Here is a 72,089-nt window from a genome sequence, read left to right on the forward strand (position 1 = left end):
ACAATTTTTTTTTCAAATCCAAAATATTTTACCCAGAATACATACTAATAATTCAGCTAAGCCTAAATGTCTTACTTCTAAAATGATCAAACAAGATCACACTTGAAGGACCATCTGCCCTAGACCAAGCTAATATTTAAATGTGGTTTATTTGCTAGAGAAATGGATTCTTGATCTTACCAATGATGAAGAGTAAGGAATTAGACATTGTCAAGGGGCCCAAACAGCATCTTAGGCTTGGCTGAATTTCCTTGTGGGTTAAGGGCCCAAACAGCATCTTAGGCTTGGCTGAATTTCCTTTTGGGTTAATTGTTATGACTTCCATTCTTTTGAGGGAAGGAATTGACATTACTAGGAACTTGAAGCTCTTTACCTATCCACTTAGGACTCAACACCTCTCAGCATTGAAATGATCTTCCATCACACTGTATAGGCCAAATGGCTGAGTCCTTACAGGAGAATGGGTATCATTTTGACTGCCCATGTTTCCATTAGCTTCTGGCTGGCTTTCCCATTTCCTTACCTCCTCTGGAAAACTAAAGTGGGTTCTGGCTCCAGTTCACCTACTCAAGCCATTACATGATTTTTCCTATGATGAAAAAAAATTACTCTAAGTGCTAAGGGCTTCGCTAGGAAATTGTGTATAACCTAACTATTTGAGGAATATCATGGCCTAGTTAAATATATATTCTGTTAACTTACAAGTTAACAAAACAGGGATCCCTGGGTGGCGCAGCGGTTTGGCGCCTGCCTTTGGCCCAGGGTGCGATCCTGGAGACCCGGGATCGAATCCCACATCGGGTTCCCGGTGCATGGAGCCTGCTTCTCCCTCTGCCTGTGTCTCTGCCTCTCTCTCTCTGTGACTATCATAAATAAATAAATAAAAATAAATAAAAAAATAAATAAAAACAAGTTAACAAAACATCTTGTCACTGCCTCTCCTTACCAACATGGCATCTGAAAATTTTAGTAAGGAATTATAGTTCAATTTCCTGTGTGAAAATAGTATCTTAAGTATGAGTGCATGCAGTTGTTTATATCCTAGTTTTCCCCCAAACTTATGTTGCCTTTTAAAGTTTATTCCATTTTACTTTTAAATAAACTTCTTACAGTCTGCTATTGCAGAAGTTGAAAAACTATAGCCTGTAGGCCAAATATACTTGTTTTTATAAGTAAAGTTTTATTAGAACTCAAGTACAACCATTTGCTTACTTATTATCTACACTGTTTTTGCACTACAACATGAGTAGTTTCTATAGAGCCTGAATGGCTTATAAAGCCAAAAAATTTTGCTAACGTGCCCTTTACAGAAAGTAATTGCCAATACTTTGTCTAGAGTAATCATTCTAAACATCGACAGTCACTGCACAAATTTATAAAGAGTAAAGTGTGGTATATTCTGTTGAATATATTATAAATGTAGGGCACATCTTAGAGATAGTTAGGTTTAAGAAAATTTTTTCCTGACATCAGCTTTTATTTTTCTTTGCTTGCTGAGTTCCTATTAAGCCAGATTTCTGATGTAAAATACAATAAATTTCCAGTAAAACATACTTTGTGTTTATATAGATTCAAATGTTCCTATTCCTCATGTAAAACCAGGTCTTTGAGTTGCATAAAAACTTGAAGCTATTCAGTAAAATTTACAAATACTAAATATGTATTCTTTGTTTGTTAATAAGTTATGTATTTGGATGGGAAGTGGAGGGGAAAGCATTAAATGTGTCCTTGCATTCAAGAAGATTGTAGTCTCAGTGAGAAGACATAATCATATAAATGCCTTCAAAAATTAATATGTACCTCCCAAAAGTAAGTAGCACAGAGAAGCCAGAATTTGAGCTTTCATTTATTATTAATTTATAAACAGTTGAGCACCTAACCTGGCCCAAGCCCTGTGGTTGGCTCAAAGTCTAAAGTAAGACAAAATAAGTTATGGTACCTGGTCTCAGGAAGCATATAGCTAGTCAGATAATTAATTACCAGGACAAAATAAAACTAGTCTTTAATAGGGTTGTAAAACAGGTCTCCCAAGAGCAGTCTTTTTTTTTTAATTTATTTATTTATGATAGTCACAGAGAGAGAGAGAGAGGCAGAGACATAGGCAGAGGGAGAAGCAGGCTCCATGCACCGGGAGCCCGATGTGGGATTCGATCCCGGGTCTCCAGGATCGTGCCCTGGACCAAAGGCAGGCGCTAAACCGCTGTGCCACCCAGGGTTCCCCTCAAGAGCAGTCTTGAAGTGTTTCTCGTATGCATCAATTATTCTGTTTTTAAACTGGTCAAAGGGCTCAATTTGAGGGGAAAAGGGAGGGTATATTTTTATTTAAGATCAGGGGTTCTCAAAATTGGCTGCACATTGAAATACCTGAGTGATTCCAGGTATGCAGCCAAGGTTGCGAGTCATTGGTTTAGAACAATTCTTCTCAAATATTAATATGCATATAGATCACTTGGAGTATTTGTTGAAAATGTAGATTTTTAAAGTTTTTATTTAAATTCCAGTTAGTTAACATACAGAATTATATTAGTTTCAAGTGTATGATTAAGTGATTCAACACTCATTTCCAACTCCCGGTGCTCATCATAAGTGGACTCCTTAATCCCCATCACCTATTTTACCCATCCTCCCCACATCCCCTCTGGTAAAGATCAGTTTGTTCTCTATAGTTAAGAGTCTGTTTCTTGGTTTGCCTCTCCTCTCTTTTTTTTCCCCTGTGATCATGTGTTTTGTTTCTTATATTCCACAGTTCAGTGAAATCATATGGTAGTTGTCTTTCTCTGATTGACTTGTTTCACTTAGCATGATATCCTCTAGCTCCATCCACATTGTGGCAAATGGCAAGATTTCGTTCTTTTTTTTTTTTATGGCGGAGTAATAGTCCATTGTGTGTGTGTATGTGTGTGTACACGTATATACATATCTTCTTTATCCATTCATCAGTTGATGGACATTTGGGTGGTTTCCATAATCTGGCTATTGCAGATAATGCTGCTATAAACATTGGAGTGCATGTATCCTTTTGAATTAGTATTTTGTATTCTAGGTAAATACCTGGTAGTGCAATTGCTGGATCATGAGGTAGTTCTGCCATTCTGGAAAACAGTATGGAGGTTTCTCAAAAATTAAAAAGAGAGAAAGAAAAAGAAAGAAAGAAAGAAAGAAAGAAAGAAAGAAAGAAAGAAAGAAAGAAAGAAAGAAAGAAAAAAGATGTAGATTCTTAATAGTAGTTTTGGGGGCAGATGCTGCTGCTGCTGATCCATGGAAAACATTTTGGGTAACAAAAGTTGTGATTTGGAATGTGTGCATGTGTACGTGAGTGTATATGTACACGCACATATTTCTAATATGGTCATTATTGTTCTTTCTAAAAATCAAACTTGTCTTCTCTTTGGGTACGCCGGGCACACTCAACTGGAGGAGATTTTCCTTCTTGTTTGTGAAGGATTTCTAATGAACTGCGTGCACAAGAACCCTTCCCTGCTGACTCATGCACACTGAACCCTACTTAAGCTGTCAAGACAACCTATGCTGTTAGCTCAGGTTTCTGCTCAGATGTGCTTATGCTGCTAGCTCCGGAGGGGCTTCACTGATAATGGCATCTGAGGGCATTCAATTAGCACATTTCAGGTTTCTCTGGTCATGGACACCTCATAATTTCTTTACTTAGGGAACTTTTCCTTTTTTCCAAATCATTAGGCATCTCTTCCATGTTACTTTTCACTTTCCAGCCTGTAGTGGATAAGGATTCTATTTTAATGCCATCTCTACACATCTGTGTGTTAGGGTAATTTAGGGAGAAACCAGGTGCTAACTTATATTTTAAAGAAAAGTTTTATGTTTCTGAATCCCACTAAGACATTGATCCTCCCTCTTGTCTACTCGGATCCAGTGAAACCTTAGCATTAATAAATAGGTGTGATGAAGGCTGTGTCTGGAGATAAAAACTGAGTCTAGGAAGAGAGGAAGGAAAAAATGATGAGGACAAAGACAGAAGGCTCCTCAGGTACACACCTGCAAAGTAGAAGGCAAAAACCACTCACTTTGGGGCAAGGGCAGAGATAGTGAGTTCTTCCTTTTGTCCTAAATCCCAGTATCTCAGGAAGGAAAAGCTCAAGTAGAGCAAAGGTGAGATACGGTGATGCTTTCTCTGATGTAAATTGGGATGGAGGATTCCCTGTTTCAGGGCTTTTCAAACTTTAACATGCATGGAAATTCTTTGGGGATCTTACTAAAATTGCAGATTTTCATCAGTTAAGTCAGGGTGGGGTCTGAATTTATGCATCTCTAACAAACTCCCTATGATCAGCTTATGTTGTTGATCTTGAGACCACACTTTGAGATGCAAAGCTCTACTGGCATGCATGTAGAGCCCTGGTTCTCAACCTTGGCTTATCATGAAAAGCTCCTGGAAAATTTAAAAAAATCCCAATGCTCAGGCCTCACCAAAGACCTATCATTAAATCAGAAACCATGGTATAGGATCCAGACATCAATAATTTTGAAAGCTTTTTGAGTGATTCCAGTGTGCAGTTGCTTGGGATGAAGAGGAATGGGAGAAAACAGAATCATTTCTCAAAATGTGGTCCCAGGACCAGCGGCATCAGCATCACCCAGGAAATTGTTAGAAATGCAAATTCTTAGAACCTCCTCTAGGCCTACTTAATCAGAAAGTAGAGCTGGGACATAGCAATCTGTTCTGTTAAGTTTTTCAGATGATTCTAGTGCACACTAAGATTTGAGAACCACTGCTTTATATATTTAGCCTCTCAGAGTAGTGCGATGGTGGGAACAAATACATTATAAATGTTAACATGGCTTCAAGCAGTGTCTGTTGAGAACTCACTTACCAGTTACTGAGTGCTTACTATTTGGTAGGTAAAATGCAAAGCAATTGACTTACAATATTCCACTTATTGACTTAACATCCTGGACAGGTGAATATTAACATTCCCATAACACAAACGAGGAAACAGAAGATTACAGAGGTTAGGCAATTTTTCAAAAGTCACAGAGTAGGTAAATTAGTATTTCATATTAGTTCTTTCTGATTCCATGTATCTCCTCACCCAGACGAGGCTTCAGTCAGAATGAACAGAAATGTAATTCATCCATTTTGTAACTACTGTGAGCATGTAAGACATGCTAGGTATCAAGCTGCAACTGTCTAGAAGTTGTCCTTGTCTTCACGAGCTCAAGAGCTATTGGGTTTCAGAGAAGAAATTGGCCTTTATTGCATACACAGATGTATTCTATAATTAAGTAACTTGTGTGCTGGGTAAAATACCTTCTTGGGAGTTGGAAAGTGGGATGGCAGGATGTTTCAGGAAGAAGCCCCGAGGAAAAAGGAGAGTGTGGCACCCCAGCATGTTGGGATAGTATTTTGATTTCTAACAAATCAAATTGTTTTTAAATTCCTTTTGTGAGCCTCAGTCTGATTAAAAGTATCCACTGGATTTTTATTTAAAAGCCATTCACTTTCTACCAAATAATGAATTTCTGGTGATATCGATACCCAAGGAAGTTATTTTCCATTTTCACACATGAGTTTCACTGAACTAGAATGAACAATATAATAGTTTTTGTTTGTGTATTTGTTTTTCAGATTAAGCGATGGAAGAAGAAAGTTCACCAAGTCAATGAAATAATTTTTAGGAAAATTATAGTTCTGCAAAATCCCAGGACTTAACTGTTAATGTCATTTGGAATTAGATAATCCATTGCTAAGATCCCCGTGGCCTGGTTGGAGCAACAGCAAATCAGTGATGCTCCATTACTGGAACTGGTTGGGTAAAGGAAAACTTTTTTTTGGAATAAATGCAGAGCAAATGTCTGAATTATTTAACATCATGGCAGGACCAGCTGAAGTAGAAATATATAACTATATTTTCATTAGTGTTTAGATTTAAGTTAACCACTCCCCTAGATTAAGAAAAAAAAATAACAACAACAAAAAAATTCTTAGAAAAAACAAAAAAGCACTATCTTTTCCCACTCTGGTTCATTCTCATGGAAGTGTGGTACATTCATAAAACTGGGGCTTTGACTGCTATCCTTGGCTTCCACCTCTTTCTCCTTTTCTCCTCCTTTTCCCCTCCTACCTTTTCTACTTTAGAGAATTCTAAAGTATCTTTAGATACTTTCCAGATACAATATTACCCAATTGTCTGAGTTATCCATAACATGCCTTGAATATTTATATTAGTGTTTTGTGAATAGAACCTTAACTTTGGGATCACAAAGACCTGGATTCAATTCACAGATTTCCACACCTACCAGCAGAAGTTAGTCACTTAACCTCTCTATGCTATGGGTTCCTTGTCTATAAAATGAGGGCAATAATGTCTACCTGGCAGGATTCGAAAAGGTACCAGAGGTAATAATTTGAAAGCATTTAATCAATGAATGATTATCACCTCTTTAAGTCATGCTCTTTTGTAATCTTTGTTTTTCAAGGCTGTATTGGAAGGCATATCACCTCAGAAGAGAAAATAAGGAACACCTATAAAATAAGTTAGTATGTAAAACATAATTTATCTTCTAATCTCAGAGCTAACTTCCTTTTTAATTTCTTTTTCTTCATCCCTCCCTCTCTTCTTTCTTGTTTGTTTTTTAAATTTACATATAATAAATTTGACTTTCTTTTTTTGTACAGTTCTATGAATTTTTTTCACAGATTTTATTTTTTGAACAGCTTTAGATTCACAGCAAAATTAAAGGGAAACTTTAGAGATTTCCATATGCTTCTTGTCCCCACACAACATAGCCTCCTGACTATCACCATCAGTGATGTTTGTTATAATTAACAAAGCAATGCGGCCAGCATCACCTTAATTCCAAAACCAGACAAAGATCCCACCAAAAAGGAGAATTACAGACCAATAACCCTGATGAACATGGATGCAAAAATTCTCAACAAGATACTAGCCAATAGGATCCAACAACACATTAAGAAAATTATTCACCATAACCAAGTAGGATTTATCCCCGGGACACAAGGCTGGTTCAACACTCGTAAAACAATCAATGTGATTCATCATATCAGCAAGAGAAAAACCAAGAACCATATGATCCTCTCATTAGATGCAGAGAAAGCATTTGACAAAATACAGCATCCATTCCTGATCAAAACTCTTCAGAGTGTAGGGATAGAGGGAACTTTCCTCGACATCTTAAAAGCCATCTACGAAAAGCCCACAGCAAATATCATTCTCAATGGGGAAGCACTGGGAGCCTTTCCCCTAAGATCAGGAACAAGACAGGGATGTCCACTCCCACCACTGCTATTCAACATAGTACTGGAAGTCCTAGCCTCAGCAATCAGACAACAAAAAGACATTAAAGGCATTCAGATTGGCAAAGAAGAAGTCAAACTCTCCCTCTTCGCCAATGACATGATACTCTACATAGAAAACCCAAAAGCCTCCACCCCAAGATTGCTAGAACTCATACAGCAATTTGGTAGCGTGGCAGAATACAAAATCAATGCCCAGAAATCAATGGCATTCCTATACACTAACAATGAGACTGAAGAAAGAGAAATTAAGGAGTCAATCCCATTTACAATTGCACCAAAAAGCATAAGATACCTAGGAATAAACCTAACCAAAGAGGTAAAGGATCTATACCCTAAAAACTATAGAACACTTCTGAAAGAAATTGAGGAAGACACAAAGAGATGGAAAAATATTCCATGCTCATGGATTGGAAGAATTAATATTGTGAAAATGTCAATGTTACCCAGGGCAATTTACACGTTTAATGCAATCCCTATCAAAATACCATGGACTTTCTTCAGAGAGTTAGAACAAATTATTTTAAGATTTGTGTGGAATCAGAAAAGACCCCGAATAGCCAGGGGAATTTTAAAAAAGAAAACCATATCTGGGGGCATCACAATGCCAGATTTCAGGTTGTACTACAAAGCTGTGGTCATCAAGACAGTGTGGTACTGGCACAAAAACAGACACATAGATCAATGGAACAGAATAGAGAACCCAGAAGTGGACCCTGAACTTTATGGTCAACTAATATTCGATAAAGGAGGAAGGACTATCCACTGGAAGAAAGACAGTCTCTTCAATAAATGGTGCTGGGAAAATTGGACATCCACATGCAGAAGAATGAAACTAGACCTCTCTCTTGCACCATACACAAAGATAAACTCAAAATGGATGAAAGATCTAAATGTGAGACAATATTCCATCAAAATCCTAGAGGAGAACACAGGCGACACCCTTTTTGAACTCGGCCACAGTAACTTCTTGCAAGATACATCCATGAAGGCAAAAGAAACAAAAGCAAAAATGAACTATTGGGACTTCATCAAGATAAGAAGCTTTTGCACAGCAAAGGATACAGTCAACAAAACTAAAAGACAACCTACAGAATGGGAGAAGATATTTGCAAATGACATATCAGATAAAGGGCTAGTTTCCAAAATCTATAAAGAACTTATTAAACTCAACAGCAAAGAAGCAAACAATCCAATCATGAAATGGGCAAAAGACATGAACAGAAATCTCACAGAGGAAGACATGGACATGGCCAACATGCACATGAGAAAATGCTCTGCATCACTTGCCATCAGGGAAATACAAATCAAAACCACAGTGAGATATCACCTCACACCAGTGAGAATGGGGAAAATTAACAAGGCAGGAAACCACAAATGTTGGAGAGGATGCGGAGAAAAGGGAACCCTCTTACATTGTTGGTGGGAATGTGAACTGGTGCAGCCACTCTGGAAAACTGTGTGGAGGTTCCTCAAAGAGTTAAAAATAGACCTGCCCTACGACCCAGCAATTGCACTGTTAGGGATTTACCCCAAAGATTCAGATGCAATGAAACGCTGGGACACCTGCACCCCGATGTTTCTAGCAGCAATGTCCACAATAGCCAAACTGTGGAAGGAGCCTCGGTGCCCATCGAAAGATGAATGGATAAAGAAGATGTGGTTTATGTATACAATGGAATATTACTCAGCCATTAGAAACGACAAACACCCACCATTTGCTTCAACGTGGATGGAACTGGAGGGTATTATGCTGAGTGAAGTAAGTCAATCGGAGAAGGACAAACAGTGTATGTTCTCATTCATTTGGGGAATATAAATAATAGTGAAAGGGAATAGGAGGGAAGGGAGAAGAAATGTGTGGGAAATATTAGAAAGGGACACAGAACATAAAGACTCCTAACTCTGGGAAATGAACTAGGGGTGGTGGAAGGGGAGGAGGATGGGGTGTGGGGGTGAATGGGTGACGGGCACTGAGGGGGACACTTGACGGGATGAGCACTGGGTGTTATTCTGTATGTTGGTAAATTGAACACCAATAAAAAATTAATTTATTAAAAAAATTAATAAAGCAGTATAAATATCATTATCATCCAAAGTCCATAGTTTATTTGAGGGCTCATTCTTGGCATTGTACATTCTATGGGATTCAATTAATATATAAAGGCATGTATACACATTATAATGATAGTATAGTATTATACAAAATATTTTCTCTAGCCTAAAAATCTTTCTGTTCTGCATTTTTATCCCTCTCTTCCCTCAACTCCTAACCCCTGGCACACACTGATCTTTGTACCATCTTGGTAGTCGTCTTTTTGCAAAGTATCATATAGGTGGGATAATTCTCCTTGCAACTTTTTCTGATTGGCTTCTTTCAAATCTGCATTTAAGTTTCCTCCATCTCTTTTCATGACTTGACAGCTTATTTCTTTTTTATTGCTGAATAATATTCCATTGTTTGTACTACAGTTTATTTATCCATTCATCTACTGAAGGATATTGTGATTGCTTTCAAGTTTTGGCAATTATAAATAAAACTGCTATAAACATCTATATGCAGATTTTTATAGACCTATGGACATAAGTTTTCATATAATTTAGGTAAATACCAAGGAGGGATTGCTGGATGGTAAGTGTGTGCTTGGTGTAGTCAGAAACTGTCAAACTGTTTTCCAAAGTAGCTATATCATTTTGTATTCCCACCAGCAGAGGGAATAGATTGCTCCCTGTCTTTGTCAGCATTTGGTGGTGTCGGTGTTTTGGATTTTTGCCATTCTAATAAGTGTGTAGGGGTATCTCATTGTTTGAATTTGCATATCCCTGATAGCCTATGATAATGAGCATCTTTTCCTATGCCTATTCCCCATCTGCAAATTTTTATTCTATGAGTTTTAACACACATCATCCCAAATTAAATAGTTCTCAATCAGTGAGTGATAGGAATTGGTGTATAAATGCTGCAGCCTCCTTTTTTTTTTAAGATTGTATTTATTTATTCATGAGAGACACACAGAGAGAAGCAGAGGCATAGGCAGAGGGAGAAGCAAGATCCTTGTAGAGAGCCCAGTGTGGGGCTCCATCTCCAGACCCGGGATCATGCCCTGAGCCGAAGGCAGATGCTCAACTGCTGAGCCACCCAAGTGTCCATGCTGTAGCCTTCTTAATCCTTGGTTGGGTAAGTCTAAACATCTTCTCTGTACTGCCCAGAGTTTTCCCATGGGATTAAGGTCCAGTTGCCCACAGTGGTGACTGGTCTATAATGCATTTTCTTACTATCTTCCTTCCCTCTCTCATTTCCCCAGTACTCTTTTGGTGTTCTCTGCCTCTCCCAAATGAATTAGATCCGTTTGAATCCTTGCCTGCTTTTGAGGAACCTAAATGAGGACAGTCATAGTGCAACCAGTACTCAGCATAGGAAGTAAGGGAGTCTGGCTAGGCAGGAAGAGGAAGCGGCAAGCCCTGTTTCTAGGCCCAGGGCAGAGTTGAGCAGAAGAAAGATGAGAAAGATAAGGAGAGGCAGTCAGTGTCAGGATTCCCATTTCCCTCACTCTTGGTACTGCACATAAAATAAGAGACAATAGAAATGGTCAAATAGGTCCAGGAGACATCATGACACCAATTTCGTGGTCTACTTCCCTAGACATAACTAAGATCCAGGAAGATCCCCATATCCATGTCTGCACTACATCTTCATAGAGTGGGAATGCAAATACACCATTGGCTGATGGAGAAAAAGGAGAGATGAGCCTGAGGAAGTGGGCTTTCTCTGCCTGGCCTGTACCTGATCTTCCTACCAGTCCTGATATGCAGATACAAAGGTTCAGAGACAGACAGTGGACTGGAATACACATCGAGATGCATGTGTGAGCATCTCATGAACAGAATCAATAGACCAGGACTTGTTTCTAGAAGTAAGCCAACAGGAAGTACCAAATGGGTGGTGAGGACATGGTTGTACTTCAGTCCATACAGCTGACCAACCAGCCATCCCAAGGCAGAAGCTTGCAAGAATCTGAGAGTTACCACATGAGTCTGGCATCCCCATTCTCTGTTGGCACCATTCTTTATATGAACTCCAGACACCACGCTCAAAAGAAGTAAGGGGACAGAGAGATCTAAAAGGCAACATATATCGGACAGACACATGCATCCACAGAGGCTGTTGAAACTGAAAAAGAATAAAAAATATAATCAGCCTGGTCCGATATTTAATGTTGTTTCTCTGCCAGAGGACTATGAAGAAGATTCAATTGGTCATAAATAAAGAAGCTGAAATTTCTTTGTGTAGAAACGCCATTGAGCACTATGAGAAAATTTACAACCTACTCCATAAAGATTAGAGATAAAAGATTGAGTTAAAAGCATGTGGCCCATGGTTAAGAGCTCAGTCCCTGGTGGCTCTGTCATTGACACCATACCTGGCGATCTGAATGAGTTCGTGTAATAGGAACCTGTAGTAGGCATGACAGGTCTTAGTTCCATTGTTGTTTTGTCAAAAGACCCCAGTCCTAGAGCAACTTAATGTTCAGGATTCAACCTAATGGTCTTTTAGTCAGATGGAGCACTGGATTGGTTCTGGGGCACCAGTTGACTGAAAGTGGGAGGTGAGTCTGTTCCAAGTCTGAGAGTTTGATTTGATTAACTAGTATTGATTAGTTTGTGTTTGAACTCCTTTATTTGAAGAGTTGGTGTTCGAATTAACTAAGCCAGCCCAAGCCTCAACTAGGACTAATCTCAGAGACCATTTGCTTGCTCTTCCTCCCATTAGTTTTAAATCGAACACCACAAGAGGCGTAAAGCAACAACAGAGGCTGTAATGTGCAGCTGAAAGGTTTTGGTCCATTTCTTGCCTTCTTCTGGCCACTAAAGGCAGATTAAAAAGGCATCATTTTCTTTGACATCTGTAGTATGCAGTCACCTTGCCCATTAGATTCAAACAGGGCAAAAGAATAGTGAGGGAGGGATGGGCTTCAGGGGAAATTTGCATATACATTTCCATTAGGGTTAAAGACATTTAAATCCACATTACCCTGGACCACAGAATAGTGAAAGCACCATTATGGACAAGGCTTAGCGTGTGTTGCTGCTGCATTTGGCAGGTTCAAGTCTTGCTCTGGGTGTAATATTTTGTGACTCATTTTTCCTCAAGCATAGAGTAATAGGCTTTAACTTTGCTAAGCTTTTCTGCCAGCCCTTCGCCCCCTGCTGTTCCATTATATTGAACTTGTAAGCAGGACGCTCTGTCCGGCTCACCCAGATTACCGCGGCAATACGGCCCCGCTGAGGGGCTGGTGTCAGGATAAGTGTTAGGGAGGGAGCTCCCCATCTTGGCATGCTGTTCTCATCTTATTAAATTCAGCTTTGTGGAAGCAGGGAGCCTGCCTCTCAGTCACACTGGCTCAAGCCTGATCCAACTGCTACTGTCAGACAATATGAAAATAGGAACCACCACAGCTAATGGCAGGTGCTGCTTCACAGCTGAAAAAAAAAAAAAAAGAGAGAGAGAGAGAGAGAGAGAGAGAAAGAAGAAGTCTGAGGGTTTATATTATGATGATGATTTCATGAGCCTGTGTGAGTGTGTGTTATTTTACTCTTTTAGACACTTCACTGGATCGAAGGCTGGATTCAGAAAGCCTCGTGCTTTTGCGAAATGAAACAAGTCTCCATGCTTTCAGCGGTGGGTGCATACGGGTTAGGGAGTTGAAGATGGACAGCTGCTTTTATCAGCATTCTTTGCACTAGGTTCCAAGGCAGCTCATATTTAAACCAAGAACAAAAAAAAAAAAAAAAGAAGCAGCACTTTTAAGTACCTCAGAGTCAGGAGTGTCTGTGTAATAATTTAAGATTTGTATTTTTGTGTAACAAGGCAGCAGAGGATCTGGTAAGAGATATAAAAACTAATGAACAAAACAGAAAATTGAGCCCTAGAAATAATTCATCTTGTGGGTTTGGTAGTCCCATCTTTGCTCCAAAATTCTATCTTAACAGGTGTTTGGGTTGCATATCGCAGCAAAACATACCACTCCAACATTTAGCGGCTTACAATGACAGCCGTTGTATTATTGTTCTTTACTTTCTGTGCGTTGACATTCTGAAGAGTGGATATTTGAATGAATGAAGCCGGCTTAAGCCTCAGCAAGGACTGACCTCTGAGAGACCACTTGCATGTTATTTTCCCCACTCTTCACATAGGCTCTGTTAGATGGTTCTTCTGCTGGTCTCACTAGAGTCTCCCTGGAGCTGCAATCGAACACTGGTTAGGGCTTGAGCATTCAGATTTGTCACTCGCGGGTCTGACTGGCATCTTGCCAAGGACACCTAAGCTGGGGCCTCGTCTGGTGGGGGCAGAGGGGGGCATTTTGGCTCTCTTTCTCTCCTTTATGCCTGATGTCTCCACATGGTCTCTCCAACAAAGTATCTGGACATCTTACTCCGCAGCTCAAGGCTTTGAGGCCTTCTTACAGGCTTGGAACTGTCCTGGTCACTTGCCCTATGTACTATCAGTTGAAGAGAATCACAGGCTTAGTCCACATTCAGTCTCTGAGTGGATTACACAAGGGCAGGGAAACTGGGAGTTGTGGCTCATTTGGGGCCATCTTTGGACACCAGCTAACATATGTTACATACTTTGCTCTTCAGCCTCCAGCAATAATGCATGATATACCTTCTTGCATGGATAATTTAATCAATTATTCTATAACTCTTTGAACTAAATGCAAGTTTTAACCCTTTGGCTTAGATATCCATGAAATGGAATTCCCATTGCAGTATAAAGCTCATATTGAGATAATTGAGACTCCGTTTAACAAAAGTGTATATGTGGTTGGATAGAGAATGAGAGTAGGGGAATGTGGAAGGAAAGTCACTAGGTGCTTGAACCAGGATGAAGCCATTGATATATCTTTCAACAGCATTCTTTAAAAAAAATATTACATTTATTAGGCCTTATAATCTAGGGATCTGAAAGAGAGGGATTCTAGGGGCATGTGACCAAATACAACCCTTCAACATTACCACCAATTCCAATCTGTTTGCCCCTGCTTGATCCAGACAGCTGGGTGGGTGGTGAGACCCTGTAGGGAAAAGTGATGTGGGACTCTCTTCCTTGTTGTCTGGGAGAGCTCCTTTGTGGAACCCCAGGCAAGAATTTACCTTGTGGAGTTTGACAAACTCCATGGAGAAGGTCATCACCGGCCTTCATGAGTGTGCTAGATATCCCTATTCCCCAAGAGGCCAAGAAGTAACTCAACAGGAGCACTGAGTTTTGAAAAGGAAATAAGGAGAGTGGAAAGCTGGAATGTTCCTCTGTCTAGGTGTCACAGGAGGGCTTAGCTGTTAAATTGGAGGCCATGAGGCAGGACCACTTCACTCCCCCTTGGTCAAACACAATTGAGCCCCAAGAAACCTACAGAGAAAAGTAGCAAACCTCTATTTAAAAAAAATTTTTAAATTAGTAAGATTTGGCAAGGTTGCTATAAACATGAAAAATATTTTCAGTAAGTTACACCTTTCATAGATTCTAGCTCTGTTCAAGAGAAGAGACAAGTCCAAGGTCCTCCTACTCTGCTGCCATCTTAGCTCCCTCCCTCATGCTCATAGATTCTAGGCTTGAGTACCTAAAATTGGGAATGGAAAACATTTCACTCATAATAACTACAAAGTTGAAAAAAAAACTTAATATAGTTTTTCACAAACTTATTATTTACATTTAAGGCAGTTCTTTTTTTTTTTTTTTTTTTTTTTTTAATTTTTATTTATTTATGATAGTCACAGAGAGGGAGAGAGAGAGAGAGGCAGAGACACAGGCAGAGGGAGAAGCAGGCTCCATGCACCGGGAGCCCGACGTGGGGCTCGATCCCGGGTCTCCAGGATCGCGCCCCGGGCCAAAGGCAGGCGCCAAACCACTGTGCCACCCAGGGATCCCCATTTAAGGCAGTTCTAATTAAAAATCAAATTTCTTCCTTGAATTTAGATAAAATTATGTTAAAATTTTTGAAAAAGAATAAATCCTCAAGAATAACCAATATAATTATGCAAAGAGAAGGTGTTGCCTTCTCAATACCTGCTGTAAACTACGGCTGGGCAATATGCCACTATGGACTAACCATAATTCATTTGACGATTCCCCTACTAATGGGAAGACTAATGATGGCTAAAATCAGTAAACATCCTTGTACATGTGTCCCATGTATTGGTGTATATATTCCTATGAGACAGACACCCAGGATCAGTATTCACTAATTGCCATTCATCTGTGAACTTAGCTAGGATAAGGAAAGTCTTTCTTGTTGCGCTGTTGGCTGATGCGGAATGTGCACCATTGTATCTCTGTAGTTTCATATATATATATATGTATATATATATATATATGAATATATTTAAGAATATTCAAGGAATTTTCATTAGATGAAGGTAAATAGGTGTCCCCTTTTTAAAAGGATTATTCTTTTAAAATTTAGAAAGATTCCAAATTCAGGGGAGTTTTAAGAACAAAAATATGTGCAAGAATTGAGTCTGAACTTTTTGTTGTGTTTGGGGATTTTTAAAAAAGGCTTCAAAACAGGAAAATTGTGAATAGCCTTTAAAACATAGACTATCATCACATTTGTTTAGCTTGCTCCCAAAAGCTCTTATACTGTTGTACATACTCTTTTAAAAATATTATTCTGAAATATTGCAATCTCACGTAAAAGAATAACAAATAAAATAGCTATTACTCATGTACTGATTACCCAGCTTTGACCAACTTCAGCATTTTGCCACATTTGCTTTAGAATTGTAAAGTCAAATATTTCAAATACAATTTAAGTACCTCTTAGTACTGCTCTCTACTCTCATTTCTCTGTCTCCTTTCCTCTCTTATCCAGAGACAATCATTACTCAGAAATCAGAGTTTATAATTTCCATGCAACTTATGTGTATTTTTCCTACATTTGTATGTGGTAAATAACATTTAGAACACTCCTTCATGTTTTCTTACTTTATAAAAATAGTCTCATACTATGTGTTATTCTTCTATCGGCCTCTTTAGACAATATTGTTTCTGAAATTTATCAGGTTGATACCTGTAACTTTATCTCGTTGAACAGCTATTTAGTATTGCGCATATCAGGGCAGCCCCGGTGGCTCAGCGGTTTAGCGCCACCTTTGGTCTGGGGCCTGATTCTGGAGACCTGGGATCGGGTCCCACGTCAGGCTCCCTGCATGGAGCCTGCTTCTCCCTCTGCCTGTATATCTGCCTCTCTCTCCCTATATCTCTCATGAATAAATAAATAAAATCTTTTAAAAAAAACCTTAGTATTGTGCATATCAGATATAGCCATCCTCTTATTAAATGCACATTTCTATTGTTTCCAACTTTTTCCTATTATAAGCAATAATGCAATTAATATCCCTAAACCTGTGGGTAGGTGGGAAAGTTTTCTAGGGTAGTAGTTTTCAAAGAGTTTCCAAGGAGCCTAGAGATTTCTGAGACCTGAACAGAAGATCTGCTGGACTGGAATTATTTTCATAACAACACTAAGACATTATTTGACTTTTGTATTCTCATTCTCTCATAAACGTATAGCAGAATTTTTCAGAGACTACATGGTATGTAATATCACAACAGATTGAATGTGAGAGCAGATATGAGAATCCAGCTGTCTTCTATTAAGCCAGATATTAGAGCAATTTGAAAAAATATAAAATGGTTCCACTTTCACACTGATTTTTTTTTAATTTTGGAAAAGAGAGTCATTCTTCATAAAAATGTGTTATTTAGGGTAAGTAATGAGTTTATTGCTATTATTTTTAAGTGAATGAATGAATAATTTTTTAACTCCTTGTTTTAAATTCTAATTTAATAATTATTAATAAACAAAAATGAAAGGATTTGGGTTCTCAGTGATTATAAAGAATTTCAAGGAGTAGTTCCAAGAGCAAACTGGAAATGTTTGCAAATTTTGTATTGTTTTTTTTTTGTGTGTGTATGTGAACATATATTTTCTTTTCTCTTGGGTGAATACCTCAAGTGGAATTTCTGGGTCATGGATAGATGTTATGTTAACCTTTTAAAAAAAACTGCCCCACTGTTTTTCAAAGTGGTTTTATGATTTTACATTCCCCCCAGCTATTTATGAAAGTTCCAGTTGTTTCACATATCAAATTTGCTTTTTAAATTTGTCTTCTTAATTTTAGTCGTCCCAGTGGCTCTGAAATGAGGGATATCATTTTCGAGAACCTTCCTCTGAGTTAAACCTGACATAGCTTTTTAAAAATGCAAAGATCCCAGGAAAAGTGTTATAGAATGATCAGTTCTGGTCTTTTCTCCTTGATGAGAATTATTTATCAGGTTATTATCCTAAATGACAAATAATGAGTCTATGGCCATACCTCTCTGAATGTACCCAATGTCATCTAAATGACAAATAATGAGAATAAAGGCAATAAGGTGATTGCCAAGATGGGGGCTCTTGAACATTGAGAAATATGCACCAGAAAATATAGTACCCTCATATCATATCAACAGGGAGCATTGCTTTGGCTAAGGCTAAATTTTCATGAATGGATCTTTTAAATAGGAATGTTAATCAGGTTGTATGGTAAATAGCATGCCAGTGGGGCACAAAAGAATGAAGACTGGAAACTAGCTGTGTAGTGGAAGTATACTAGACAAAGAATCCAGGGGACTTGAGATCGAATCCCAGTCACTCTGGAAGGATTTTAACCTCTCTGAATCTGTTCATCACAGGAAATACATTGACAAAAACAACCCCACATTTCAGGGTGGTTGAAAGGATTGAATAAGATTTAGGTAATTACTTACTTATTTTAATAAAATTAAAATAATGGCATAGAGTGCCATTAATCTCCTATGCCAATCAAGTTAACATTTCCTATCCCTACCTGTGATGGTACCAGGAGGATAGAAGTTTGCAGACCCTTAGGCAGTATGAAGTGTGAAAGAAGTATTAATCTCTGCAAGTATGATGGTATTGAGTGCTTCAGGACTAGAATGTGGGAAACAGTAAGTTTTCTGAAGGCAGGTGTGGCCAAGACTGGCTAACTCCTTCCCAAAATCATTTCCTTCTCCTCCTGGCCAGAATGAGAGTACATTTCTCATATTTCTCATTACAATTTCCTGTGGCCAAATGACTAAGCTCTGACCAGTGGAATGAGAACACACATGATATATGGCACTTCCATGCTTAGTTCATGAACTATGCTTAGTTCATGGAGAACTTCTCATATAATCCTTGACTTTTTTCCCCCTTATTGACTGGTCTGATGAAGAGAACACAGCGGAGGCTGGTGAAACCCCTCAATATGACAGAGGGAAGAGGGAAAGATCCTGGGACCCAATTTCCACTCCCAAAAGTTACATGAGCAAGAAATACACTTTTTTATGCTAATTCAATGAGACATTGTCATTGTTCATTACAGCATCTCTTCTACCCTCACAAGTACAGCAGGCACTACTTACACCTTTCTGTAGAACTGCTGGAGATTTAAACTGGTGTCTCTTGGGTGCTTAGTAAACACTTGCTGAATTGGTCATCAAGGAATAAACAAATAATTGATTAGAAAAAACAGTATGGGTTGAAGAGTGGACATATGAAGGAAATGTGTTGCCTTCTTTATTAGATTGGTCAGGCCTGCCCCATGGTAGAAGTAATTTTAATTTCCTTTCCCACTGGGTTCTAAAATTTTCTGCTCTCTCATGGGCCTATTAAGACCTGGGAAAGCTGGAGAAGGTGACATCCAAAGGTTATTTATTAGCAGTCTGTTATTTCTCTCTTCAAGACCAATTCCTCTCCTCTCCTCTAGAAGATTTTATTGCTATAAGGAGTGGCATCTGGTACAAAAAAAAAAAAAGGAAAAGAGAAAGAAAAGAAATCAAAACCAAAACCAAAACCAAGCAAAATAATAATTAGATTAGAAAAGATATTTCCTGAGTTTTAGCTGAATCTGGGAAGGAATATCCTTAGCAGTCTAAATATCAAAGACAGAATGAATATTGTAAAGTGCTGTACAGACTAACCCTACTTATTTACTGGTTCTCACCTCCTTAATAATCCACAAACTGAATACTTCTCACAGAAAACCCAGCAGTGTCACCTTGCTTCTCCACCAAGATTTCATAGCCAAGAGCTGTAATGAGGTCTCCTGCAAGGGCAACCCTCATTATGTTTACCAAATATGTTATGGTATCTTTACTGAAAGATTCTTATCAACAATGTGTGTCTCTCTGGGCACAGTTTGCAGGGTGAGTCAGTAAACTTACATCATTTTTTTTTTTCAATTAATCCTTCCTCCCAAGAAATGTGCTAATCTGTACTGGGCCTCCTTATTGTTGGTGTGAATTATCTGATTTTTACTGTTTCCAAAAGCATTTTGCATATTCATAAAATGTTATCATTCAAATGTACAATATTAATCCAGAGTGAGTTTCAAGCCAAAAGTAATTAATTCTGTTTCAGATAAATCAATTAGAATTGGAGTGGAGACTATATGCTGGTTTTGTATTATTACTTCTAGAGAAACATTGGCAATATGCATAATTATGGACTGATAATTATGAACTGATCTAATACATTTTCTGATCCAACTGAATAGCAGTTAGTACTAGTACGCAGAAATAAAGGCATGTTTAGCATTGAGAAAATTCAGTCTGAAAAGTCAAGCTTATGAAGGATTTCAATTATGAGGCAATTGTTTACATTACAAACTACTTATTTGCCTCATAAAAGCTCAGCAATTTGTTGGTAATTTGACCAAAGAGATTAAAAAGCTAATTTAAAGCATGGGTCACAGACTTTCTATTAAAAAAAAAGGATACAGTAAATATTTTAGGCTCTGTGGATCATGTGGTTTCTATCACAACTACTCAATTCTGCTTCTGTAGTGTATGTATGGAGCAAAATCATCCATAGATAATAAATAAATGAACAAGTATGATTGTGTACCCCAATGAAACTTCATTTTTGGACATTAATTTGAATTTCATATAGTTTTATTATGTCACAAAATAGTCTTCTTATGTGTTTTGCTACTATTTTTGTTTTTGTTTTAGCTTCTGGGCCATGCAAAATCATTGGACGGTTGGATTTGGCACATGGATTATAATTTGCCGCCCCCTGATTAAAAGTTTTGTGAACAAGTCTCAACTGGCAGAATGAAAGCAGAATGAAATGAAGGTAAGATGCTTGATATCACAGTGTGTAAGGAAAATAGAAATCAACATACACAATTGGTTTAGAATTCAGCATTAATTGGTACAAGGGGCTTTGGCGGTATGGTGGTGGGTAAGGAAACATCAGAGAGTGCTCCTGAGCCAGACAGCAGGGAAGTTGTGCTGACTCAGCCTGCAAAAGAGCTCAGGCTAAAGATCTTTCGCAGAATCTGTCTTTTCTTCTTTTTATTTGCTGAGGAGTGGATGGGATTTTTAATGCTTTCAACCTCATCATTTTCCAACTTCCCTGTCTACTTAGGCAATATAATTTTTAGTCATGGGTGACTTAGAACATGAAGAGAGATTACTACTGGGTCTCACCTCCCCAGATTCTGACTCTGACATGGTGGGATGGGGCCTATGAAATCCCCATGTTTAACAAAGCACTCAGAATGTTTTGATGGGGATCTTACAGCTGGTGGGCAAAGTACTGATTTCTCTCTCTTCCTTTTTTTAAATTTTTTTAAATTTTTAATATTTTTAAAAAAGATTTTACTTATTCATTCATGACAGACACAGAGAGAGAGAGAGAGAGGCAGAGACACAGGCAGAGGGAGACACAGGCTCCATGCAGGGAGCCCAACGTGGGAATCGATCCGGGGCTCCAGGATCACGCCCTGGGCGGAAGGCAGCGCTAAATCGCTGAGCCACCCAGGGATACCCTGATTTCTCTCTCTTCTAGTCCAACTCTGGCTTTTGTCTTTTCTTAGATCATTTTTCTTCTGCTGTTCCTTCTCACTTAGTCTAAAGACTCAGCTGTGGCTTGGGTTTGGCTTCTCAGGGGGAACTGTTATGGAGTAGATGCTCTATCCTCTACTGCAGCCAAAGTAATCTTTTTCAAATGCCATACTGCCCATGATGATACTTTGCTAAATCCTCCTTTGCTTTCTTTTGCATTTGGAAACAAGGTAAACTCCTTAACAAGGCCTGCTCAGTTTGGTTCTTCAACCTCTCTATGTTTTCATCCTAACTGCATCCCAGTCATGCTGGCTACCTTTTCTTCCCATATCCTCTTTATGCCTCTTCCTGCCACAGGGCCTTTGCATTTACAGTTCCTGCTGCCTATTCCACTTTGCCTTCTCCTTCTCCTGGCTGATATCTATATGAGCTTCACATTTTACTTCAAGTGACATTTCCTCATGAAACCTCTTTCTGAACTCAGCAACTATAAAATGTGGCACTTGCCCTTGGGTCAGTTTTACACTGTGTGTGTGTGTGTGTGTGTGTGTGTGTGTGTGATTACTTGACAAAGTTCTGTCTCTCCCACTAGACTATAAGCTCCGTGAGGACAAGGCTTAGGTGAATATTTGGCTCCCATGTGTATCTCCCAATGCCCAGCATTTTGCTTGGGTCAATAGTCATTTGTTGAGTGAATGAACAAGTGGGTAAATGAATGAATGAGAGAAAATTGTGGCTTGTGTGTTATGCTCTGGGCAATTAGAACAATTGAATAATTGTTCCACAACTATGACAGACACTAAGCCAACAGTGAGGAATCTGAGAGGGCTTCATGCCATCCTGCTGCACCTTGAGTATAAATAAGGCGGTTGGTCCCCAAACCAGCATGGTGCCACAGTTGATAAAACCACTACTGTCAAGGTCAGTGAAGGGGAGTGGGCAGTGGTCCCAACCACTGCAGACAATACAGAGCAGAACATGAGTAAAGGAGGAAGAATTTCAATGAGAATGAGAATTAAAATGAAATGAAGACTACCAAATGTGAAAGAAAAGAAAGAGAATGAAGTAGCCCAAACTTCCTGTCAAATTTGCATGACAGGTGATATTGGTTGGCACATACATTTTTTGGCCAAAGTTGAGTGTAGGGGTCTGGATGCACTCTACCAAATTGTACCAGGGAAAATCAAATGATGACATGGCTTGACATCTGCATGAATGTCTGATTCGAGATTTTCAACTTTTTACAAATGGGTATTATTATAGCTGTGATATGTAAACTATTCATATATGCTCTAAAAACATCTTTTAACTTATTTGTTTTTCCTGTATCATTGTCATTAAGCTTACAGACTGCTATGGAAATGTAACCTATTTCTCTTAGAAAACTTTAGTTTTGAATGTCATCTAGTGAACCAAATATAGTCAAAATTATGTTTGACACAATTTTTATTTTTTATATTTTTAGTAAAGAAATCAGTTCATTTTATTAACATTTAGCACATAGTAGGTATTCAAAATGTTTATTGAATGCATAATTAAAAGATTATGTTATTTGCTTATGAACTGAAAATAATCATTTAGGGGGGGAGTTTAAACCTCCATTTAACAAACTCAGAGAAGCATGTGTGTTGGAACAAAACTTCTAAAGTCTCCTATTTCACTCTCTTATCCTGTGTAGTTTTTTTCTAAATAATTCCCAAAGGGAAATACAGATACTGTCTTCGATAACTTTTAAAGATGCCACAGTCTCCCAGAGTCGATTAGCTTTCTCTATGTAGCAAACCACCACAAACCTGGCAGCTTGAAACAATATTGATTTAGTTTATATTTCTGTGAGTTAGCCATTTGGCCTGGGCTCAGCTGGGTGATTCTTCTGGACCTGGCTGGGCTTGCTTATGTACCTGTAGTACATAAGTATTAGTGAACTAGATGGTTGCCTCTTGAATTTGCTGGCTGTCCCCTAGGACTGGATGGGGGGGGGGTGGTAGTTGGGCAACTGAGCACTCTCATCCTCTGGCTAGCTTAGGCTAACTGGGTAGTTTTCCAGGAGTTAAAGCAGAAGTTGTAAAGTGAAAAGGCCTGGACTCAGGACTGGCACACCGTCACTTCCACTGCATTCTGTTTGCCAGAGCAAGCCACAAGGCCAACTGTAGAACTACTAGGTGGGAAGGTAGGCTCCACCTCTGGATGGCAGGAGTTGCCAAACTATTTCACAAGGGCCACTGATGCAAGGAAAGGTGCTGGACTGGGATCATTTCTGTCATCTGCCACATTCCCCAAGAATACCTTTTTTCTACTATCAGGACTGTTTCTCTGCATCAGATCAAGGTCATGTTTCAGCTCATTCCCAGCTTGTTCTCTTCTTTATTCTATAAAGAACCATAGTCACTATCTTCCTTGCAATAGCTTTTCTTCAAATTAATAGCATTAATTTGTCCTTGAGCTCTCTTTTTTCATCAAGAATATATTTGATACTTTTTGACTAAGAAATAGATCCTTGAGAAAGAAAGTTATATTTACTAGATACCTTTGGATCCTTTGAGCGCTCACTGTATCTGAGAATAAATCCTAGCTTTGTCACTTCCTTATGCTAAATAGTTATGATGATAAGTATAACAGCAATAACAACAGCTAATGTTTAGATAGCACATAATAGTATCAGGTGCTGTTCTTTTTTTAAAAAAAGGTTTTATCTATTTACTTGAGAGAAAGAGAGCATGAGCAGGGTGAGGGGCAGAAGGAGAAGCAGACTCCCCGCATTGGGCTCTCTGCTCCACGAGGGAAAGGACCCCAGGACCCTGGGATCATGACCTGAGCTAAAGGCAGATGCCTAACTGACTGAGCTACCCAGGTACTCCCCGCCCATATCAGGCAATTTTCTAAGTGCTTTACATTTAATTCTCACAATCACCTCCTGAGGCAGGTCCTATAATTATCATTTTATAGATGAGGAAGCTGTAGCACAGAAGTGTGAAGTCAAGTTTACATGGTCAGACAGAAGCAGAGTAGAAATTTGCCTGCAGGTAGCCTGGCCTCAGAGCTCATGTTCTGAACCACTACAAAGTACTGTCTCCTGTGTGACTCCGTACAACTTGCCCAATCTCTCTGAACCCACATTCCCACATCAGCAAAGGGTGATGGTAATGCCTGCCCACAGATGTGTGGTGAGACTCAAATGAGCCGGTGTACCCGAAATATCTTGGGGAACTGCAAATCACTGTACAAATGTAAGACATTGTTATTTTTATCATTAACTTGACATGTTCATGTGCTTCACTAAGAACTTGAGAAGTCCAAAGAATGCACCAATTGTTATATGGTTCCTACGTGCTATTTAAATAAAGAAACGGATGGTGTCTGTTTAAATGCAAATCAGTCTGCAGTGTTAACGAAGTCGACATCAGTGTGATTTTGGGTTAACTATTCTGGTGTGAGGTCTTATTTTCCCATCAATTGCCCTCCCCATCATCTTTTTCCGATGATGAAGACAACTCCACTTGTGAAATCTGAGGGAGGAAGAGAGAACTATAGCTCCCCTTGAAGGCGGTGCACCAACTTCCTTGTATTGCTGGAAATTGTAGGGCTGAACTTACGCACATTTCCCCCAACAAATATATTCTAATTGCTATGTCTTCATCATCGTGAACCCAATTTACAGCACCAGGCATGCAATGTGTTATTTTTGGAGCAGTGCTGTATACACTGGAAAAAATTTGCACATGAGGGCAAAATAGAGCAGACAATTGCTTTTGGGGACTGCACAGATTAGTACATCATTGCATACTAACAAAGTGCTAATTGCTCCTTTTGACCACGGGCCCAGTTTACAAAGCTTTTGCACAAATGTGCTCTGTGCACTAAATTACAAAACTAACACTGCATTATTTCTCAGTACAGCTTGCAAATTCTTGTAGGACAGTATGCATTAGCATTAATTAAACCAGAGAGGGGGAGAGAGAAAGAGAGAGAGAGAGAGAGAGAGAGATCATGTGCAAGCACTAGAGAGAGGGAGATACAATTTGGAAAGAACAGACCGGATGCCAATTACTCAAGTTACAAATGTTGCACTTGTTCTGGGATGATATTAATAAAAGCAAACAGCATCTATTCTCCAGACTTGCATTTAGGAAACACAGTTTCAAGTCTGCAGTAAAGATGAAAATTGGCGGTTAATAGCTAAAATAATAGTAGTAAAAGTAGTAATAGTAAGAGTAATAGCTGACATTTATTACTTATGTTTAGTAAGCAGGTAGCACTTACTCTGTGGCAGGCCCTATTCAAATAGCTGTGCATACACCAATGTGTTTATTCCTTACAATGACTCTAAGAGGTATAAGAATAAAGAGTGGTCAATCTTTGAATAAGCTGACTACTGTTGAACCCCACTACATCCCACCCCTGTGACTCAGCTTTAGGCAGTTGAGTCTGAAAATGACAAAGATGACTCAAGCTTTGAAATCTCTGTGAAAATAGGAGTCACCTCTTCCCACCCTCAGCGATCTTTGTTTTCGTCCAAATGCTAAGAACTCACACTTCAAAAAATCAATTACAAAATAGGTACAGAATCTTTTGATTTACTCCAAATAAATACTTCTCCAAATCTGATCCATTTCTACAAAAAAAAAAAAAAAAAAAAAAAAAAGCCCTGAAATAAGTTTCAATTAGCAATTCAAAGAGGTGTACGTCACTGTATTTCCTTGTTAGGGTATGGTCAGGCAGTTTTATAGTTACGAAGAAAACCTGTTTCCTTTTAAATCAAGCTTTAATTCATGAACAAGAAGATTGGCTGCAGCTTGAAAGAAAAGAAAGGACATATCTGCTTCTATCTTATTATTAAATAGCCAGGGTCTTTCATGAAATATGTGTTATGGCTACTTTCTGAGGCACAGATTTAAAGATTATAGTGTTTTGAGGTAGAGCAGAAAGAAGCAAACTGTCTGTGGGGAGATCACATTATATGTCCCTGGGCTATGAATTAACGTGGGGAAATGTGAGAGCACACTCTTTTTGGTGTTACCATATGTGTGAAGTAATCATAAAGTATAACTGTAATGAATCCAATTCTGAAAGTCCACTCTTCTGTGAAAAGAAGCATCTTTTTTTAGCACCTGGGAAAATGTAGATGATGGTAAATTCAGGCAAGAGGGGTTGGACTCAGGCTGCCAATTATACTTGTTCAGCAAATGAGCTCAGAATCAAAGGTAGGATTCTAACCAGAGAACGAAGTACAGTGGTGGTTTGTAGAACAGGAAGCAGCCCCTCTTGTTATTTAGAGGGGAAATTAACTTATGAGGTTTACAGAAATACTGGAACTGTTTTATATGGAACAACAGGTGTTGCGAGTGGGAGAATTAAAAGGATTTCTTTGCCAGATAAGTATGGGAAACCATGCATGCCATATTCGTCATGGAAATTTGCAAGGCACACAAACATACAAGTGGTTCTAAGGAGTCCTGCTTCTCATTTAAGTTTGCTTTAAAGGAATTCACACAAACTAATATTCTGTGAGAGTTCAGGAAATGGTAGAGAATTTTTGAGAAAGTATTCAATTGTGGAAAGAAATGTGTTCACATGACCAGTAGGTTGAGTTGCCCACATAAAAGAAGCAAAAAAAGCATTCTTTATTAAAAAGTGCAGCCATAATACTTGGGGGGAAAAAAGTACTTCAGGCAAACTGAGAAAAATTGTGAGCAAGTTAAAAGTCCTGTCCAGGAGGAAACCAATCAATTGCTTGACTTTAAGAAAATAAAATGAATTGCTTGACTTAAAAATTAACTAATCTCTGTTAAATAAGATCATTTGTTTCACCAAATGGTGGTGGTAAGGTGTGTAAGTCTACCTTCAGAGTGCTTGTAAATGAAATGTTCATCCATATTTTGCAAAATTCTAAAATTTCTATTCTTACTAGGTCTTGGATATAGAAGGATTATATTTTTGTACAGAAAGTTACAAAATCTGAGTCTTGGAAATCAAAAGTGCCCAGCTTGAATTTTTGGTCAGTATGGCAAAGTAAATCAGAGTACCCTGAGTTTACCTGCTTTACCACACACAGAGCCACAGCCAAAAGTCAGGAGAAACTGGGTTGATAGAAAGAAGTGAAAACGACTAGGGAAGCAGGAAGTTGGAACTGTCCTCTTCCCACCTGGGCTTCCCTTCATGATCTCTTTCTGCTTGAATTGCTGATGCCTTACTGACACTTTGGAAATTCTCAACTATCACGGAGGGGAATAGGGGATTTCTGCCTCCCCACTCTCCCTTTCTCTTGTCTTTGTTCGGTTTGTGGCCCTAGTGCCATGCTGATGCTGAGCTGTCACTTCGGGCTTGTTAGTCAAATTATGGTGATTAATGCAAACAGCCAACATGAACTTTGGGCTGCTCAGATGTTAGATAACCCATGAGCTGGCAGGGAGCCATCTTTCTACATATCCTAAGTGACTCAGACATCTTTCAACACCGAAGAAGGTCTTCCTCAAGCACAGAACTCTGTGATTCTTAAGTGACTCAGACACCTTTCAAAACCAAAAGACAGCCTTCCGGTATTTGATATAAATTTGATGGCCAAGTTCTTTTCAGAAGATAAAATTAATGAGACTGTTTAAAACAAATGGCTTCTGGTGAAAAGGGTTGTATTCTATGGATTTCTGTCACATACATGATGCTGATTCTTCCTAGAAGTTTTTCAGCACATTCCAAGCCTCCATCCTTTTTTCTTCTAAATGTGGTCATTTTCTTTAACCGAGTTTGAGAAGCAATTAAGAACTCACTTCCATCCATGGTTTAGCTTTTACATGTGGTAAATGATGATGTGTTCATTGTTTTCCTTATCTGAAGCAGATGATTTGGAGACTAATAAGAGAAATAAATATAAGATCCTTAGAACTTTGAAAGAATGTTCCTATAGAAATTTGAGAGGCTGTGGTTTATTACATAATATGGAAGCCTCAATTCTGAGATTCAGAGACTACGTGACCAAACTTTCTTACCTAAGATGAAATAAGAACTCTTGCCACAAAGGATTTCCTGCCTACATGGATGTAAAAAAGCCAACTATGAGAAAAATGTTCCATTAACATAAATTGAAGTTTTATTTCTGGGGGATACCCTATGAAATCAACCACTTCCCTTAAGTTACCATTTTATGATTCTATATGCTTTTAACAGCCAAATAGGGAAAATTTTGATGCAGTTGGTTTTATCTGTTTCTTTCCTTACGGTCCATGATCCAATACTAGACTTACAGACCCTTATCCCAACTATAGAAGACCTTTAATGTTAATTGTGTAGGATCTGGGCCCCAAACTATTTCCTGCCCTTCCCCAAGGATAGAGGAAGGTTTCTTCATCTTTTTTTTTCCTTCTCTAAATGCAATGGGTTTTCATCTGCGCCATTGGGGTGACAGGGATGGTCGCTTCTCCTCTAGAATCTTAAGATTTACATCGTGTAGTATAAAAGAGTACAGATGGGGTTCTGTTCTTTTCTCCATCAGCAGCTGCTCCCATCCTCCAGCCTTTTGTGTGAGTACTTTGTGGAGTAACCCTGAGAGTGAAGGGAAATTTCTCAAATGTCTGAGTATCCCACATGGCCTAAGCTGTCATGATCGCCCTCACATAATCTTTGGAGGTTTGTTAAAAATTTTAGCCGCATTCTTCATACCTGCTTTGTGATACCCAATATCTTAATTTCATTATCTACTACAAGTAAGCCAAAGCTCTTATCCCATCTTTCCTTGGAGGAACCTCTTTTTCTTCAGATTTCATGCTCCTTGTTTGCCCTAAAACCTCAGCAATATGAAGAATACAAGAAAAGTGATGATTTTGTGATTTATTCAGATTTTTCTTGCTATTAGGTTAGCAGGGATATTATCCCTAGTTTCCTACATCCTAGGCCACAGTGGAACTTTGAACCATGATTTTTTTTAAGGGTAGGGAATGAGTCAGGAAAAGAATGAGAAGTCTTCATTTACAGACATGTTTCCAGCAGAACTTGCAGTCTTGGGCCATGAATCTAAACTTGAATTGGCCTGTCAGAAAGGGAAGGGTTATTCATGTACTTCTAGATTAGTCTGAAAAAGTCTTGGGAAGCTAGATTGATTCTAGTTTTGATCTGATTCCCAGCTATGTCCCCTCAGCTCACCCAACAGCTGGTGGGAGGTACTAAGCTTGTCCTCTGGTTCCTGATTACTGTAGTGAATTTTCAAACTATTTTACCCACAGTAGCCCAGCTTCTCCTGGTGTGTGTCTGTAAACGCAACCTAGGCCATCTGGTCTTTTCCTCCTGGGTGGCCAAATGTTATCTTGCCTACTGCTTTCATTTGTTAGCATTGTGTACTCCTGAAATGATGACTCTGACTGAATCGAAGTGAAAGGATAATAGACTATGAATGAGATAATAACAAAAACCAGCGCTGCTGCTTATCAAACACTGTCACACACCAGGACTATGCAAAATGCTTTATAGCACTGTCTCATTTGATGCTCATAACAAACCTTTGGATAAATGCCATTGTTATTTCATTGCAAATATGAAGAATCAATAAATGAATTAACTAAATGATGTTGGGAAAAATGGGCAGCCATACGCAAAATAATCAAACTAGACTATCATCACCATCCACAAAAATTAACTCAAAATGGATTAAAACTTTACCTGAAACCATAAAACTCATAGACAACAACATAGTAAGTTCCTTGACGTTGGCTGTGGCAATGCTGTTTTGGATCTGCTTCTAAAAGCAAAGGCAACAGAGCAAAAATAAACAAGTGGGACTATTTCAAACTAAAAAACTTCTGCACAGCAATGGACACCATCAACAAAAAGAGAAGGCAACCTACTGAGTGGGAGAAAATCTTTGCAAATTCTATATCTGAAAGTAGTAAATAACCAAAATATACAAAGAATTCATACAATTCAATAGCAAAAATTCCAAATAACCCAGTTAAAAAATGGACAGAGGATCTAAGTAGATATTTTTCCAAAGAAGACATACAAAGAGGCAACAGGAACATGAAAGATGCTCAACATTATCAATCATAAGGGAAATGCAACCCAAAACCCTAATGAGATATCACCTCACCCCTGAATAAATAGCTATTATGAATAAATAGCTATTATTAAAAAGACAAGAAACAACAAGTGTTGGTGAAGATGTGGAGAAAATGGAACACTTAAGCACTGTTGGTAGCATGTAAATTGGTGCAGTTACTATAAAAAACAGGTTTTGAAGTTCCTCAATAAAATGAAATATTGAACTACCACATGAGGGTAGCCTGGGTGGCTCAGCAGTTTAGCACCTGCCTTCAGCCCAGGGCATGATCCTGGAGACCCGGATTCGAGTCCCATGTCGGGCTCCCTGCATGGAGCCTGCTTCTCCCTCTGCCTGTGTCTCTGCCTCTCTCTCTCTCTTCTCTGTGTATTCTCATGAATAAATAAATAAAATCTTAAAAAAAAAAAAGAACTACCACATGATCCAGCAATTACAATTCTGGGTATTTATCCAAAGAAAATGAAAACACTAATTCAAAAAGATATATCCAACCCTATATTTATTGCAACACTATTTACAATACTAAATAATAGTAACACAAGTTACTATTGATGGATGAGTGGATAAAGATGTATATATATATATATATATATAACCATAGTTAATAATATTGTATTGCATGTTTGAAAGTTGCTGAGAGAAAAAAAAGAATCTGAGATACAAAGAATTTGAATTTACACAAGTTGTAGATCTAATACGAGGTAGATCCAGAACTTCAACCTGGTATATTAACTACTTTTGAAGTAGATTGTTATTTGTCCAATACTATTTGTTATTGTTGTTTGATTTAGAGAGTGAGGACTTTCAAATACAATGTCTTAGGTTAATGGAAATTTTCTGTGGAAGAGCTGACTTTTGAAGATGATACCAAAGGTCTTAGAGAAAGAGAAAGTTTCATTCCCTCTGAGATATCCTGTCATTCCTGGATGGTGGAAATCTCTCTCTCCCCAGCGTCAGAAGCCTGCTCAATGTTACCCTCTGTAACAACAGTGGCTGTGACAGTAAAAGGCAGACAATGGAAGGTATAACCAAAATCCTGAGTCCCTGCCTCCCACTTCAGAATTGACAAGCTACATACACTGAAACCTGTGCGTGGGTTTGGGACCCAGCTGCTAAAAGCACTTTCTTTGGTTTCTCCTAAGTGGGATCTCTAAGAAGCCCAGTGATGGTGAATGCTTCAGACAGGCACAGCTGTAGGGGAGCAGGGGAACATCTTGTTGCATTTCTATAGAGAAAATAGGCTGACCATATATTTGGATCTATCCAAGGTTGCTGAAAGCACTTCCTTTAAAGTTTTTTTTTGTAAATTTTTAGGGAGAATAAAAACATTCAGGTGGGAATAATACTTTGTCCAATTTTTACACATGTTTTTTTTCATTTTTCCTGTGCTTCTTTTAGGCACATGTCAGTAAATTTTATTCTTATTATAAAAATGATAATTCCATACACTGTATAACTTTTTGTATTCTGCAGAGCCTTTTACATACTATTTCACTTCATGTTATGAAGTCAGTAAGGCAGATGGAGAAACGGAAGCATACTCTAGCAAAGAGAGTTGTATTAGAGGAAAAAAATAAGGAAGGATCAGAGGTGGATCTGGATTTCCACCCTTTATGATGACATGACTTTTTTTTTAAAGATTTTACTTATTTATTCATGAAAGACACACACACACACCCAGAGGCAGAGACACAGGCAGAGGGAGAACCAGGCTCCATGCAGGGAGTCTGGTGTGGGACTCGATCCTGGGACTCCAGGATCACGCCCTGGGCTGAAGGCAGGCGCTAAACCACTGAGCCACCCAGGGATCCCAGGACGTGACTTGTTGACACAACCTGTGGTCCAGTCCCCCAGTCTTCATCTTGAGGTGAGTCAATGGGACTGTTACCATTCTTATGATTTCTCCCTGTAGTCCTCCACAGCTTGGAGACTCCTGAGTAATCCACCTCCTCACCAACACTCTGGCTATCAATTGTTAAACATTTTGCCTATCTCATTACAGGTGGAAAATGGATCTCATGGTCACTTAAATTCATCTTCTTATTCTTACTAGAGTTTGTATATCTCCCCATAGATTTATAGACCATTTATATTTCTTCCCTTTGAATTGCCTCTTCATCTTGATATATGTTTATAAGTCTCCATCTCTTCAATCCTTTCAAATCAATTTAAAAGTATTTTCCTTGTAAATTATATATATGGAGAGAGTTTTTTTTCTTTAAAAACCTAATCTGAAAGTTTTTGTCTTTGATGGGGAAGTTCTAGTCCTTTACTTTCATTGTGATTAAATGTATATTTCATCTTATTCCTGCCATCTTATTTTCTTTTCTGTTTGCTGTGATCTTCTCATCCCTGTCACTGTATTGACTGAATTTCCTTTGTTCCTTTCCTGGTTTTGTGTTGCATTTTACTTTGTTTTAAACCAGTAGTTTTAGAAACTCTACATCTTATTATCTTATATTTAGCAGTATATTTTTAATGTATTTATACGTATTTTCCTATTGTCCAAAATAAAGCAATGTTTGTAACCCACACCCTTCAAACAGGTGTTTGGCATATTTTTATTTCTTCCTTTCTCCCTAGAATGTTTCATTTCCAGATTTTAATTTTTTGATTTATGATTATGTCTCTCAGATGTTTAGTGATTCATGCTTATCTATTTAGTTTTATAAAATTGCAGGTTGGAATAATATAGGCAGCCAACATAGGTTTTTCTCAACATATATGAAGTATTATGTCTGCAATGGGACTCTGCTCTCAGAGGGAGGTTTCTCTTCAGGGGACAAAGAATGGCAGAGTTTAGGCTTCTCTAAGGATGGGCCAAGAGACTGGTGCCTTCAATTGTGGTTGCCAAATTTATGAGGTAATGTACATCAATACCTTGTGCTTCAAAAAAGATCTGCCTTTCTATTTTATATACAAATTCAGAGTTGCAGTCACCTTTTCTGTCTTGTCCCACTGCTTGCTGTTCATCCTCAAGGCAGAGCCCTTGATTTATTTAGAGAGTATTGTAGTTTTAATGTTGGTGACAAACCATGGCCAACTGCTGAATATGGGGAGATGAATGAGAGTGGAGATCAACTTGAAAAAGTGTTCAGCTGTCCTTTGATTAATGATCTCAGAGATTATCACTTGACCCAGCCCTGCTGCATCTCCACTGAGAAGGGTTGAGCTGCCTTAGTATCCCTTCCTCATGGCACAATTTGGGATTGCTAGTCCATACTGTGATTTTTTGTCTGCTATCAAATCATTTCTGCTTCTATTTCCAAATATCCCTTAAACTTCTGATCCAGAAATGGCCATCTTTCCTCATTTACCACCTTTGACCAGAAGGACTGACATTTCACAGAAAAAGAACCTAAGGCTTGGAGAAGGCAACCTTGAGAAGTAGGAGTTACCCTCCAAGGGTAATATGGGGTTTGCTGTATTTTTGGGAAGTGGGTTAGGGAGGGGCAGAGGGAGACAGAGAGAGACAATCCTAAGCAGGCTCCACACTCAGCATGGAGCCCGACACAGGGCTTGATCTCATGACCCTGAAATCATGACCTGAGTTGAAATCAAGGGTCAGATGCTTAACTCATTGAGCCCCCAGGCATTCCTCCCACTCCTTCCTCCCCACACACACTTTTTCTTTTTTTTTTTTAGACAGAGAGAGAGAGAGAGAGCCTCACAGTACTGATAGGAAAGGAGAAAACCATTCTTAGCAGCCAGCTTTACTTCTCCTTTCACTGTGCATATGAGCACCTTCATTTTTTTTTTTTTAGCATTAAATGATCTCTTCTCGGTTCCATGCTTTAAGAAGATGCTATTTACCAGGCATGATCATCCAGCAATGTCAGATATGCCATGAGCCAAGAACACATTGGGGAAAATGTGGCTGAAATATATAGCAATGTATAAGAACCCCCCCTCCAGACACACACTCCTATTACCCTCTGTTAATTTATTTAACCAAAATGTATTGAGTGCTCACCACTTATCATATCCCCTGTTAACCCTGGGATCACTTTCATAAATACAACAGGCAAGCTTTCTGTCCTTGCAGAGCCTATAGTCACTACTATGGCATCACATTGGCCATCAGCTTCTATTTTTTCTTCTTTTATCTCAGTTCTCCTGAGTAAGAGAACCTACTAACCAATGCAGTTAAGCTACTGTATTACATAAAACTTTGAAGCTGTATTATGAAAGCAAAGTAGGATTTTACCAACATTTAAGTTTGGCCAAAAGGATCACATGTTTTTAAAATGATTTGGGGGTGAGGGAGTCTGGTTAGAAAGACAGTGGAGTAAAGACTACTTGTTCAGTGAGAGCTTTGAACTACCTTTCTCATATTGAATGGTGTACTGCCATCTTGAGCAAATGGGACTATATAAAATATGTAATCAAGTTAAGAAATGAAGTGAGATTCACAGTGGGATCAAACTTTGAGATAACACATGGCTTGGGAGATATTCAGAGCCTTGTTTTCCTTGTCCAAGAAACAAAAAGATGTCCCTAAATGATCCCTAAGGTTTTCTAGCAGTAATTTTTAGTGGGCTTATAGTAATAAAAATATAATACAATAAACTCTGTTTTCATCTTTTAAATTTCCACCCACATAGGACATTCCTTGAGGTGAGTAGAAATCCTATGGAGAAAAACAAAGGAGAAAAAAGGCAATTGTACCTACAAAGTCTTGCAAATAGTCTACAAATCCACAAATTGAATCTACAAATAGTCTTGCAAATCCACAAGATTGCCGTTGGGTATTATATCTTAAACTCCCTAACAAGGTGTCAAAATGAGCTACTTTCTGGAAGGGCTCTTGTCTTAACAACTTTCCTATGTTGTCTGTGAAGTCGCAATGACAATACATCTCATTGTGGAGAGGAGAGTCAAAGCAGGATAGTTAAGTTTCTTTTTATAAGATAGTGATGAGATGAAGAGATTCTTTTCAGGTCTTGACGTTTCTCCTGCCCCTTTCTCAGAACAAAGCTAGAGAAAGCATGCTTTTGGACCCAAAAAGGATAGGGCATACTTTTTTTTTTTTTTAGTGTAATTCACACTTTTCCCAAGTAAATTTCTTAGAAATCTCAGTAATTGGTAACTGACATTTATTGAATTGGTCTTCTCAAATTGTCACTGGGACGGAGTGAGAAATTGTTATGCATCCTGCCAGAAACCTGCTGTTGATGTTTGGTTTTAAAGGTCCCTTTAGACTATTTATGGAAGATGTATCCATTAAGAGTTGTTCCAAGGCCCTTAGGATGTCACTCTTCTTCTTCTACTTCTTTCTGCTCCTGTGTCACCTCTAGTACCCAAACCCACTCATATACACATTGGACACACACCCACACATACACATGTACATGCCCTTATATAAGTATATGGAGCCTGTGGAATATACCTAAGAGCATAAGCTCAGATTGCTTGGTTTCTCCATTTTAACAGCTGAGTGATCTTGGGCAACTCACTTAAACTCTCTGTGCCTGTTTCCTCTACATTACACTGTTATTATGAAGATTAAATGTACTTAGTATTTAGCACAGGTCCTGGCACATTGTAAGTGCCCTATAAATGTGAGGTATTATGCTCATATTGAGCTTTCATTGTGCTTACATTCTTTTGGAGTCCTGGGGAATGGATACTTTGGCAGTGAGACTTTCAAGCAAGGTGCTCTCAAAAGACTAGCCCAGATTGAGCTAGGTTTCCATGTGTGGGAGTAGGGAAGGTAAAGTACTATGCGGCTTGCCCTTTGTTCTTGTATGAGTTCTTATATAACTTGGAGATTGGGTGGCAATGGTCTCTATGTGCCCTTTCAAGAAGGTAGAGTTAAATGTCACTTGCCAGGTGCTGAAACTAACTGTAAAGAGAGTCAGTTAAGGGAACTAGTTGTATTAAACAGAACTAGGTAAATTATCCATGGTGTTCAAAACCATTCCAGCAAAGCCCCTAGGATGCTCTCTTATGTACATGTTCCCATTATTTCTGCACATACTGCCCTCAGCATCACTTCGGGAAGGAGGGAGGGAGAGTAGGTGGGTGGGGACTTCTTATGTGATGCTGACAAATACAAGCAATGGGAAACTTGACAGTTTCTATCCCCGTGAGTTCCCTCTGTTTCCTTTTTTCTTTTTTTCTCAGTTGTGATAGGCTTTGGTTTCATTGAAGTTTAGTTTTGAGTTTTGACCTTAAGTAAACTCTGGTTGCAGGATCAGTGTGATTGCCTCATACAAGAGCTGTGGTTACATGCACAGGGCTGGGAGGCACCACCATCCTGGGTGGGAAGGATCTGCCCTCCATTTCCAAAACTTGGCTTCCATCAGGTCAAACTAAATCCTACTCTTTTTAAGCTCCTCTTCTAGGTTAAAAATTGTCCACAAAGATGGCAAATATGAGATTCTTAGGTACCCTAGATCTTGTTTTTGTGGGCAATGTGTCACAAATTTTCTATGTGACTGAGAAGGGGAGAGAAATATTCACATAGAAAATATTCACCATGTCTCTTGTACAGGTAGGGAATAGTAGGAACAAAAATATCTTGCTTCTCTTTCTATATAATGTAATAAATGGTCTAGCTAACATGTGAAGAATTTACCACACAAACTTCCTGTAACATAAACATATAGCCATGGAAATGGCAAATTTTATAAACAGCAAAAAAGAAAAAAAAACCCAGAAAGTAGGAAAAATGCTCTACCACATATAGAACACAAAGTTATGCCACGGAAGCTATCAAAAAGTGGCAGTTGGAAGCTATTATGAATTCATCAGGGTCTTCTACATTGTATAAAGTGGTGAACCCCAACCTTTCATGAATAGAAGCTCTTTTTCATTTTTGTAAGGCCGGATGCCTGGAAGGGGACAGCAATGGTGTCAATAAACTCAGCAGGGTAACATCAAGTGAAGCTACTGAATGGAGGTGTGAGAATGGTGTTTTGTGCCTGTACTGTGGGCTCCTGCCAGCCGGCATTCACTCACTCACTCACTCACTCACTCACTCACTCACTCACTCACTCACTCACTCATTCATACTTCTAGCTAATAGTATCGGCTACAAGTTACAGCCATAGTTGTTGGCTAGAAAAGAAGGGGGAACTGTGACCATGGCTCACAGATCAATAATAACTTCTCCTAGGAGAAGGAACTCACAGATCCAGAGAGCTCTAGATTCTATCTTCTGGGAAAAGTGGAATTTAGGCAACATTTAGATTGTGCATTCAGGGTCCTCAATTTATTGGCATGAAGCTCTGCTTGTGAGACTTACAAATTTCTGCAAGCCATAAAGGTTGATCTGAACTGGAACTTCTACTGGGAGAGGGGAAAGGCAATGAAATTCTGGAAGCTACCTCAGAAATGAACCATTTGAGTCTTTTAAAATCTTCTGGAAAATCCAAGAGCCTCTGTCAAAGGGGCCACTCCGAGACCTCCCTGAGAAGGCAGCCTTTCTCCATGAGCCTTGCACCATGAAAGAATCTGAGTCCTATTTGGGGGAAATCTTCCACCCAGAAACACACTCTTTCATTGATCTTTGTCTTTGAAGTTTGGGTTCACCCACAACATGTGACTCAAAGACACATAAAAGATGTGGCAACCCCCATGGCCATGGGTAAGGTCATTATCTTGTGAGAGAAGTTGGTTTGGAGATTAGTCACAACTTATACATGATAACCTTTGCCTTTCCCTGCCCACCTTCATTACAGCTAATTTCAAAACAAATCTTTTTCTTTTTCAAGATGTTTAAGAAAAAAGCAATAAAAAAATCCTCTGATCAATTTACATATGTGATTGATTATATCAGCCTTCACGAGACTTCTGAAATGTGTTTCAGGCTCATAGCTGAAAATTTGTTTTATTAAGCGATCTGTTGATATACCCTATGATCCTTGCTTACTCCTGGTTAAATCTCTAAGGCAAAGAAGAGAGTTTAGGACCTTCAGTTTGTAACTGATTATATTTTGGCTTCCCGAAATAAGATGACTGTGGATTTGCATATTTTCTCTAAAAGCATTAATGTTTGAACTGGAAAAATAATAAGCTAAAAAACTCGCCCCTATTTTCTAAAATATGTGATTAAATTCCATGGAGTCCACCTGGATAATAGACAACAAATATAAAAACCTGTCTATTGGACTGTATGTTCAATTGTACCCACATGAAGACTGACAGTTGTTAGCTCTGTCTGTGGGACTTTGTTAACACAATTTAATATCACTAGTTCAATGTGAGAAAAGCAGCAGTAAAGTAAAACTAACATGTCAATGTATGTCTTTTAAAATACACATTTGCTGTCTTTTGTAAAACTATGCTATTAAACTACTCGGAATCATTGTAAAATTTCAGATAAAAAATTGCAGAGGAAGAGTCTCTTCCTCTTTCTATCTCTTAGCAATACTCCTTCAAATTCTTTTTCTCTTTTTTACACAGAGGATTCTTTTTGGACTGGTATTTTTCAAAATCAGTCAGTAGACAAGCAATTACAAATATTCATCAGGAACTATATGAATACAAAGGATAAATCCTTCTAAGCCATATTAGATCTTCTTAGCCTAGCAGATGGGTGGTGCTCCATCTACAAAAGTTATCTAAATATCATTGCAGATAATCTTTCACTCTCTGTGTTTCCATAGCACCTAATATATATCTAAGAACATTGGTTTATACTACTTTGTGTTCATATATGATTTTCTTTTCCTTTTTTTTTTAAATAAGACTTTATTTATTCATTCATGACAGACTCGGAGACAGAGAGAGAAAGGCAGAGACACAGGCAGAGGAGAAGCAGGCTCCATGCAGGGAGCCTGATCCCAGGACTCCAGGATCACACTCTGGGCTGAAGGCAGGTGCTAAACCGCTGAGCCACCCAGGCGTGCCCATATGTGATTTTCTGGTGCATAGACCATCACGTATAGATTTTTGTATCATCTCACCTCACATCCTAATCTCCTGGCTGACTCACAAATGTTTAAATTGGCTTGTATATGCATGTGTTTCCAACTTCATCAAAGGACCTTGCCATCCCAATTCCAGATTTTTAAAAATTTAATTTTCATTGGTATTATTATCTGGTGTCTTAGTCTGTTAGGGCTACCATAAAAAAATGCCACACACTAGGTGCTTTAAACAACAGAAATTTATTTTTCACAGTTATGGAGGCTGGAAGTCCAAGATTAAGGTGTTGGCAGATTTGGTCTCTCCAGAGATCTCTGAAATGGACACCTTTTCTTTATGTACTCACATCACCTTTCTTCTGTGAGCACACACTCCTGATATCTCTTCCTCTTCATACAAGGACATCAGTCCTATTGGATTGGGGCCCCACCATTATAATATCATTTAACCTTAATTATCTCCTTAATGACCCCATCTCCAAACATAGTCATGTTGGGGCTTAGGGCTTCAACATATAGAGTCAAGAGAGGGGGACACATACAGAAAATAACCCCCGGTATGGTAGGTAGGATTCTAAGATATCCCTTAGATTCCCCCTCCCACCCCCCCACCCCGCCCCCCGTGCAATTGCCCCCAGGACTATGAAGACAGTGGATTTTAGTCCTGTGATTAGGCTAAGTTATATTTCAGATTTGACCTTTAGATATGAGATTGGTCCTAACTTAATCGCATGAGCCCTTTAAAAGCAGAGTTTTTTTCTGTTAAGTAGCAGAAGGGAAAAATCAAGAGATTTTATGTGAAGGAAATTTAATGCAAGGGAGGTTCTCTGTTGCTGACATGGGGAAGTCACATGGCAAGGGCTCCAGAGTGTCAAGTAGTTGCGGAGAGTGGTTCCCCACTGAGAGCTGGCAAGATGACAGGGAGCTCAGCCTTACAACTACAAGGAATTAACTCTACCAACAACTTGATTGATCATGGATTCTTCCCAGAACTTCCAGATAAGGACTTAGCTTGGCCACCATCTTGGTTTCAGTTTTAGAATGCCCAGAGTGGAGAACCTAGTCATATTATGTGGGCTTTTCGACCTACAGAACTGTGATATAATAATAATACTAATAAATGAGTGTTATTTTAAGCTCATAAGCTTAGGGTAATTTGTTACACAGCGATAGAATACTGATACAGATATGTATTAGTAAGTCATCTGGATCAGCCACAGACCCATGGAAACAGAACCAACTGAAGCTAAATCTTCTGCTGCCACATCCACGACTTTTGTACCAAGTTTCCTTGTATTTCTCATACCGTAATATAACATACACTTCTCTTGGGGATCTTGTTAAAGGGCAGATTCTGATTCAGTAGTTCTATGGTGAGTCCTGACACACAGCATTTCTAACAAACTCCCAAAGGAGGCTCATGCCACAGTTGAGGGTCATATTTCTCAAAGGATTTAGTCCAGAATTTCTGGTGTTAATGTTAATGATGTCAGAAATTTAAGGTTTCTAAAAATAATAGTTAATATTTGTTGAAGATTTGCTATGTGCCATGCACATTTAAATCCTAAACGTCTCATCAGTAGATACTGTTGTCATCTCCTTGTTTGGAAACCAAATCTCAAGGAACACAAATAATGTGGCCAAGATCACATTGCTTGTATATTGGAGTTTTATGGTTCAAATCTAGAACTTTCTGATACTCTTGATCATCATTCTATTCAGCCCTTCTCTCTTAACTGAGAATATAACATAAAAGAAAACATACATGTTCTCCTCCTCTTGCTCAGTTAGAGAGGAAATATATTTTTCTTTTGTTCTTCTTTCAAAGACTCGTTTGAGGGGGTCCACTACCTAAAATTTTGATCCAGAATATGTTAACAAGTTTCTAAGAGATTTTTTTGATAGTGCTGAAATCGGAGACTTTTGGTTTAGCAAAGGCCTTTCTGAGGTTTTTAAAATGCAGAAATAGATCAAAAGCTTAGTTTGGATGAAGAGAGCGAAGCATAATAAACAGAGAAGACTGGGGGGAGGAGGGGGAAGAATGGCAGTTGGAGATTGAGGACAAGATGGGGATGGATACCATGGCAGGTGTCAGAGCCTTAGGAGAGAAGACAGACCAAGGCAAAGTCCTAGCAGGGAAACATCTTTGAAGAACAATTCAATTAAAGGACAACTGAATGCCAATATATTAATCTGTTCCCTTTACTAAACTCTGCTGTTCTCTCCCTCCTTGATCTTAAGGCTTCAGTCAGAGGCCTTTGCGTACGGGGGATTGAAGGGACAGTAAAGAGGAATGTAATGTTTCCCTTACAGCACTCTGCTGAAATCAGCATGGTGGCAGCAGCATCACACTGAGAAAGGGTGAAATCCAGAGCTGCAGCGAAACAGTAGAAGTGCGGTTCCAAGGTGAGCACTGCAGCCAATAGACTGAATGAACAGCAGCCTGCAGTGGTCAGTGCCTCAGTGGAAACCCAAGTCCCTACCGTGGGGTTTCTCGGCCCTGGCACTGATGATGTCTAGGGCTTGATCACTCTTGGTTGTGGGGTGCCATCCTGCCCACTTTAGGATATATAGCAGCATCTCTGGCTTCTACTCACCAAATGCCAATAGCACCCTTCTCTCCCCAGTTGTGACACCAAAAGAGTGTTTCTAGACATTTCCAGACATCCTCTATGGGCAAAATCTCCCTGGCTAAGAACAATTACCCTACACCAAACCCTGCAGACATACTGAGAAGGAATCAGACACCCCCAAAGCATGGGATATTGACTTAAGCCATAGCACTAAAGAAACCCAGACTGAAGATCTAGGTTACAGTAATGTAAGCAGAAATGCAGGGTTAGACAGAATTTGGGATGCAGTGGGAATTAAGGATAGTCGTATCTGTTGTCTAGGTGTTTATGCTTAAAAGGAACATTGGATTGAAAAAAAAAAAAGGAACATTGGTCCCCAGAGCACTTTTTCTCAAGAAAATAAAAGTTCTGAGGGTCTCTTATCATTAGCAGGCTATGCTGTTCACCCAATTCAAATATAACTTTCTTTTTTTTAAAGAAATCATAAATATTTAATTGAAATTGTCAAAATGAAGCCCCAAAATGAGATTTTTCAATTTTGGTTACTAACAGGCAAAGATTGTGATTTGGTTCCGGCCACTTGTGAGCCGTCTGCCTGCCACGGGCGCTGCCTTATAGCACCCTTGATTAGATGTGACATTTTCTCACTCTGAGTATTTTGCCCATATTTGAAGAGACCCACACAGGGGACCTTATTAAAATCTACAGAAGCCTGTGAATACGTGAGGATGCACTTATGTGAACGGAAGGGAGAGAATGGATTTTTTATCTTCTGGGAATCTGGTGGTTTTATTTTATAGAAGCTTACAAAAGGGGGAAGAAGATGCCAATCTCATTTGAAATGGACTGTAGTGCCTTCTCTGCTCAGAAGTCCAAGAAAGCCCAGGGTAAAGCAGTGTTTAAATTATTTTTATGGCCCACTAAAATGAGAATTGCTTCTGTTAAATGCCAGTTTCCTTTGCTAATTACACTGAAGAGACGTGAAGAGCACAGAGCTATGGATCACAATGACTCCATTGGCTCACTCAAGTCTGTGTTTGGGCTCACAAAAGATGTGAATTCCATGCTGCTCCCAGTCTGATTTGTCCGTGATTTGCTTTTCTAGAAAATGTCCCCAGGCCCCAGGACAGAGTGGAGGCAAGCCTCCAGAAAAAAGCTGATCCAGCTGAACATTGTGAAGGAGGCAAAATTTGTCTCCAGTTTCCCTTTCCTGTCCCCTTTCTATCTTGATAGGGCCTTTCTTCTCACACTTTCATAGGCCCTCAATATTCTCATGTTTTTCTAGATAGATCATTTTCAGGGAATCAGACTCCTCTGCAGGCTCTTATACAAGCCACATGATTCTAATTCCACCACCACCACCACCCCGCACCCCATAGGATTGTGTCAGGAGTGGGAGCTTAAATCAAGGCAGCCAACTATGACAGGGGAGAAAGGATGAGCTCTGTCAACCCCCATGTTTCCTTAGGAATTCTTGTTAACTGGTGGTGACATGAAGTGGGCATTAGCAGCAGTAGTTGACACTAAGACTATGAGGCTGAGTGGGGCTGAAGGAGAGGACATGGAAGAGATGGCATGAGGAACCATGGAAAGCAGAAAAGCATTGATCCTTTAGCAAATACTGATTGTGTGTGTCACACAGTTCTGCTGGGAATATGGCGGCAAACACAGTGGGCAGAGCCCCAGCTTCAGCAAGTGATGAAGAAGAAAGCAAATACAGAAGATAGTAGATACTAATGAATGTGATAAAGAAAACAAAATAGGAAGAGGTGACAGAGTGACTAGTGGGGGCAGGGGGGGATAGGAGGAGGAGGTCTCTCTAGAGAGGTGAAATCTGAGCTGAGGCTTCAATGACTCATAGGGATAAGTCTTGGGATACTCAGAAGGAACATTCCAGGTAGAAGTCCTAGCAAACCAAAGGTCCTGAGGGAGGGATGCGTGAGACATGTTCAAAGAAAGAAAGAAGGGCTGTGTGGCCAGAACACAGAGGGCAGGAGAGAGTGGCACAAAATGAAACAAGGAAGGGAGGAAGGGGCAGTTCATCCAGGCCATCTGTCATAGTGAGGAAAGCAGGGTTTTACCCTGAGTGCAGGAAAGCCTTCATAAACACATAAAGAGCACCTAGAAAGTTAGGAGGAAAAAATCTAACAATGCAAAGTTCATCAGTAAACTGTTCATAGGGGAAAAAATAAAAGCAAGAAAGAAACACAAACAATGCTTACACATGCAACAGATGCCCAATTTCCACGTCTGTTGGCAAAACCGTAGAGAAGCGTGCATTCTCAGACATTGCCATTGGGACTGCAGAATGGCACAGCCTCTGCCAAGGATGCGATTTGCTAATGGATTAGGTACAGGAAGAGGTCAATGTAAGAATCAGAGATGATGTCTAAATGTTCAGTTAGAGCAAGAGGTTGGACGATGGCATCATTTACTGAGGTGAGGAAGACTGCAGGAAGAACATGTAAGGGGCAGACGGAGCAGGAGACCATTTCCCACACAACCAATCCAAGTTCAGTTTTGGACATGTTATATTTGAGATCGCTATTGCTCAGTCAAGTGACGATGCCAGCAGGCAATTGGCTGTGGAATTTGGGAGCTCAAGGCTGGAGTAGTGTATTTTCAACTTGACAGCCCCTCTGTGGTGGTGAAAGTCATGGCCTGAACAGGCTCCCAAGGGCTTGCCACCCCATCCCAATGTGTACCTGAGGTAGTAGTGGTGCTCAAACTTTGAGATTCATAAGAATCACTGAGAGAGCTTAAAAAAAAAAACCTCCATTCATAGGCCTCTACTCCAGAGTGTCTGATTATGCACATAAGCATTGGGTTGGGCCCCGGAATCTTTATTTTTAAGACACATCTCAAATAATTCCAATGGTAGTGATCCAAAGGCCACGACATAAGAAATGGTCCTAGAACTCTGCAGTGCCCAATTCAAAAACCATGAGAGTACCTCCTTAAACTACACCAATCACTAATGTGTATACCTACGTGGATCTGGAACACTGGCTAACTCTTTTATGTTCATTAATTCACTTAATTCTTTTTTTTAATTTTTATTTTTTAAAGGGCAACGATTCACATGCTTGAAAGTCAAAATAATATAAAAAGGGAGTATTTGCTTCCAAAAAGTATTGCTTCCACTGTTATTCCCATTCATTTTATATCCAACTCCCCGTTCCACAAAGATTTCTATTTCTATTAGTACTTTGGGGTACTAAAAATATTTCTTTTTTAATTTTTATTTTTTAAAATATTATATTTATTTCTTAGAGAGAGGGAGAGAGAGACAGAGAGAGAGAGAGCACGAGCCCAAGTTGGGGCAGAAGGAGAAGGAGAAGCAGACTCCCCGCTGAGCAGGGAACACCATGAAGGGCTCCATCTTAGGACCCTGGGATCATGACCTGAGCCCAAGGCAGATACTTAACCGGCTGAGCCACCCAGGTGCCCCAGAATATTTCCTTTTGAGACTTAAACATATTTTCTCCCCCAAACTTTTCACCTTTCTTAGACACAAGGTAGCCTACAACATATAGTACCTGCTCCTGAAATGTTTCTGTAATAAATGCTAGAGATCTTTCCATATCAGTACATGGAGGGCACCTTATTCTTTGTTTTACAGTTGCATAATATTCCATTGTATGCATACACCATGGTTTATTTCCCTGCTGGTGGGCAGTTGGATTGTTTCTTATCTTTTGCCATTAATCAGTGCTGCAACTACATATCAATGTATATGCACTGTTTCATATCTGTGAGGTGTATCTGTAGGATAAATTCCCAGAAGTGGGATGGCTGGGTCAAAGGGTAAATGGGTTTGTAATTTTGATAACGCTTGCCAAATTGCCCTCTGCAGGGGTTGTACCATTTTGCACTCCCACCAGCAATGCATGAGCATGCCCGTTTCCCTACCACCTTGCCAACAGAGTGTTGTTAAACTTTTGGGTTTTTGCCAATCTGATAGGTGAGAAATGTTATTTCAGTGCAATTTCACTGTTTTGTCTTTTATTAGGCATGAAACTGAGCCTCTTTTCACATTATACATATAAGGACTGCTTGTTTTTTTTCCCTATAAATAGTCTACTCATAAAACTTTTGACTTTTCTTCTCAATTTCTAGGAGCTCTTTATATATTAAAGAGATGAGCCCTTTGTAATATAAGACAGACAATGTTTCCAGTTTTTCTTTCATGATTTGATTTGCTTATTTTTTAAAATGTGTTTAAATCTATCATATTTTCTTCATGTCCCCTGGATTTTGAGTACTTGTTAAAAGGCCTTCCCCACTCTAAAGTTACAAAAGCATTCACTGGTTACTTTCATCATTTCAACAGTCCTTAAAATGATATTGCTAGCTTTATTTTATGGCTGAGGAAATAGTCACCCAGGATTCAGACCTAAACCTCCCTTACTCCTAAAGTTTTTCAGAACATGATTCAAGGAGTAAGAAAAGGAATTCCTCTTCTTGGTGTAACATTGCAAACTTTGCTGGGAGATTTCTGAGGATTACCCTTTGCCCTTGGCTCCAAATCTCAAATTTTAATGTGAAAATACCTATCGCCACTGTAGGACAACTTTTTAAAGACAATGATCCTGTTATTTCTGAGACTTTAAATAAACACACAATTGCCCAGTTCCTCTAAACATTAATGTTTGCATTTAAACAAACATACATAAAAAAACTCCAAGTCTTATAAGCATCAATGCTGGAAGCCAGCATGTTGACACTGCCAGGACCATGCGCACCACCTACGGACGTCAGCAAATGTCCCTTTTAATTGAACGCTCAAAAGGATATCTGCGAGCAAGCAGAGAGGCCCTGCAGTGGCCACGTTGGGCTGCATTAAGAGACACCTGGAATCCATGGCAGCTCCTCATCCCTGTCTCTCCCTTTCTCTCTGCCAGAGCCAGCAGGTAGGGAGAGTGCTGACGTGTCTATTGAGGGCTAGGAAAAATACTCCGTTTGAGAGCCAGTCCTGTGATGGAAGATGACCCAGATGAAGCCTTGCACCTGCCGTCTCTTCCTCCTGAAACCCGGAACCCCAAGGGGCGGCTCTCTAAACAAGCAGACATTCGCCTCACACGTTTGGCAGGGCAATGGCGTGTGTGAGGTCACAATTCAGACCTGGGGTTGTGGTAGGTTTGTCTCTAGGATTAGCTCTGATCAGCTGGGAAATGCTGGTTCAGATGGATTCCAAGGTAATGTCTAGGCCCAGAACTATATAGTATTGAGACTCATTAGTGATGTTGCCATAGGAGGAGGAGTCACACCCACGTCAAGCAACTGCCAACCCTGATTTAAAGGCTTATAGGTAGTTTATAGAACCAAGACCCAATGAAAATAATTGAAATGAGCTTACCTACTCCAAATGCCAAAGTTTTGGAATTCTTGGTTCTAGTAAGGTTGCTCTGGATCATTTTCCAGAGGGCGATATCAATTATATTTAAGGCAAAACTTTTGCTTGGTTCTCCATACCCTGCAATTTGCTTAGTCCTTTATTTCCAGCTCTAAAATCCAGTGATTCAGGATCTAACACGGTGTTTTCCAATAGTAGATGTTCAATGAACACTACATCACATTTAGAAGATTGAGTTTTAAAAAGCACGTTATGCATATTCATATATTCATTCAATGAATACTTACTTAGGATCTACTTATTTTCATGGTACTAGTTACATGTTGGGTTTACAAGACTGAATGATTAGATATGGTCTCTAAGTGTAGATTTTTCCCAGATGCATGCATTAAAAGTTTTAAATTTTGATGACTACATTTAAGGCCTAGACACATTTTTTCTTCTCCCTTAATAAATAAAACTTAATAAAACATAATTTACTGGGATCCCTGGGTGGCGCAGTGGTTTGGCGCCTGCCTTTGGCCCAGGGCGTGATCCTGGAGACCCGGGATCGAATCCCACGTCGGGCTCCCGGTGCATGGAACCTGCTTCTCCCTCTGCCTATGTCTCTGCCTCTCTCTCTCTCTCACTGTGTGCCTATCATAAATAAATAAAATTTAAAAAAATAAAAAAAAAGATAAAACCTCTTTAAAAAAAAAAAACATAATTTACTGATCCAATCAATCAATTTATTTATTGAGCACTACTCATCTACCAGGCACTGGTCTAGTGTGGAGGACACAGCAGAGAACCAAAGTTCTTGTTCTCACGAGATTCAAAAGAGTGAAAGAAGACAGTCAATATAAATACTATATTTAAGCAAGTGGGTGGCCTAAGGGTTTATGAAGAAAGAGGATGCCTGCTGTCCCTTTTAATGTTATTTATCACAATGCTTCCACCTCAGCTCAAAATTCCTCAGGAGAGTCTGCTAAACTTATAGATGCCTCCTCCTACTTCCTCTCTGCCTCCATTCCTCTATTCAATTCCTAGGACGTAGCAAGCCTACTGGCACCAGGCACTCTTCTTGTCAAACTCCCTGATCTTGTAGGGCTCACATTCTGGTGGGGAGACACACAATAAGGAAGGGAATTAATATCCTTCTAATGTCAGCTCCAGATCAGTGTGATGCAGAGCATAAAGAAGGCTTTCAGATAAGGAGAAGAGCAAGCCCGTAGGTGCTGTTCTGTATCCGGGAGAGCCCTGAGGGCCTCTGAAGTGAGAGGACTTGAATGAAGAGAAGGAAGAACCATGTGGACGTCTAGGAGACAATGATCCAGGTAGAGGGAATGCTAAGTCAAGGCTGTGGCTGAAAGGTACCTGGTGTGTTTCAAGGACAGCAAGGTGGCCAGAGGGAATAGAAGCCCAGCAAGAAGACGGGAGCAATAAAAGGGGACATCAGAGAGGTGGATGAGGTCAGCTTATTCTGGCCTTCATGGGCCATGCTTAGGATTTAAGTGAGAGGGAACCTGCTGGAAATTTTTGGTGGAGAGATAGGATCTGGATATGTGCTTTAAAAGGATAGTTCTAGATGCCCCCTCCATGTATCAGAAAGCATTTCTACCTTCTGGCTCCCACTCACCACCCACTCCCACTTTCAGACCAGCAGCCCACTCTGTGAGCTGTATTTGGGGGCCAGTTCGAGTCCCAGTTCTGTGACCAGTTAGCTCCCCAGACCATGCTGGTAGTTACATGGCAGGAAGCATTACTTTGTTGAATATAACACCTTATAAGAGGGGATTTGGCTCAGCTTGAATTATGGGAAATAAAAGTGGATCTGGCCATCAGAAAACCTACACTCTAATCTCTCTCAATAACTAACCCTGTACCCTTGAGCAGTGTTTCTCTGACCTGGGTCTCAGTCTCTACATCTGTGAAATGTGGGAGGTTGAACCTGAAGACCTCTTGAGGTACTTTCCAACTCAAATCACTGTGGTCTCCTGACAGTTGATGCACAGCTGTGTATCAGGACAGTGGCCTCAGGATAGTAGGGCTGAGGGGAGGACTGGGGGCCAAGTTAATTGTAACAAATAGTTCACATTGATGAGAACTTACTATGTGTCAGATGCGGTGCTAAACACTCTATGTGTGATATTTCCTTTCCACTTACAGATGGAAAAACACAGTCTTAAGATTAATTTACTGAAGCTTGCAGGTCTAATAAAGGCTAATTCTAATGTCCCCTCACTTGGCCCCTTTGTGATTCTACAATTTAGATACATTTATATGTGTATGAGAGTCTATCTTGTGGAAACAAAAGCATTTGGCAAGCAGTTTAGCATTGCCACTATGGTTGATTCTGAAACCATGGATTTAAACTAAAGAGATATCTTTGATCTCTGCCAAGATTGTTCTCAATACATATTTGTTCTGGCCTTTTAAAAAGTCTGGTTACATTGTTGCATATACTGCTGAGTAAATATCTATATAAGGTACAAACTTTATTGGTACAGGCTAGACCTGTAAAAAGATGAGCAAATCCGGAGGATTTAAAATATGTTTAAAGATAACAGTTCCAGATAAGTTGAAATGAAAAACAGAACAAAGTTGCAGCTTGGGAGTGCTTATCAAATAGAAACAAGTTAATTATGATGTACTGAGCCTTAAAATAAATCTAAAATATTTTCCAGAAGGTGTGGGAAGAACATTGAGGAAGAACATTCCCTTTCTTCCTTCTCTCTCTCAGGTGTTCTTTTCTTTGGAAATTTCTGTTAGAGTAATATTCATGGAAGATGCTTTTCAGCTAAAATAAGTTGTTAATTGCCCAAAGACTGACAATGAGTCTCTGTTTCTTAGGTTGATAAAAATCTGCAAACTTAAAAATCCTGACTCACATCTCAATAATTAGGTATTTGGTGATATTTTCTCTTTCTTCAAATTTTCACCTTTGTGAAAAGATGAAAGCATATTGATACAGTTGTATAAGGTCAACCAAAGACTCTTGAGCAAATCTCAGTGCATCTGGTCATGCAGTGTGAAATAAGTACAGTTACCAATTCAGAACCAGAAATAATGGGGCAATGAGTATAAAAGATAAAATGCTTGAAATAAAAATCATACCACAAAGTCCAGAATGTATGCTCTCTATAAAGATAAGCTAGAATTTTTTACTCTTGTTTCTACATTTTGATTTTATAGCATTTCTGGCATTGCATCTTTAAGTGCAGCAGATTTCAAACTATTCTGGGACAAGTCACTATTGCTATTTAGATATCACTAGAAATGATTGGTGAAAAGAAACAGGACCTAGATTAGTGAGAGAGGGAGAGAGAAATCTTGTGGAAAGAACCTACATCTGTGGACAAATAGATCATTTGACTCTGAGACCCAGCAAATTTGCCTGGTTTGCTTGCAAAGCCTAGAATTCATCAGAGCTAGAACCTATTTGCGGTAGATATGGTTTGCTATATCTTTAAAAATAAAAGGTAGACATAAATTTTTGAAACAAAATAAAGGAAAATGTAGCCAGAGCGTTAGGTAACTCATCCAGTTCTGTAAATAAACATGATGCGATAGAACTGATCATGCCAAGCTCATGCTCAATACTGTCATCAAACTTCTCATTATACTTAAAATAAAATGAAGTCCTATCATGGCCTATGAAGTCCTACATGACCCGGCCCCTGGCTCCATCTCCAACTTCATTTCCTACCATGATTCCTCAAACTCATCTATCTTCATGTTCTAGCTTTTTTATCCTCCTTCATTTTCTTTTCTCTGGCTAAATGTTGCAGTTATGGTTGATTTTCTGTCTTCCCCACCAGACTATTTGCTTCTTGATGCAGAGTTTTATTTTTTTCATTGCTATATTCTGATGTCCGGTTTATGGCAGGTATTCAAAACATATTTTTGAATGAATGAACCATCAAACCACTAGACTCTGTATTTGTTGACTTGAAAGTCAATTTTGTTAGTAGGTGACCTTCGGAAGGTTCAGCCTTTCTATACTTCAGTTCTTCCTCATCTCATAACCGAAGAGTTTAATGAAGACTTTGAAGTCTTTATATTCACAAAAACATTAGTTTTCAAAAATAATGCAGTTCAGTTTTCAGGATTTGTGACTGCCTGGCATTAACTAAGAATTCTTTTTAAAGGCCTTGCTCTATGAGGACCTGCATGGATATATCTTCTCTATTTTTATTTTGAATTTGTTTGGAACAGTTAAAGTGCATATATGCATATATGTCCATCTGTTCCTGTTTTTGTGTTGCTGAAGTATATTTCATTTTCTGCCCCTGGATGTCAAGAAGATGGAAACCCAACTTTATAATTTTTGCCATCTATATTTTATGATTCTCATGTAGTGACAGGAACTAGGGGGAGAAATGTGGGCTTCAAAGCAAGACTGAAATACAGTGAAATGATTAAAACTAGATTTTTAAACAGCCCCTATTAAAGTTGTTAGGAAAATCCACACCCCCTAAAGTGTCTTATGATTCTCACTTTGACTGGTTTTCTTTGTTTTTTTATGATGAACTCAGCTTGGAGGTGTTGCTTTAAAGGATATGAAAACTCCAATGGCATATAAAACCCAGTAAACAAAAAACATGTTAATATTTGATGGACAGATGAAATATAATTAAGGAGTCTGTTTCCCATTAAGCCTATAACTCTATGAACTGTATCCTCAGATAGAATTCAAGAGCTGGAACATTTAGAGCTCACCAAATATTCCCTTTTCTTTACACATTGTACACTGCTGCGTTTATATATTTTTCTTAAGCTGGATTTCAGAACCATCCTATAATTTAACCATTGGAATAAACTAAAAAGGAGAATGTACAAATCAAAAATGTATTTTACAAAGTAGTGTTTAAAAGGAATCAGTGTGAACACTGGCTTCCAGCCTCTCTGGCATCTACAGTGTCCCAGTAAAATCATACACACTGTTTAGATGAATAGAACATAAAATTTATGTATTAGCTTTAGTGGTGGACAACTTGAAGCAAATGTCACTGAAATAAACAAACTGGGACTTGGTTGATATCTGTCTACTTCTCAGACTAAGATGTTCAGACACACAAGTGTTATTTGTTTTTTCAGACAAACCAGATTAAGTGAGAAAACCAAATATATTACCAGCTCTCAAATACTTTTTCCTTCTTCCTTATGCCAGTGCAACCCATTGCATCAATCTCCAGACAGCTCATCACTAACCGACTTTTTGAATGTTGTGTTACTTACTGCCATCCCCCCCAAATTACTTACTGCACAATGACCCTGAAGTTCTAGGATTATAGACTATGTGTACAGTAGTGAGAAGAACAGAGTTTGAAGTCAGAGTTGAGTTTTTTGGTACTTGATGTTTTAACTCCATATCTCTAAGTAATATGTTTATATTGCTGCATCATGATGGTTTAGTTTTAAGTACTCTCTATTGACTTTCCCTGTGGAGGAAAAAAAGTTAACTTTCCTTTACTCCCCTCAACTCTTACCTACTCATGAACTTGTCTTATCTCCTTATAGCGTCACATTATACTGTTGGTTTTATCATAGTCAGTGTTCCCATGACTAAATTCTTTTCACAGCTGAGCCATGGGAGTATCATATACTTTTATTTCCCTATACGACTTTTATTTTTCCTTTAGTTAGTAATACTGTTGTTACTGATGTTTTTGGTTAAAAAATTAAAAAACTAATCAAAATTTTATGCAGTCCATTAATCATCTAAATCTCAAGATATTGAGATATATCAGGTACTTATCAATTTCTCATTCTTGTAGAAATACAGGAATTGAAGAGCCTTCTGGCACGCTTCAGCATGGGCTTGCTGTCCTCTACTCCTGCTCAGCTAATGACTTGGGGTCTCCCTACACCCCTCTTCTGAACTGAGTCCCCAGTCTCTTGTATCTCATGTCTTTCTCTTCCTTGACTTACTCTTTCATTTTACTGGAGCATATTTTCCAGTTGCTTCTCAAGAAAAGACAAATAAGAAGTAAATTTTTGAGACCTTATATCTGAAATTGTATTTTACTTCATATTTAATTGATAGTTTTGCTAAATATTGAGTTCTGGATTGAAATTTATTTTCTGTAAGATTTTTGAAGGCGTTGCTCCAAGGTCTTCTAGCTTCTAATGTTGATCCTGAATATTCCCAAACCCACTCTGACTTCTGATTTTTATATGTACCACTTTTTTTTTCTCATTCTGAAAGCCTGTAGGTCCCCTGTGAAGTCTTTATCCTTCGTACTGTGAAATGTCATGATGATATGCCTGGGATGTGTCTATTTCCCTTTTTCCTGCTGGGCACCTAATGTGCTCTTTCAATCTAGAAACTCATTTATTTCCTTCTTTCCTTTCTTCCTGAGAGTTTTTCCTTTCTTCTTGGGAATTTCAGTTCTGGGAAACTATTCTGAATGATATTCTTTATAAAATCCTCCCCTCCATGGTCTCTGGATGAGATTAAGATCCTGTCATAGATGTTAGGAGAGGAAGGGGTCACAAGAGTAAACCAACACCAAGCCTCTGGGGCTGAAGACACACTAGGATTATCACCAAATAAGAGACCAACTGGTATCTAGAGCTTTTAAATGAATTGTCCATTGTTACCTCGCTGGTTACTTATAAAAAAAAATAATAAACTCTAATTCTCTGATCACTAGGCTTTCTACTACATCAGTTTGCCTCTGGAATAAAGAATATAAAGACTCCTTTTATGCATTAAGTTTTTTCTCAGCATTAATTGAAAGCTCATGAAGATTTTGTGGCAAAAAATGATCACCTCCTAGTTCCACTGGAGTGCTACCATCTAACTATTTGTATTACAATGCTCCCAGTCAAGGGACTTCATATTTATGAAATGAGAATGCCATTTGTTACATCATGTTCATTGTTAGATTTAATTTAATGACTATCGTATGTACCTTTTGTATTTGTCACAATTCCTAGCACATGCTGTGTACATAAAATGTACTACTTAAGGTGTGCCTGGGTGGCTCAGTCATTAAGTGTTTGCCTTCAGCTTAGGTCAAGATCTCAGGGTCTTGGGATTGAGACCCACATCTGGCTCCCTGCTCAGTGAGGAGTTTGCTTCTCCCTTTTCCTGCTCATGTACCTGCATATGCATACTCTTCCTCTCTCTCAAAAAAATAAATAAAATCTTTAAAAAAATGTAAAGAAGTACTACTTAAGCTCTTACTTGAGTTACTTTCTTCCTATTGCCTTCTTAGATATTTATTCATTTAGCAGTTGAGGGTTTATTTCCTATACTCAGGGAACTCAAATATATGACATAACAGTCTTGTAGGGAGGAAAGGAATAAATGATTTTTTCTCAATTGTTTTCTAGTGGATTTTAAAAAATGGATTTGAATTTCCTCATATATAAATTGTGAATTACTGTTCTGATTTTTTTATTAGGATCTTAGTGACTTCTAATGATTTGCATGAATTACAGACTTTAAAGAGACTGGCTTTTTGTCTTTTTTGATCTTATTGTTTACTTTTTAATTCATTTGACCCAAGTATAATCCATTGCTATTCTCAGCTCAGAATACTTTATCTCATCTGGATGGGTACCCTATCCAGAAATTTTAAACATATTCATTTATTTCTTTTTATTCTTTAATTCATAGGTGTGGTGTGAACAAAAGGTATTGGTAGGTATTTTTTTCCCCAATAATACCCTGTTTTGAATATTTTCCTTGCTTACTGATTTGCAATGCCTAGTTTATAATACACCATACTTTTATTTATTCCAGGATTTGGTTGTGAATCCAACCAAATGTTTGTTGTATCTTATCAACACAAGTATTTTAGAATTGGTACCACATTGATTTAATTGTTGTAATTTTTTTTAAATAACATGGCAGGCTTTATTACTTTCTGCAAATTTTTTGAAAAGTTAACTTGCACATTTTTATTACATTGGAAGAATTTGAGAACAGTGATTTTCAATCCCAGAATCTCTCTTTTTAAAAATTTTTTAGAGGAAAAGAGAGAGAAAGTGAGAGAGTGAGCACATGCACAAGTGGCAGGGAGGGTCAGAGGGAGAGAGAGAATACCAAGTTGGCTCTGAGCTCAACGTGGAGCCCATTGTGGGGCTTGATCTCATGACCCTGAAATCAAGTTGGATGCTTACCTGACTGAGCCACCCAGGCATCCCTTGATCCCAGAAACTTAAATTCCCAAAACAGGGCATACAGAACTCCAGCTACCCTCTCCTTTCTTTGCAAAGCTTAAAATGGGCCTAGTTAAGACTCACCCTGTGTAGGAAAGACACTGCTAAGGGGTTTCTGTGATGTCTGTGAGGAGAATGAAATCAGGAAAGAAAGTCTGCAGAGATTTTTTTTTTTAAATCAAGTTCTAAATTAAATTTTATTGAGATTTTATTTAGGAAGGCATTATCTTTATACATTATCTTGAGGAAAATGGAAGATATTTACAATATTCAGCCTAGTTACATAGAAACACAGTATATCTTTCCACTTATATGTCTTTTTTTATTTCTTTTAGTCATTTTGTAGCTTTTTTCCATTGGAGCCCCACACATTTCTTGCTAGAGATTACACTTAATTTAAGTATTCTATAATATATGTAAGTGGAACGTTTTTCCACTTCCATCTGAATTTTTTTAAATAAGTTATTTATTTATTCATGAGAGACACACAGAGAGAGGCAGAGACATGGCAGAGGGAGAAGCAGGCTCCCTGAGAGGAGCCCCATGTGAGACTTGATCTAGGACCCGGGATCACAACCCGAGCCAAAGGAAGATACTCAAGCACTGAGCCACCCAGGTGCCCCTCCATCTGAAATTCTTTTTAAGATTTTTTAACTTATTCATTTGAGAAAGAGAGAGAGAGTGCATGAGCAAGGCGGGGGGGGGGGGAGGGTGGAGGCAGAGGGAGAGGGACAAACAAACTCTCTGTGGAACAGGGAGCCTCATTCAGGGCACAATTCCAGGACTCGAGCTGAAGGCAGACATTTAACTGACTGAGCCACCCAGGCACCCCATCTGAATTTTTTAATGTTAATAATTTTATATATTTATGTACCTATTTCTTGTCATGTTACCAAACTGTGTTGTTATAGGCCTTCAATCTGTAACAAAACCTGGGAGACAGATATATTTTGAAATTCCAGAGTTTACATTTTCAGAAAGGTAACATTGCCCTGTGCCACGTATTATGTAATGTCCACAGTAGGGTCTAGGGCAGCAGGCCATAATCAGTGTGCTAATAGACTGATGATCATATTTTTAAAAGGATAAATAAGAGTATAAAGAGCCTGATATCCACTGAGCTCGGATTTTACTGACCAGTGAGTTTGGGTATTGAATTTAGGCAAAGGCTTTTGGATTTCTGAAATATATGTAAAGTATTGGTGACCAGTAGTTCTAATGTTTTCATAATTCACTCTTTTATATTTTCTTGGAAAAGAATCACTTTTCCCCTTTTCAATGGATATACCTAAATTCTCTTTCATTTGCTTTTTTTTAAAGATTTTATTTATTTATTCATGAGAGACGCAGAGAGAGAGGCAGAGACATAAGCAGAGGGAGAAGTAGGCTCCCTCTAGGGAGCCTGATGTGGGACTCCTGGGACTCCAGGATCATGCCCTGAGCCGAAGGCAGGCGCTCAACTTCTGAGCCACCCAGGCATCCCAATTCTCTTTCATTTCTTATTGGATTTGCTAGAACTTTCCAAAAAACAATGTTTAACAAATAATCATGATGCTATTGTGTGTGGCTGCTTAAAGTAGTTTGTTGGCCTTTGTCATACTAAAAAAAGTGTCCTTGATTAAGTTAAAAAAAAATCAACACTGGGTACAAAATGTTGTTGTCCTTTCCCCTTTGTATTAGTTTCTGGTTGCTGCTATAACAAATTGCCACAAATCTAGTGGCTTAAGATTATACAAATCTACTTTCTAACTATCTGGAGATCAGAGTCCAAAATCAGTCTCACTGAGCTAAATGATTTCATCTGGAGGCCCTGAGGAGAGAATCCACTTTCTTGTCTTTTCTAACTTCTAGAGGCTTCCTGCATTCCTCAGTTTCCAGTTCTATTTCTCCTCTTCAAAGGATATCACTCGGCTTTCTGCTTCATGGTCACATGGCCTTTTTTATCTCTAACTTCCCTACCTCTCTCTTACAAGGACCTTTGTGTTTATATCGAGCCTACCTGATAATTCAGATTAATCTCTTAATTCCAAGATTTTCAACTTAATCACATCTGCAAAGTCCCTTTTACCATGTAAAACACATATTCATAGTTTTCAGGGATTAGGCCATGGATCTGGGGGAGATGGTCATTAATTAGCCTACTACATTATTCTAATAAGATGATCACATATATTTCCTTCTTTGAATATAATATGATTCTGTAGGTTATGTTGATAATTTTTTCTAATATTAAGCCATAACAAAGCTATATATACAGCTTTAAAACTTTTTTGGTGATAATTTTTATATAGTTGATTCTTAATATTGATACTTAATATTGGCTTACTTGTGCGTGCGTGTGTGTGTGTGTGTGTGTGTGTGTGTGTCCTTTACATGAGTTTGGCAACTAAGTTCACCTGATATTGTGTATAAGTCAGGTATTAAAAACTCAGTTTATGCTACCTTAAATGAAAGAGGGGTTTTATTTACTTGTATAACTGGAAAAGAAACTGGAATATCTCAGAGGATTAAAGGAAAAACTGAAGGAATCAGGCCTCAGGCATTAACCTCTGGTTACCCAGTAACTTCTGGACTCCAGAACTTTTTACAGTCTCTCATTCTCTCTCTCCCCTCCTCTGGGTGTCACTTATATTTTGTATCAGGATAGGCCCTCTCCGTGTGCCCTCTCCATGTGGCTGGCATTAGACTAAGCACAACAAATGAAGAGGAAGGAAGGAGCTCTTCTTTCCCAGTACTGGATGTGAGAAATACTTCATCCAAGGCATATCCCTCCTCAAGGTGGCCAACATCCCAAGGCTGATGAATTCAGCAAAAAGGCTGAATCATTTCATGCAAACTTAGGGCTTTCCTAGCTAAGAACTCCCTTGAAGCCCTGCTGAGGATATACTGGGGCCTATATCACAAGTCAACCTTTTCCTCCACCCAGTTCTGTTCCTTCTCTCTCTCCCTTCCACAGATGTTTGTCCCTAGGATGCTCCTTAATAAACATCCTGTCTTCTACACACAGTATTTCTGTCTTCTTCCTGGGGAATACAACCTGAGATCCTTTGGGATGGAATAGTTTACCAGGAGCTAGATTAAGAACTAAAACCATTTCAATCACTTCAATTTTATTTGGTACTTATTATATTTAGGATTCTTTCTGCTTATCATAAATGAGATTTATCTATAGTATTGGTGGGAGTGGGAGTTGGGGATGGTTCTTACCCAGTGTTGTATCAGTGTTGGTATATTTATGAGAGAAAATGGAATAAGGTTATTTTTTTCTTTTTTTAAAGATTTATTTATTTTAGTGGGGGAGGGATGGATGGAGAGAATCTTCAAGCAGACTCCCTGCTAAGCAGGGAGCCTGATGTGGGCCTTGATCTCAAGACCCATGAGATCATGATGTGAGCTGAAATCAAGAGTCTTTTTTAACCATGCTATGGCACAGGTTGCTATAAATAGAAATTTTCCATATTTTGAACTCTAGGGGAAAAGTTTTCCTGTAAAACTAACTGGGCCCGGAATCTTTTTTAAAAAAGAACTAGTTTTTGATAAAGCAAATAATTGCCATGCTATTGGTGAAGGAGTAAAAGCAGTGCCTCAGGTTTAATTCAGTTGATTTACACCTTGAGCTAAATAGTCAAGCAGACTTATTTAACTTCCGCATCCATTCTATTTTAACTGCTCCAGTCCTTACATGCTATTTTGCTTTTGCTTCAGGTTAAAATGTGAGTATTTTAGAATTATGTTTCTCTGAGCAATTCCATCTGTAATTAGCTACAGTTAATAGACATTCTCTCTTCACTGTCACTTATAACCTTGTCTTTTTTTCCCCTTTAAGGACAGTTTTAGTCTCTCCTTGCATTTTGTATGTACATTTTCATTGAACATTGAGAGAGGAGTTATCAGGAACTATTAACGTCCTACCAAACTGACACAGAACTCCTGATGATTTTCTTCAGAAGGAGAAAAGCCCACACTAGCCTTTGCTACAATCTTTCCTGCTCTTTTTTACCCAAAGAGCAGCTCTTGCACACACACTCACAAGCACACACACACACACACACACACACACACACACATACTGAAGGTGTTCCCTTGATTGCATTAACTGTGGATAACAATGCATACCATTAGCACTTCTCTAGCGTTTGATAAATGTGATCAGTTTCAACTTGGGGCAATATGATACTGGGGAATTCTTAAGGCAGAATTTCCCTCTTGCATTCCACAGTTGTCTTAAAGACTGGTGAAATGACAAGGTGCTTCTCCAAGGAAACTCCCTGACAAATCTTTTCTAAAGAAAAGTAGAGGAGAGATGAGGTGAAGGAAGGAGAGGAGAGAACAGATTTAAATTCATAGTCTCCTACTTCCATTCAGTTGGTCACATCCATTGCTTGGCTATGAGATCCCCCATGTATTACATTTTTTACTACAACTGGTATAGACAATGCCTTATAAATTTGGCAATCTAATTGTAGACCAAAATAAGTTTTGATTTTCCTACAGAAAATCTTTATTTTTTTATACCTGGTAGAGAAATGGATTTAAAATGTAGGATACTTGGAATGCATGGGTGGCTCAGTGGTTGCACATCTGCCTTTGGCTCAGGTTGTAATCCCAGGGTTCTGGGATCAAGTCCTAAGTCAGGCTCCCCTCAGAGAGCCTGCTTCTCCCTCTGCCTATGTCTCTGCCTCTCTATGTCTCTCATGAAAAAGTAAATAAAATCTAAATAAATAAATAAATAAAAGGTAGGATACTTGATTATTTTAGAGGAGCCTTGAAAATTGCCAAAATTGCTAACGTGGAATAACTAAACAGAGTTGGGAGAAAAGGTAATGGCATTCATTCGTTTGACTTACCCGAATCAGCATGTAGTCAGTGACTTTTCGTGTGAGTTTGTAGAAGGACCTCAACACTATTTTGACCTTTACATAATAATTATTGGTCCTGAGCAGATAAGAATGGATGATGACAATGTCATTCCTTGTTTGTTTGTTTTGTTCTAGACTACCTTTATAACAGGTATAGGTTGATGAAAATATATGTATCTGTAGGATTTGGTTAAAATAAACATGATCCTTGAAGCTTCAAAGGCATTACCGTTTTTTTTAGCAAGATGGTCTGTGAGCCGCACTTCTCAAACTTTAATGTGAATACAATTCACCTACTGGATCTTGTTAAACTGCAGATTCTGACTCATTTGGTCTGAGTTGGGGGGGGGGGGAGTGAGGTTAATAAAATCCCGGATGATCCTGATCCATGAGCCATACTTTCACTAGATCAGAATAACTGAGACCTTCTCACCCTAGGTCTATCAGTAAGGAGTTGCATGTGATCTTGTATATATTACCAATCATCTGGAGAACCTAGATTTTGTTTTTCAAGTGTGTTATTTGCCCTCTCACATGTATGGGCCTTCCAAAAACAAAACACAAACAAACAAAAAAACCCAATGTGAGGGAATTTCAAGGTATCAAAAGATGAATCCTGGGTAGTTATCCTCATTTTAAAAAGATTTCCTTAAATAGCGGCTTAGAACTCACAGGGGGAATATTTAAGAGTATTTTTGCCAAATCATTCCATTTAATTAAACAACTCTTTATTGATCCCCTTTTAGGTGAATGCTTGTTGCAAGATACATTCAGGCAAACCAAAGAAAAAGATGAACCCTGTTCCAGCCTTACTGAAGTTTGTATTATTACAACTTGCACTGAGTAAACTTCATTATCCAGTATCTCAAGAAGGATCTCTTAAATTTACCTTAAAGGGGTGACAGTCTAGTGAGGTCTCTATGGCAAACTTGAGGAGCAAGCTTGTATTTATTTATTTATTTATTTATTTATTTATTTATTTATTTATTTATTTATTTATTATTTATCAGTCCATAAGGAGAAGTACAAGACTGTGTGTGTTGTGCTGGAAACTTTGCGGCTGACCCTGGGAATGCTTATGAGGTGTTTTTTTTTTGTTGTTGTTGTTTTTTTTAACAGCGTTGTCTACTCATGTCAACAATCACAGACAGGAAAACAAGGGGTCTACAGCACATCTCTGGTAGCTAACCATCACTCACAAGCACCGGGGCCTCGCGTACCTGCTTAAGGAGGGTCTACAAGGGTGGGGATTATAACTAGGGAAGTTTGTTGGCATGCAGGGTGGACAGCAAAATGATTCAGCACTCCTAGGAAAAGGACCATTAATCACTGTTCCCTCATCTGCTTTTACTTTTTAAAATTTTAACAGAGCTTGTAAAGACTTGTCATTTGACCAGATGGCGTGAGGAAAGTCTTTTTCCCCCCCCCAAAAAGGATATCATTTTACCCAGTACACTCAGAACCCATTCTGGCCACCGGAGTTCCATTTTGCTGTTTGCCATCATGGAACATTGCTTTGTCTTTTCGCTAAGCATTAAGGGAGACTAGCAGATCAGAACATTGGACAAAGATTCTGATCTTTGTTGCCCCCACTCCTTAGCCCTTTTTGACACTGTTAGCTATCTATCGATACTCTCATCCCCAAACCTGCTTTTCATTTGCTGGTATGGCATACAAACCGATGAGGGACAGTGTTCATCTGAATGTGCTTGTGGCCCTCTCCTCCCCTTTACCCAGCTCCTGTGTCCCTACCTCCCCTGTTGGCACAGAGCAGTCTTAGCATCAGGAGTCTGCTCCTGATGCCACCCGCTTGCAGAATGATTTTACCAGCGCTGTTTTCTTAGGACACCCGGCAACTCGATACTCTCTCATCCTCACCTATGTCAGCCATTGTCAGGATTTTATTTAGTTTTTAGGCCCTTACAAAAACAAAACAAAACAAAACAAAGAAACAACAACTAAATAATGTGCCATCTTGGGTACTCGTGGACGTGGGCCTAGCCTCTGTGGCTCATTAACATTTCTCAGTTCAGCTTCATCCACTAGTTTCTGCAGTGGTTTGACATCAGTCTCATTTCTGTCTTAAGTCGGACCCAATAAAAGACATCTTTTCCCAGCTTATCTTTTTCTTCTCTCAAGTGTGAATATAAGATTTATCAGTTATTAAGCTGTTTATTTTTTTTAAAGGTATCTAGCTTTGTGTCACTGTTGATTTCACTATTTGCAAACTGGCTTTGTCATTTTATTGATAGCACTTGAGTGAAGAGCTCCCTGTTAATATATGCAAACTCACAGCTCCCAACGAGTTTTCCAGCCCCGTTAATGAGAGGATTAGCAAGAGCACTGCAATGTATTTAACCTGCGGCACTAGCTCTGTTTCAATAAGACTTCAACAGCCTATTAAATGGAGTGGGGGCTCAATTAACCCACACAAAGGCCACTCTACTGAACGTGGCAGGGAGGACCACATTTAGCATCTGCCTAAGCAGCTTGTTGGAAGCTGGAAATAAAGAGGGTGACATGTTCTTGCCTGGAGCTATGATATAACTGAAATGGTGATTCTAGTTCATCTGGACTGACTGAATAGGTGACAGCATTGAAACCTACCACTATCTCGCCATATGACAGTTTTTAAAAAAATCAGAATATGCTCAACGGTCACTCCACTCCCCTCATGCCTTTTTCCAAGGGAGCACCCCCATTGTTCCTAGGTCAGTAGGAGTCATGGATTATGGATTTGAGGATGGAGGGTGTCAGGGTGTGACAGTTTGTTGGTTGGGGAGAAGGGATGATGATATACACAAAGATGTCCCAGGAAATGCGTTATGTTCAAACAGCATTTCCTCCCATAATTAGAAGCTAGAATTGGGTCTTCGTCTCTCATAAGCATGCTTCACCAAACAGCCGGCCAAGAGCCAGCCAGCCATTTTCTTCTGGGAATCGATGTACAAGTAATGGCAAATCATTGAACTGGATTCTTCTAAACTTTCACTAGACCCTTATTAGAATATTGGCTTATGTGGCCTGTACAGTCAACTATCTGTCAGGAAATCCAAAATGTCTTGATTGTTTCAACATTTCAAGTTAAAAATGAAAGTTGACTAATTAAGTAGATTGCTATTTGTTTACTCAAGATGACTTGAATCCAACTGTAATGATAAACCTAAATCTCCTTTAATTTTCCACATGTGAATTCTCCCTGTAATACATTCAGACTTATTTGAAAGAAAAAAAGAAAATAAAAGAAACATTGTTTGATGTTTTCTTTCTAATTCTCCAATGGATATTTCTTTTTTAAACTACATTTTCTCTTGAAATTCAACCATATACAAATATTATTATAAATTGGCTATATAACTTCGTCTATATGTTTTTAATTTTCCCCCATTGTATAGCCAAGGATAAAAGTGTGCCCTATTTAAATATTAATGAATGCCCTGTATCCTGCTTTACTCCCTCCACCCCCACTGCTTGTGACCTTCTAACATACTCTACTCTATACTTATTTATTATGTTCATTGTTTATGGTCTTTATCTCCTTGAATGTAAGCTTAACAAAGGGCAGTATTGTGTTTTGTTTACAGACGTAGCTCAGGTATCTAGCATATTTTAGGTGTTCAAGAAGTACTTATGGAATAAATGAATCTAAAAAAGAAGCATAAGTTACGGAATCATAGTCAGAAGGTTCATTAGACAAGATTCCTATATGAGGAAATAGTCACTACTACTCTCACAAAATTAAAAAAAAAATCTAAATTCTAGGTCGACTGGCTAGGTAAATTCACCAGAGTGGTTTCAGTAGGGTGATGCACCATCCCTTACACCAGAGTGATGATAAACTGAGTGGAACATGATTTCCCAAACTGGATTGGATCACATTGCCCAGTTAAGTGGGCCGCATGCTCACTAGTATGAACCCTTTTAATCTTATTCTGGGGTATGCTAAAGCACAGGTTTATTCAGTGAAAATTGGAGACACAAATTACTGAGGCATTGCATCACAAATGCACATGTTGGGACTGATCGAAATGCCACATTAATGTACTATGTTCATTGCAATTTTGCCCAAAGCATTGAGCTTTGGATTGCTAAAAAAAAAATGATTGGATATTGAAAATATCCTATATTGCTATGGTTATATAATTTATTGTAATGTAATACTATTAAACCATCAATTATGTAAATTCATTAACTTACGTTTTCAGGCTTAAGACTACCATGAAACCTGAGAGTGTTTACACTCTTGATCCTGACCTCTTTGTATTAGCACTCTGGCAGCTGTAAATTTCATTTATATATCTGAGTTGTCACGGAGCTGAGACAAATTCTAAAAATCTTTTCCCATTGTCTATCTCTGTAAACAGGTTGGTACCTATGCTTATTTCATGTGGATAAGTCCTAAATCCCAGTCTTGAATACACTTTGGGCCTCTTCATGGGTGCTGGGTAAGAGCATTTTTCTGTATGTATTCTATAGAGAAAGAACTATCTTCTGTTTGGGAAAAAGAAGAGAGAGAGAGAGAGAGAGAGAGAGAGAGAGAGACTTATTCAATGTGCAGCCCTGAAGTACTGTTGCCTGAAGTGAGACACACCAGGTTTGGAAAAAGCTTTTTCCCACTTGTTAGTCTAGGAACGTAGACTCATGTAATGAAATCAGTTGTCCTCAGAGTTCTTAGCCATATTCTAGTTCATGCCTCTTCTGGTTGGCAAAGAAAGTTCAGAAAGAATTATAAAAAAATGTAAATTGTGCCCCATTCTTACTCCAAACTTCTGGACCCTAAAACACCTGAATGCATGCCCTATTCTCAAAACTTCTTTGAATCTCATTGGTTGATGGAGAAGCTTGTTTTATATGTATATGGCACCATGCCCATTGTGAAGCCCAAAGCAGGGTTCGAACTCACAACTATGAGATCAAGCTATAAGCTGAGGGGTGCCTGGGTGGCTTAGTCAGTTAAGCATTTAACTCTTGCTTTCAGCTCAGGTTGTGATCTCGGGGTCCTGAGATTGAGCCGCGTGTCTGGCTTGTGCACAGAGGAAGTCTGCTTCAGTTTCTCTCCCCTACTCCCTCTGCCCTTCCTGCTTGTGTGTGCATTCACTCACTCTCTCTCTTTTTCTCTCCCTCTCAAATAAGTAAATTAATCTAAAAAGAAAAAAAAAGGATCTGAGCTGAGATCAAGAGTCAGACACTTAACCAACTAAGCCCCCCAGGTGCCCCACTTATTTGATATTTTTTAAGATTTTGAGTATAAGCAGGGATTTAGAGCCAAGCCAGTTAATGTTCTAATGGTACAGCTTTGCAGACCTAAGATTTTCTTAATTGGTATCAAGATGTAGCTGAAAAGTTGACTTACAGTTCATTGTTTTTTTCCACTAAATCTGTCATAGAATGGGTTCTTATGAATTTGACTCTCAACTGAAATCTTAGAATATCTAAGTAGCCACTTTATTCTATTCCCAGTTGAGTCACAAGGAGATATGAGAGCTTCATCAACAGCCTCAGGTACATTTCTTCACTTTTTCTGTCAACGAATTTCTCCTGTATATAAACATAACCTCCCATGCTATAAAATAACCTACTGCTACTAATTTATTTTGTGGAAATGGACCTCATGTAAGGTTGCTGATCTCTTTATTTAAAAAACAAAAGCAAAAAAACAAGCAGAAATACCTTCAAATGACCATCAGCTTTTTTTTATTTTATTCAAATTGCAGGTTGTTTTATTTTTGCCTGATGCTCTATAACTTCATAGTGGTGGGAAAACTACTTATTAAGAAGAAATGAAGCAATTTGGAGTCTAGATGGTGCCAGAGTGAATAAATTAAACATATCCCCCCAGAAACATGTAAACAAAAAGGAATTTCTTACAAAAAGCCACCTAGATCTTTGGCAAAGAGTTTAAAATTCATTACTATTGGGTTTGGTTATTGGCTTTGTGGGTCCTAGTTTCAGCCTGACTGAATGATATAAGAATGTAGATTGATGGAAATGGGGGAGGGGTGCTCTATTAGATTTTGTTAAGCCAAGAGTTGAAAATCTTGAGAATTATTTCCTATAATAGCCTCCATTGTTACTGATGTGTCAGGCACCCTGCATGATGCTGCAGATACAAAGATGAACAAATCCCAATCGCCAATATCATGAAATTTTAAAGATGTAGAAAAGAGGTAACCAAACAATTTCAGCAAAGTATGGCAAATGCTAAGATAGAGGAGTAAGATCAACCAAGAACCCTTCATGATTGACAATGTTTCTTAAATGGATTCTGGGATTTGGGGCTCACTGCGTGTCCTTCATTATCTGTGTCATATTTGCCATTTTATGAGGTGGTAAGGGCCATCAGATGAAAACTAGACTCAAATTATGGTTTGATCCCCCTGTTAACCTGGTTGATTCTTAGTTATGTCATTTATGAAATGAAGATGGATATATCTCTTTAGCTTATTATGAGGATCAAATAAGACTAAAGTAGAGTGCTTAGCTCAGTGCCTGGCATAGAGTAAGCCTTCAGTAAATAACAGCTCGTGTTGATGCTCCTCTTGTTATTGCTGCTGTCATTAGGTTCTGAGAAACTCCAGTAAATATTTTTCTCTTACTATCGTGTTAGATTGTGGCAAACCCGTGACTCACTGTGGTTCACCTACTTACTGTTGTTAATTCCTCTCTTCCTCTTCTTTTCTCATGCCCTGAGTGCCTTTCCAGCTCACCTATGGCTCATGGGCATTTCCCCTCACAGACTGTCTTCCTGCAGAAAGCCTCCTCCTTCCTGGAGAAAGAGGATGATTTATGGGAAGCCATGAGGTTTAGGAGTCTATAGGGGAAAGGAGATGAGAACAAGGTAGATGAGGGCTTTTGACTGACTCAGAATGTAAGAGGGCCTAGAAACTAATAGGGAATCAACTGAGTTGCTTGGAGGATAAGGTGAGAAAATTTTCCTTTGCTTATCAAGGTGCTTAAAAAGAGAGTATTGACATCAATATTCTGGAAGTAGAAAGCCTAATATGAGGAGAGAAGTGTGAGGAGCCATGACAGAAGAATGAAGCACCAAAGGAAAAGAATGATTAAAACTTCGACAGCAAGAGGGGCACCTGGGTGGCTAAGTCAGTCAACAACTCTTGATTTTTGGCTTGAGTGGTGATCTTGGGGTCATGGGATCGAGCCTTATGTTGAACTCTATGCTGCGTGCTGAGTATGGAGTCTTCTTGAGATTCTCTCTCTCCCTCTCCTGCTCCCTGCTCACCACTGTCCCTCACTCTCTCTCTCCCTCTCAAAAAAAAAAAAAAAAAAAAAACCTTTAAAAACTTTGTCAACCAGAGACCATTTCAGTGTCAGTCTGATTTGTATTGTAGCTATGGAAGAAGATGGGGTTGGAACCAGAATTTTCATTGAGCAGATTTTTAAATCCAGTTTTAGTTCCTCAGATATTAGTAACTAATCTAAATAAACTAAGAAAATCCTGTGGCTTTAAGGATTGTGGAAGTTTAGAGAGATTAAGGTTATGTCCAACCCTATGTCATGTTCTGATCATCTATTTCCCGTATGTGGTCAAAATGTATCTTTATTGTTTAATACCTAATGCATTTTTCTGTGATTCCTTTTTTAAGAAAAATCTTTTTATTGATGTATAATGGACATATTATATTGAAAAGTGTACATATTATAAATGCTCAGCTTGGGAAAACTTTCATAAAGCGAACATATCCATGCAACCAGCATTCAGATTAACAAACAGAATGTTACTAGAATCTCCCCAATGCCCCTTGTACTCCCATTTAGTTATTAGCACCACCTCCCTGCCTCACCAGGGTGATGGGGAGCCATCCTGATATCTAGCAGCTTAAAATAGTTTCCTTGTTTTTGTAGTTTATCAAAATGAAATCATACAGTATGTATTCTTTTAGCATCTGAATTCTTTTGCTTTGCCTTTTCATTTACCTAAAACTTGTAATATTAAATATTTTATATAACTTTTTAAACAAAACATATGTGAAATCACTATCCATCACACACCATGTATGTGTACCTACAAGAGAAGTTCATTAGTCTTTTATAAAACAGCTCATTCTCCTCTTTGGTTAGCATTTATTCCATGATGGATATAAAGGAGAGATATAATTCCTGCTCTCAAAATCTTCACATCTCTAGTGAAGGTCAAACTGTCCTATGGCTTGATGGAGACATAACTGTAAAGGATGGAGTGTGTGGGAACCAGACTGAAGCCCCTATGCCAGCTTTTATAGGGAAGAGAAGTCAGTGGGGTACCAAGATCGGGTCATTAGCAGTCATTTCTCCCCAGATACAGGCATCCTCATCACTGACATCATATCTCCCCTTCCACAAAATTTTTGTAGGGCTAGGTTCCAGACAATTACTATATGTGTAATCTTCAAAGTAGCACATTTCTATTACCCTTTACTACACAGGTAGTCTACATGGAAGTTAATTTGGAAAATACCCAATTTTATGTTTGACCTGTGACACCTATGGAGTCAGCTGCCTGTGTTTGTTGCAAGAGTGAGTTCCCACTGGTTCTGAATCATTCAGGTTCCCTCCAGGTACCATTTGAGTCGTTACCTGCTATGATGGGTTCTATATAAATAAAAATCAAAATGAAGAAATAGAGCTTGACTTATTCATTTTTTGTCTTTCTTTGTGACCATGTGGAGTTTTTGTTTGTGAGTGTTTAAAATTTAAAACAGTGAATCAGGATGGGGACCACAGGGTGCAATATTCTGTTTGGTAAGTGCAAATTTCAATTCGCATGTGAAATACTTCAAATAATTTGAATAACTTTAAAATTGTTATTTCTTCCTTTGTGTTTGTGAATTAAGATGTGAATGATCAAGAAATTGCAATGCTAAATTAGTGGCATGATTTCATAGTTATGTAAATTGGATTTTTTGCATTTAATCAGAAAGTATTAATCCACTCCTTTCTCCTTTTTTTAAACTTTGACATTTTATTTTTTTATTATTTTTCACTAATGTGGTTATAAGTCCAAAGTTCAAGAAAAGGAAAACTCATACTTTTTGCAAACTTTTCTGGCCATTATCCATTCAATGTGATGAATATTGCTGAAAATAATGTTGTCAATTGGAGGAAAATGTGTTAAAAATCATCCACTCAGGGCATCAGATAAACCAGGTATGCCCTGAGAGAAGAAACGCACAGGTATTTCAGGGATACAAGGCTGCTAGTGGATATTAAGAAAGTTATTTACCTAAATTTGGGGGAGAACTGGTTCACATTTTTCTCCAAATGAAAGTGAAAATGGAGCTTGCCTGAAACTGGCTTAGTGAGCGTTTGATTTTGGAATTGAGATGAAAGCGTGGTGCTAACACACCATTTTGATAGGTCCAGTGCAGCCTGTTCAGTTTGGGACGGAACTGACCATCTGCTAAGAGCTTTTTAAATGTGTTTAAGTCTGAGATGGCCTTTGTTGCTTTGGGCCTTTGTGTTGGGGTGTATTTATTATTCCAAATTGTTGGAAGCCAGTCTTGCAGGAGGTAAGGTTTTGAATTCCTGATGGTGTGTGAATTTTTATCCGCAAGGTTTCTCTCTGGGATGAATTGATTTGCTGGCCAGAAATGAGGCTGAATTCCTACATCAGGTTAAAGGCACAAGGGTGTTTGGTTTAGCAGCCTGCCCCAAGCGCCTCATCTGCATACTGATAAAGCGTTCTCCCTCTCAGCCCAAACTTGGCAGTGGCCAGTTGCTAATGCAAGCTGCTTGGGGAACAAAGCAGAAATCAATCTAGCTTTCACCTGAATGTGAGTAGGGCCAAAAGGAAAAGTCCCTCATACTCATTAAGGCCTACTCATTTTTTTTTTTTTTGAAAGCAGGCAACTATCTCCCATCACATTTCACAGACTGCCACCACCTCAACATCTGAAAGAACCTCCCTTTTCCTTACCTTCCTCTTGCCTTAATCTGGCATCTCTTCTCTAGATTTTCTAAGACAGTGTATTAGTTTGCTAGGGCTGCTATAACAAAATATCATAGACTGGATGGCTTAAGTAGTAGAAATTTATGCTCTTGAAATTTTAGAGCCTTAGAAGTCCAAGATCAAGGTTTTGATAGCGTCAGTCTCTTCCAAGGGGAAGAAACCAGGTGACCATCTTCTCTGTGTCTTCACATTGTCCTGTGTGTGTGTGTGTGTGTGTGTGTGTGTGTGTCCTGATCTCCTCTTCCTACAAAGATACCAGCCAGAATGGGCCCATCCCTATGTCTTCATTTGACCTAATTACCTCTTTAAGAGCCCATGTCCAAACACAGTCACATTCTGAGGCACTGGACTTCAACATATGAGTTTCAGATGAGACATGATTTGCGGAAGAAGGGCAATAAACAGCATTTTCCAAGGGCTACTTGAATCTGAGAATGACATTTTTGGTTCTAAACAATGGATTAGACATTTTCCCCCTTGCTTTGGGAAATATTCAGGATCGAAATAAAGTACTGCCTCAAGACAGGCTAGTTCTACACATAGAAAGCCAGCTTTCAGTGGTAGAGATGGGCATTTTCTTGTGGTCCTGTACTCAAGTGAGCCCACTAATTCAGGGTTTTGAAAGACGCTTGAATAAATTAAAACAGACCCCAACTAGGGAAACCTAATGGAAAAAGAGAAAGTGTGAGTATGCTGGGAAGAGGATTAGAGAGTGTTATTAAGATTACGATTATGATTATTTGAAAATATGTCTAAGTTTTCTTAATGAAGCAAATGAGTAAAGTATGGTAAACATCTAGCAAGCTGGTCCAGAATTCGTGGGAGGAAAGGATTTAGTTGACATTATCTGTATAAATAGGTCTAGGCATATGATGTTAACCATTGTCTTGCTGGATGAAGGTTTATACAATCCCAAAGCCAGACATAAGATATAATAAGACTTGAAGAAGGAAATCCACTAGAACTATTTCTTTATGATTCTAGAATATTCTTCTTATAACTGGGAAAATAGTGGAATCTGGTTTATTTCCAAGCTTGGGTATTGCCAGGAGAGAATGTCAACTAGCATTTGAACTTACACTTAAAGACAGATATTTTTTCCCAGAACTTCCTAGATTGGAAAAAAAAAAGACAGATAAAATTCACACCTTTTGAAGAGAAGTAGTCTAATATGGTCTGAAAAAGTAGTAAGGAACAACTTGATTTTAAAATATATTAAAGCCACTGTTGGGAGAAAGAAATGGCCAGTGTGATACAGATGGTGTTTTCTGATTTTCTTTAAATACAGCTGACTTGAATACATTTCCTCTGTTCCTACTACTCTTACTCTTTTCTTTTGATATGCATTGTTATCAAGGCTAAAGGGAAGTGCAAAGATGATGAGCTATAATGCATTCGAGACTGATACTTAGTTAAGTGTGTGGCACAGAGGAACGCCACCATTGTAGTGAAAATCTTAATCTGGGCCTTGAATTTATTAATGAGTGTATTCAGTCAACAGAAGTTCCAGGTACTGACTCACATTGCTAAGATGTTGCTATGAACAATCAGAAAGTCCTTGTCTTCAAAAGTTGAACTTAATGGATATGCTATACTGAATAACATGGACAGGCAGATCACTGAGATACATACTGATTTTTCCAAAGGCAAAGTTTGGGTACAGCTTATAAAAACTGAAAATATAATTGAAGTCGCTGGGTGATGCAGTCAGTTAAGCGTCTGATTCTTGGTTTTGGCACAGGTCATGATCTCAGGGTCTCAAGATCAAGCCCCACGTTAGGCTTTGCACTGCCCCTCCTGCTTATTCTATCTAAGATAAATAAATACATCTTTTTAAAAAAAAATCCCTGAAAATGTAAATTAAAACACACAGAGACTTTCAGTTTCTCCTTAGGCTTTGAAGGCTAGTTCTGCTCCAACACACCAGACTTGGAGGGGTCTCTAACAGGGGAAGATAAAAACATTTGCCCCACAATAGGATTAAAGAATTTGTCCATGGTGTGTGTGTATGGGGGGGGGTGGTTGGGGAGGGGGTGTGCGAAAATCAAAGAAAAGCTTTCACCTAGTATATCTGAAATTATTCAGCTTCTCCTCTGAATA

This window comes from Nyctereutes procyonoides, unplaced genomic scaffold (genome assembly GCF_905146905.1).
Source record: "Nyctereutes procyonoides isolate TBG_1078 unplaced genomic scaffold, NYPRO_anot_genome, whole genome shotgun sequence".
Taxonomy (NCBI): Eukaryota; Metazoa; Chordata; class Mammalia; order Carnivora; family Canidae; genus Nyctereutes; species Nyctereutes procyonoides.